The sequence below is a fragment of the Humulus lupulus genome, chromosome 4 (assembly GCF_963169125.1).
Source record: "Humulus lupulus chromosome 4, drHumLupu1.1, whole genome shotgun sequence".
Lineage (NCBI taxonomy): Eukaryota > Viridiplantae > Streptophyta > Magnoliopsida > Rosales > Cannabaceae > Humulus > Humulus lupulus.
The window spans coordinates 245473673-245545761 of record NC_084796.1 but is presented as its reverse complement, the minus strand read 5'-3'; the positions used below and the strand labels follow the sequence as shown (position 1 = coordinate 245545761).

At 35.1% G+C, this 72089-nt stretch overlaps 3 protein-coding genes across 5 annotated transcripts in view; 2 read left to right on the top strand and 1 right to left on the bottom strand.

The window, feature by feature from the left end:
- The first annotated feature begins 46306 nt into the window (after positions 1-46306).
- Positions 46307-48086, top strand: LOC133831536 (glucan endo-1,3-beta-glucosidase, basic isoform-like). The gene is made up of 2 exons (XM_062261886.1): positions 46307-46489; positions 46946-48086. The coding sequence occupies exons 1-2, from the start codon at positions 46387-46389 to the stop codon at positions 47887-47889; spliced, it is 1047 nt and encodes a 348-aa protein (XP_062117870.1). The 5' UTR covers positions 46307-46386; the 3' UTR covers positions 47890-48086.
- Positions 48087-56503: 8417 nt separating this feature from the next.
- Positions 56504-59302, top strand: LOC133831535 (protein FATTY ACID EXPORT 1, chloroplastic). 2 transcript variants are annotated; one of them, XM_062261885.1, is made up of 7 exons: positions 56504-56729; positions 56858-57074; positions 57206-57373; positions 57465-57511; positions 57617-57657; positions 57749-57860; positions 58960-59302. In XM_062261885.1, the coding sequence occupies exons 1-6, from the start codon at positions 56643-56645 to the stop codon at positions 57840-57842; spliced, it is 654 nt and encodes a 217-aa protein (XP_062117869.1). In that variant the 5' UTR covers positions 56504-56642; the 3' UTR covers positions 57843-57860; positions 58960-59302. The 2 variants fall into 2 exon arrangements, with proteins under 2 accessions (XP_062117869.1, XP_062117868.1); XM_062261884.1 differs by having other exon boundaries at positions 56505-56729; positions 58963-59302.
- Positions 59303-69452: 10150 nt separating this feature from the next.
- The window catches only part of LOC133831533 (alpha carbonic anhydrase 4-like), a 4737-nt gene continuing 2100 nt past the window's right edge, over positions 69453-72089 (bottom strand). The window contains exons 4-7 of one of the 2 annotated variants that reach the window (XM_062261879.1): positions 71081-71183; positions 70704-70874; positions 70488-70541; positions 69453-69799 (exon numbers count right to left, since the gene is read on the bottom strand). In XM_062261879.1, the coding sequence (XP_062117863.1) occupies positions 69722-69799; positions 70488-70541; positions 70704-70874; positions 71081-71183 (406 nt within the window). In that variant the 3' untranslated portion in view covers positions 69453-69721. The remainder of the gene's footprint in view (positions 69800-70487; positions 70542-70703; positions 70875-71080; positions 71184-72089) is intronic. The other variant, XM_062261880.1, reaches the window with a different exon arrangement.

Genomic DNA, 72089 nt, shown 5'->3' with positions numbered 1-72089 from the left:
TCTACATTGACAAATTTCTGCGCCCGTCTGTTAAACTCGGTTATCGACCTCACCGGTTTCCCTTGTATGTCATCCCAAAGGGCACTCCCGGGTAAAACACCAGCTCGGATGGCCATCAAGTGCCCGCTGTCATCCACGTCACGAGCTCGGGCGACCTCTAGATTAAATCTTGTCAGGTAGCTCTTTAGTGTTTCGCCCGGTTGTTGTCGGACGTTAGTCAAAGTGGATGCTTCGGGTCTGACTCCCACCATAGCCCGGAACTGCTTCTTGAAGTCTCTAGACAATTGATCCCACGAAGTTATAGAATGTCTCTTGTACTTCTCGAACCAACTCTTGGCAGGCCCGGCCAATGATGTCGGAAACAACATACATTTGAGCTCGTAACCCACGTTACTAGCTCTCATGATAGTGTTGAATGTACTCAGATGGCTGCATGGGTCGGTTTTTCCTTCAAACGCTGGGACGTGAGGAATCCGGAACCCTTGGGGGAACTGAGTGTTATAAATATTGGGAGCAAACGGCTCGAGCTCCTCATCAGAGTCCTCATATCGACCGTTTCCTCGCTCATTCTTCAAAAGCCTAAAGGCTTTTTCGAGCTGATCGATCCTTTCTTGTACTGGGTCCTTAGGCGGTGTTTGGAATTGACAGTCGTTAATCGCGATCCCAGGCTCGCGTCTCCGTGAGGGATCTCTACGCCCGTTCAGATGATTCCTAAGATCCGGGTTTGTCTGATCTCCCTTTCCCCTGCTCTGATTCAGATGATTGCGCAGGTCGGGATGGCTCTTGTGATTTCCAGTATTTTTACGACCCCGGTCGTGTTTACTGACAGACCTAGTTTCCCCGGACTCATCACTGGTGAAACTCATCGATCGGTCATTTCTTGGTGGATCCTTTCTACGTCGCCTCGTCTCTGCAGTGCGAGATCGGGACGTCTGACTTCTCTCGGATGGCGCGCCTTTCCGCCCCTGGAACGTCTCCCTGTTTCCTTGAGCGTTTCTGCGGGGAGGTGAAGGATATCTTATGGGAGACGGAGGAAACCGTATAGGTGACGGTGGTTGTCTTCCTTGCCTCGGCCTGGAGGGTCCAGAATTTGCCCGAGACGGGCCAGTTGCGTTCGGTGCACTACCAGGAACCTGAGTCCGAGCCTCGACAGGAGCTCGGTTGTTCTCAGTTCCTGCAGGCACTTCCACAGGTGGATTAGGCGGGACCCGAGCTCGGGCACTCCTCTGAGGCCTAGAAGGAGCAGATGGCTCTGTTGGTGCTGGAGGTTGTGCTGGCCTCCTTGTGGCAGCATTTTTTCGTGGACGTCCACGGGGCCTCCGGGGAGGAACGTGCACGTCCTTTGGAGGAGGGACTTGGTCCTCGCGCGGAAGCGGGGGCTGAGCCACCTGCGCCTCCGCGGCTATCCTAGTCAACTCCTCGTTACGTTTGTTGGCATCTGCCAGCAGCTGTTTCAGCTGCCGATTCTCCAATTCTACAATAGGGACATAACGCTCAGGGTTATAGTACATGTCCTCATCCCTTGGTTGTGGAGGTGGTCCCCGGGAATCAGAGGACCCATTCCTTTCCTCAGCGTCCGGGTTCTCCATTGGTTATTTTCCAGGACGCCTTGGGTAATTTTCTTCAGGAGTGTTCTGATTGTTTGCAGCCATGAATCTCTCTGGGATGGATGCTAGAGGCTCTCAATGAAAGCACCAAACTGTTGACGCCGTTTTTCGTCAACAGATAAAAGAAGAGAGCACGCAAACAATTAAAGACAATGGCTAAAACAAACAAACGAATCAGACACACGATTTTTACGTGGTTCAGCAGTTAAATCTGCCTAGTCCACGAGTCTCTGTTATTAATCTCAAGATTATCTCTGAACAATTCTTTAGCATGAATTCTCCAGAGTTTTCTCTCAAGAATCAGAAATTCGGTCCTTTACAATGGTGCATGACTTCTCTATTTATAGAGAAGGATGCAGAATACTATCCCACATATTTTGGGTAGTTACTCTTTTGTGAATAAAAATAAATGGCCTTAAATGCCAATAATCAGATATACAAGGAAACGTTTCCCAAAGATCAGGAAACGCACAACTGACTAAACAATATCCCACGATTCTTGGGGATTTACATCAATAAATGAGGATTACATCCTATATCTACAATACTTGTAGATATTCAAAATGATCATAGCGTATCTCCAAGGCTTCAGCATCTAAGGTTTCATGTCATTGTGCGAGCCACTGACATTTCCCGAGCTAACATCGCTTTCGAGATAGCATATCTAGCTCGAGACCCCTGCTCCGAAGTTGTTCCTGAAGATGAGGGGCTCTCAGAGCTATCTTTCGAGATCGAGTTCATTTCGAGGTCTATATCATACTTTGCAGGCTCCGATTTACAATCGTAGAGCATACCCTAACCCTCACGAGACCATTTAATGCGAACTCAGCTTTCGAGGTCATATTTGCTATGGCTCGAAATCTGGGTATAACAAAACTAAGTGCTAGAAAAATATACAAATTTAATTAAAATTAATTTAAATTTTAAAATATTTTTTTAATGTTTGAATCATTTTTAAATTTTAGTAATAAATTTTGAATTATTTTTTATTTTAAAACAATTTGTAATTATTTTTGTCAAAAAAAAAAGTATTTAGTCAAATAAGTGAAAGTTTTTATACTACTAACTAACTTTCACCGCAACTTGATATTTTTAATAGGGAAACTAATTTTGTTTAGATTGTGAAATTTTTTGAAACAAATTTAAGATAGTTTATTTAATAAAAAAAATGAGTATAGAAAAAAAAAACAACAATAAGTGCATATTATCATGTTATTTTGTTCTTTTTTCTCCTTTTTGCTTGAACATATGTTATTATTATTATTATAATTTGTAAAAATAGAACAAAAAAATTAATTAGTAGTTAATTTATTTTCTTAGTCTCGGTATGTTTGTGATTGATGGTTGTTGACTACAACCATCAATTACATGGATATCGGCACATAAATGATAAGTTTAAAATATTATTAATAAAACTTATCTAATTATTTAAAAATATAAATTAGTCTTAAAGTCAAATAATAATTAATTTATAAAATTATTATTATTATTATTACAAATTAAAAAATTATGAATAAATAATAATTTATAAATTACATGAATATAGAAATTGATAATTATATTTAATAAAAGTTTAAAAAATTAAAAATAAATAATAATTTATTTTTTAATTAATTTATAATAATTTAATTAATTAAATAATAAAAGTTAGATATAATATTTAATAAAATTTTAATAAATAATAAATTAGTTTAGGAAAAAAATATAATTTGTTTATAAATAACATTATCAAATAAAACATCATAAAATAGCATAAGATATTATAATATTGCATAAGATTTCAAAAATGATAACAAATCTCCTTTTTTATCCATTTCTATTCACATTACTAAAACTCACACTCTTATAACACTTTAGATGGCGATTGACAAGACTTGGACAACATTGAGAAATTGTGGTTGTCAAGAATATTGGAATGGTCTGCAAGCTTTTTTGAGGATGGCGTCGAAACATAAAGATTCTGATGGAAGAATTAGGTGCCCGTGTGTGAGATGCAATAATAATAGATTTGAATCTTTGGATGTAGTTCGGGCACACATATTCGATAGGGGTTTTCATCAAGCTTATGATAAGTGGATTTTTCATGGTGAGGTGGAAGAAATTGTTGCTGATGAGGTGGTTGATGAGAATGAAGACGATGAGATGATTCACGTTGTGGAAGACTTCCTTTTACCAACAACTGAGGAAGTAGAAAGGGATCCCGGTGGGAGTCAGTATTATGACGAGTTATTTGAGGAGATTGAAGCGGAGTTGTATCCTAGCTGTGATTGGATTTCATCCCTGAACTTTTTAGCAAAGTTATTGCATCTAAAAGTTAGAGGGAAGATGCCTAACGACATATTTGATGAATTGCTGAAGTTGTTAAAGCTTGCATTTCCTAAGGAGAACAAAATCCCTGGATCGTACTACGAGGCGAAAAAGAGATTGAAAAAATTAGGGTTGGGATACGAGTCCATTCATGTGTGTCAGTATGATTGCTTCTTATTTTACAATGAGCATGCATCTAAAGAGACATGTCCAGTATGCGGAAGTAGTAGATGGATTACTTCCGAAATGACGAAAGGAAAAAAAATGCCACATAAGGTGATGCGTTACTTTCCGTTGACCCCTCGGTTGAAAAGATTATACAGTTCAAGGATTACAGCAAAACACATGATATGGCATCACGCCGGGAAATCAAAAAATGAAGGGGTGATGCGACACCCAGTGGACGGCTCTGCGTGGAAGGACTTTGATGCCAAGCATCCTGATTTTTCAAGGGATCCCAGAAATGTTCGTCTAGGCTTAGCTGCTGATGGATTTAATCCATTTGGCAACATGAACCTTGCATACAGCATGTGGCCTGTGGTGTTGGCAAACTATAATCTGCCACCTTGGTTGTGCATGAAAGACAATTATTTCATGTTGACCCTCCTTATTCCTGGGCCAAAATCACCCGGTAAGGACATGGATGTATTTCTGAGACCATTGGTGGATGAGTTGAAGGATCTGTGGGTTAACGGAGTTGATACAAGAGATAGTACGACCAACAGGATGTTCAAGATGCGGGCAGCCCTTTTGTGGACAGTGAACGATTTTCCAGCTCGCAGTAGTTTGTCTGGATGGAGTGTTCAGGGATACAAAGCTTGTCCTACGTGTAATGAGGACACAACTTCCATCCGAGTGATCAGTAAGACGTCTTACGTTAGTCACAGAAGATTCTTGCCAAGTACTCATCGAATGAGAAGAGACAAAGAGTTTGATGGAGAAGTTGAGAGAAGACGTCCTTCGAGACGGTTTACTTGTGAGGATATACTAGAACAAGTTAATGCTCTTGCAGCGCAAGTTCTAGGAAAACATGTCCAGTTTGGGGGTGTGAAACGTAAAAGAGGAGTAGATGAAGGTAATTGGAGGAAAAAAAGTATTTTTTACGAGCTTGAGTATTGGTGTACAAACAAATTAAAACACAATATAGATGTCATGCATGTTGAGAAGAATGTGTGTGATAGTCTCCTTGGCACCATCTTAGACAGTGATACATCTAAGGACACCACTAATGCCAAACATGATTTGAAAAAGATGGGTGTGAGAGAATCGTTGTGGATTTATGAAGATGAGAATGGGAAGCTGATGAAGCCGCACGCTCCTTATGTGTTAACTCTAGCGCAGAGGCAACAGTTTTGTCAGTTTATAAAATGAGTTAGATTTCCAGATGGATTTTGTTCAATTTGAAGAAGAAAGTGTCCGAGAATGATACAAATATTCTTGGGTTGAAGTCACACGATTGTCATGTGATAATGCAACGATTACTTTCTCTCGGTGTTCGCAAGTTTCTTCCAAAATCTATATCGACCACTATTGCAGAATTGTGCAATTTCTTCAGGCAAATATGTTCGAGGACTTTAAATGTTAAAGATATGGAGGAAGCACAAAATGATCTTATTCAGATATTGTGCAAGATGGAGTTGATTTTTCCTCCAGCTTTTTTTGACATAATGATTCATTTGGTATTACATTTGCCAGAATAAGCAATATTGGGTGGTCCGATATTTATGAGGTGGATGTATCCTTTTGAAAGGTACATGAAAAAATTAAAGAATTATGTGGGAAATAAAGCTCGCCCTAAAGGGTCGATCGTCGAAGGCTATGTTGCAGACGAGGCTTTGACCTTTTGTTCAATGTATTTCAAAGGCATTGAAACAAGATTTAACCGTCTTGATCGAAATAAAGATGCAACTTATATCCCACGAAATCTTGCAGTTTTCCAATCTCAATGTTGTCCACTCACAAAGGAAACTTTGAAGACTCTCGATCATAAGACTTGTGAAATAGCTGAGTGGTTCATACTTGAGAATTCTCCTGAAATAGTCTTATTTAGAGTAAGTTTATTCTCTTATAAATTAGAACATGTGTGGTTATTATCAGTTTTTTGTTATTAAGAATCATAACACTATTCTAATTAACAGCGAACACCTGCAAGAGATTAAACAAAAATACCCAGATGGTGATCATGATCATTTGCATAGGAAAAAATTTCGTTCGTGGTTTCATAAAAAGGTAGCTTTGAACTTTGAACTTTGAACAGTGATTTTATTAATCATATATTTTGTGAATCTAATATCATTCTATGTATTTAGATATATGACTTGCACAAGCTTGGGTCTTTGGAAAATGGTGATGAACTGTTAGCTTTAGAATCTGGGTCAGATCATTTGTCAACCTTTTACCAAGGTTGTATAGTCAATGGTGTTTGATTTATTGTACACGATCGAGACAAAAAGCGCACCACACAGAATAGTGGAGTGTCTGCTGCCGGAATAGAAGGTTTTAATTTTTACGGCACGCTTGAAGAAGTAGTGATACTTTCTTTCACTGGTGCATATTCAGTGGCATTATTTCGGTGCAAATGGTTTAATACAAATCCAAGAATGAAGAAAACAATCATTGAAAATAATATCACCAGTATAAACGTCAATGGCGAATGGTACAAAGATGAGCCGTACATACTTGCTACTCAAGCTAAGCAAGTTTTCTATCTCGATGATTTACTTAGAGGTCGTGATTGGAAAGTTGTAGAAGATGTGAATCATCGACAGATTTGGGACATTAAGGACAATTCTGATGAGGTTAATGGTGTTATTGATGTTACACATGAAACAAGTTCATCAAATTTTGTGTTGACTGTGGACCTCGGAGAGTTGATTATGCAATCTGATCAACCTGTTGCATATGTTGGAGCTGATGAAGATGGTGACGACGAAGTTGATATGTCAGAACATGAGGACGTTGCAGATGCTGAAGATGAATTGGTTGTTGAACTTTGTGAAGATGAAAATGTGTCTTCGATTAATGATGGAAATGATAGCGATTACTCTATTTAGTTTTTTTCTATTTGTGTAACAGAACTATGTATTTAAATATAATGAAGTGTTTTTTTTTAATTATAATATAAGATATTTGAGCTTTGTGAAGATGAAAATGTATCTCCGATTACTGATGGAAATGATAGTGATTACTCTGTTTAGTTTTTTCTATTTGTGTAACAGAACTATATATTTAAATATAATGAAGTTTTTTTTTTTGTAATTATTATTATTATGAATTCAATGTGATATACATCTATTTAATGCTAATTACTAACTAATAAATTTTAAACTGAAGTATAATGTCAGCTGATATAGCTACTTATCACGGCGGAGATGGTGGGGGTCAAGACCCGCCAGATCCTTCTAGGGTACCAACATCTTGCGAGTCAGGTTAAATATTGCATATCAAAATTATTTTTAGAAATTATATTGTTAGATAAATATAACATCAATACTAATACTGATTATTGTTAATAAATTTTAAGGCCCCGTCGACGAGAAGAAAAGGTCGTGGCCCTGCTAGTAATAATGTTCTTGAAGAACGAAGGAAAAAAGTTGGGAAACCATTGGATCTAGAGCTTGATCCTGTGACCAACAAAGTGGTTAGGCAGGAGGATCAAACTTTTATTCGCATGTTGGGAACTCTAGTTTCCATGTTGTGTCTGGGGCATTATTTGGATTTTGCTGATGTACCTCAACAGTTTAAGGATCAAGTGCTTGACCGTATGAGGGTAAAAAAATTACAAATCTTGTACTTTTCAATATTTAATTCTATTATTTACAAGTTATCTAATATTTTTTTCCTAATGCAGTATTACTATAATATAGACGGTCATCCACAACGTGAGTCAGTTCTGGCAACTCTCAACAAGGAGATGGGGGAAAGATATCGCGAGAGAAAGAACTATAGACATAGACACTTCAAAAATCATTATGCTGGACCAGAAGATTTGGAGAATGTCCTCTCTAAGCCACCTAACCATTACACTAAGGAGGCTTGGCAGCTTATTTGTGAAATGATTTTGAGCGAAAGATTTTTGGCTCGTTCCGCTAAAAATCAAGCAAACAGAAGACAAATGAAGTATGTAACAACACAAGGCACAAAGTCGTTGGCAGCTAAGCGTCACCAATATGTAAGTGAAGATGTTAATTTAATTTTATAACATAACACATTCTAAAACATTTTGTTTACATTTGTATAGGAGAACCTGGATGTGCATGTTGTTGATACTTGGAGGGATGCTCATATGAGAAAATCGACAAAATCTTTTGTCAATGAGGCAGCTCAACAAGATTATGTAAGTGAATAGTATTGTTTTCTTGTTTCTAATGTTTGTTTATAATGTTATCTTTATACAGGAAAAAATGGCGGCTGAGGTTGAGAGGTCACAGAATGAGAGGCAAAGTCAACAGCAGAGTGAGGCATCTCTAAATGTATCTGGTGTTGATTCGTCCCCGGTCGATCAATACGAGATACTAAGTAAAGTACTCGGGGAGAGATCTGACTACCAAAGAGGAGTGGGTTATAGGGCGAAAGGGAAGGCAAAAAAGACATCCTCTAGCTCTACAGATCAAAGTCAGTCCCAAGCAAATACTGCTGCTTCGCCTAATGAAGATATGAGAGTTATGGCTTTGCTAGTGAAGGCAATTCGTGAGACGTTTAAGACTTCGACAACTGTGCATCCCAGTAAACTGTATAACCCAATGTTTGACAGTTTTCTGCAGAGGCATTTGCCACCACAATCCGAAGGTGGTTCATCTTCTCAGTCTCCTTCACAGCAGTATCAGCCTCCTTCACAGCAGTATCAGCCTCCTTCACATCAGCAGTATCAGCCTCCTTCACAGTATCCGCTGCAGCAGCTGTACCAGCCTCATCCAATGTATCTGCCACATATGTCGTCGCAACAACCTCCTCAGTATCAAAACCAATACATTTTTGGACCCCATTCCCAATCTCCTCCACAATATTTTAGTTTTACCGATTTTTGAGGATCGATGCAACCTCCGCCACAGCCACAGCCTCGAGATCTGTTTGGGGACCTCACGCTCGGACGATCATCACAACCACCTTATATTCCTTCACCGCCACCGCCACCACCATCGTCACAGCCGTCGTCCTCACAGCCAGACCAAAATGTTGAAGATGAGGACAATTTCAATATTAATCTTAATGACTTTCTTTAGTTACTAGTTTATATATTTGGAATGAATTAATACTTTATTTATTTTTAATGACTATAGTGATATGTACTAGGTTGATAAATATTAAAACTATTTATATTAATTTTAATGTTAGTTATGTTTAAATTAATTAAATGTTTATTTTTATTAAATTATATTATAAATTATTTTTATAAATAAGTAAATTTAATAAATATTAATTTATTAATTTATTTAAAATTTAATTTAAAAAAAATTATAAATACAATAATAGCGGTGGACCCCGCGGCTAATATTAATGCCTCGGACATAGTTATTAGCGGCAGGTTCCGCCGCTAATAATCATTATTAGCGACACTTTTTTAGGCGCGGGGTATTAGCAGCGGTGGCCCGCCGCTAAAGTGTATTAGCGGCGGATGTGGCATTTATTAGCGGCGGAGTCCCCCGCCGCTAATAATGGAATTTGTTGTAGTGTCGAGCTCTTAACTCATACTTAGCCAAACTATTAAATCAATAAAAAAAATTCATAATTTCCTCAACAGTCAAGCCTCCAATGTGGTCAACATTTTAATCCTATGTACCTTACAAGTTATTTCAACTAAACTTAGTATAGTATAGTTAGAATATTTATCAATTGATTTTCTTCATATCACTATCACAATTTTTTTTTCTTTAATATGCACAAAAATTATTAAAAAAAAAATAGGTGAAAAATATTGATAATTTTGTGGCAAAAATATAGCAATCACAAAATATATATATATATTCTCAAACACAATTAATGGTAGTTCAATCATCTTAAAATTTTAAAAATAAAACATAAGTAAATTTGTCCAAAGAAATTTAATACAAAACTCATATACAAAACAAACATAATATATATATATAAGTTTTCGTTACATTATACTAGTTTTGTGTTACGCAACACAACAATTAAATTACATAGGTTCATACATATTTTTATGTAACTAATATCGTAAATATGTCTCAACTACATTCTAAATTTACTATACAACCCTCAACTAAATACATTTTTGGACATTCAATTACACTTTCACCCTTACTTTTTACGATCACATCAAATATTTTTAGTCAACCGGTTCCCATAACCTGTTAGAGCAAGTGACAAAAATATTAATTCATATCTCATAATGTGACACATGACCAAAAAAAAAGGAACCTACATTGAAGGACTTAGCCCTGTGAGGGACTTAAGAATTGGCCATATAATCAAATATAAAATGAGAGGTGCATTTTGCTCACCCTAGCCATAACCTAGGTCTATCCTGAGATAGTTTTTGTTAATATACTTTTCACATGTCCTTTTAATTCTAGATTAAATTTTGTGAACAAAGTGCAATAAACATTTGTTTAGTTTTAAAGTTGTAAACATTATTTATATATTTTTTTTATAAAACCTGGTTTACTGTTTTTTAATATATATATATATATAATAGAATATGGTATATATGAATATTTATGTAATGCCCCAAATTTCCTAATAAGGTTTAGGACCTTGATTAGGAGGTCGGGAGGGCCATAATTGATTTATTATAGTATTTAATGATTATATGCATGTTTACATGAATTATATTATTATATGATGGTGTTATTATATGATGGTGAATGCATGCATATGGGAGTATTTTTAGTTATGAGGGCATTTTGGTAATTTGGCCTGTTAAGGGCATATTTGTAAATTGGGTGCATATTGTAAATTGTGAATGAGATTTTATTATTATGGAGATATATTCGAGCTATTCGACATGAGACGGTCATGTATAGTGGATTAGCGGTTTTGTCATAACGATGTCAATTTTGGGGTAATAGAAATGTTTATTTGGTGATGGATTGGGAGTATTTGAGATCAGGATGGAATTCTGGAAGTTTTGACTATAATGTCCCCGGGGGTGTTTTCGGGACCCCGAGCACTAGGTTTTATTTGAGGTTACTTAAGCTTGAAGTAGCTTGTCAGATAAGAGCGTACGTTAGGAAACCTCTTGTTCTCTCTCTCGACGGTCCGTTTTACCGTTTGAGCGTTTTCGAAGATATCTTGAGTTCTAGGAGTCGGAATCAAGCGAGGGTCGAGGCATAGCGATCCTAGGAAAGAATAGAAGCTTCTTAGCCGAAGGATTTGACGGAAAACAACCCAATCAAAGGTAATTGAAGTTTAAGTTTTGAGTTATTTTGAGTTTCTAAGCTTTGAATTGATCTTGTGAATCGTTGAGTTTTCGGTTTGTTTGAACCTTGGGTTTTGAGGGTTTTGAGGTATTGGGAAGCTTGGGAACTTTGTTTTGATGATTGGGGAATGTTTAGGTGTGTTTTTGGGGACTTTGAAGTGTTGAAAACACGTTGGAGAATGGTTCTGGGTTGGGCGCCGCGGCCCTAGCTTGAGTTAGCAGGTGGCATTTCTGTTTCGCTGGGCACCGCGGCCGTTGTGTGGGGCGCCGCGGCGCTTGCCTCTGGAAATTCTGGGGGCCGCGGCCCAAGGTGCTAGGGCCGCAGCCCTTGCCCTGTTTTCACCCCGTTTGCTCGTTTTGACCCCAGGAACTTAGCTATGGGCCTCGGGAGTGTCCCTACTACTTGGATTAGTTTGGATTGATCTCTTGGAGGCTAGATATTGGTTTGAAAACCTTTGGTTATCATGTTATTGATGGTGTTCCATATTTGGTTATGATTAGGTGACCGCTAAGGGCTTAAAGGTTGATCTTTCTCAAGGGTCGTTCTTATATTGATTCTAGCTCGGATCTGAGGTAAGAAAACTGCACCCTGTGTATACGTGACATGCATGGCTATTATGATGCATGTTGGTTGATTATTATGTATGACATGCATGGCTATTCCTGATGCATGTTGGTTGACTACTAAACGTGACATGCATGGCTGTTATTGGTGCATGTTGAATTGTTGAATATATTGCATATGATGGATAAGAAACGTGTGATTAGGACATGCTTTGTATACTGGGTGTGATATCGTTCAGAGCTTGAGCCTCTGTGTTAATGCATAGTCCTAAATGTACTAATATCTGTTAAGTAAGCAAGCTGAATACCTTGTTTATGGATATTGGACATGTGATATATGTTTGGTGGCATGGCTTACCTGTGTATGGCGCTGACTTATTAGTCAGAATCGAAAATGGTGTCAGATCCGTCTGTGAAGCTGTGACTTATTAGTTAAGTTCACCACGGGCTGAGCACTGGTCGTGTTTTACCGACCTAAGGGTCAGAGGTGGCAGTGTGTTGTGAACGCCGGGCCAAATAAAGATTAGATCTAATTGAGGTCGGTATTGAATGACTCATATGGGGTATTAGTGCTGGACCGACCGGAAGGTCAATGAGAACTATAAGCGCTTGCCTGGTCTACGACCAGATGACTATAGCCAAGGTATATGACCCCGGTGACTGTTTGTCACATGGCTAAGGGACATTGTCCATAGTTTCGACTCTAGAGTCGTGAGGAAGGTTATGTTGGTGATTAATCACCTTGCACCTGTCCTAAACGAGCCTAAGAAAGAATCACTTATCAGTTGAGCCCTGGTGACCCTATCGTCACATGGCTAGAGGGAGCGATGCTCATTATTGTGACTTTTGGCTATTGTCACCTACCTGTATGGACCGTTGGTTCTGAATGGTTACTTTGGTTATTGTTGATATTATATCATGATGTATTATGTTTTCTTGCTGGGCTTCGGCTCACGGGTGCTACGTGGTGCAGGTAAAGGCAAAAGGAAGCTGGACCATCCTTGAGTTGGAGAGCTTAGGTGATGACGTGTACATATGCAACTGCTCGTCCGCCACGGCCGAGGTTTAAAGTGGAACTAGGGTTGAACCCTGTTTTGCCGCTTAGAACGGCCTGTTGTAAATATTTTCTGTAATAGACTCTGAAATTATATTTTCGGGATCCCAAAGTATATGTTAAACGTTCTAGTGAAACGTTACATCTTAACCAAAGTTTTTAATCCCTAAACCGCTAATCATACTTAGTTCACGATTTTGGCCAAATGACTCGATTAGCGAGTTTAGCACTGTTTACAAGGCACACCGTAACTGTCCCAGGAGTTGGGGCGTTACAATTTATATCAATAATTTCTACATATATGACATCTAAACACAACATTGACATAAATATATAAATTTACATGACTACATGACAGATATAAATTACAATAATATATAAAAAGAAATTAATAATATAAATAAAATAAGAATAGAAAGTCATAGTGTAGACAGTAGAATACATGCATCAACTATTTTTAGTTTCTAATGTATTTTGCAATGTCCTTAGGTGAATTTGATGAAGAAAAAAAGCTCAAATTTACACAAATTTATAAGATAAAAAAAATGATATTTATGTCTTTATTATTTTTAAATAAATATAATTTAATTATCTGAATTAGCATAAAATATCTTTAAAATATCATATTTTAATTAATTAAATTTTATTTAAGTTTATGTTTGTTCTAGTTTTTGAATTTGACCGTGACAATAAGATATTATATATTATATGTTTAATATAATATTAATATTATAATTGAATTTTGAAGTTATAAAATGTATGGTTTTATTATTTTTAAATAATTATCATTGGAAATTATCTAAAAAAATAACTTATTTTAATTTGTTTATTTATTTATTTATTTATTTTTATCTAAGTTTAATCATGTTTTCAATGTACTGTTAAATATAAGAATATTCTGTTAAAGTTAACAAAAAAAAAATCATTAAAATCAAGAATTTCTGTTATCTACAGACTTTTTATAAAGAAGATATATTAAATTATTAGTGTATCTTTTCATATGATAACTCTAAAAAATAAAATTATTTTACCATATTTTATATGCTATAAGTTGCTTAGTTCTTGAGTTTTTAATTGATTTGTTAAGTTTTTAAGTAATTTTTAATTTACTAGGTATATTTTGATTATTTATATTTTTGTTTGTTTTTATAGTTATTTTGTTGTAAAATGTTGTAGTTAATTAGTTGAATTGTTATTATTTAGTTTGAGCTAAAAAAATGTTGTATTATTGAACTTAAATGTTAAATATAAATTAAGTTATAATTAATATTTTCAAATAATTAACTTGATTTATTTTATAGTGAAAATATTTTATTATGATTTATTTTATGTTTATTTTGTTAGGGAATTTTGTGTATTTTTGTGCTTGAAAGACAATGATAGAAAGCTAAAAATGAGAAGGAAAATGTGGCATTTTTGAGAAGCAAGACCCAATTTGCCCAAGCCCACGCCAGGCCCAATGCTGCCAGCACCCTTCGGCCCATCCTCCCACCTTCCTCTTGGGCCCGGTTACCCCTTCCTCCTGGCCCCGCCTGACATTTTTGTTATATACTTAGTCATTTACGCTATCTCATTATTCGACAGTTTGCTTCTTTTCTAGACATGGACTCCGTGAACGTGTTCGACATTTACAGCACTCCCGAGACTCCCGCAGCTCCCCCGAGCAAAAAGAAGGCAAGCAAGAGGCACCCTAGGGAAAGCAAGAAAGTGCCCCAGGCTAAGAAGCCTCGCAATGCAAGCCCCACGGAGGACGGGCCCTCAACCAATGCAACTCCACCTTCTCCTCACGAGCAGCAGACTCCTCCTGCTCCAGCCGAGTCGACTCCACCTCCTGCGGCCCCAACTAACCAGACTCAGCAGGGCGGTCCTGCTTCGACTAGGGGCGACATAACTAGTCGTGCCTTCAAGTTGATCAAGGACAAGGTAACGAAAATTGTAAAGCACGACCGCTGCCAAGAGGCGATGGCCGCGACCGAAGCGATGGAGGTCGACCTGATCTTAAACCGTGCCCTGAACGAGTTTACCAGTGTAAGTCATCTTTTCCTGCGGAGACAACTCTGCTATGCTTTACAGTTAGCCTAACTTTTGCTCTGACCGTAGGCAATGCTGACCTTTACCGCCGGCCGCCTCCGCTCGGGTGCTGTAATGCCCCAAATTTCCTAATAAGGTTTAGGACCTTGATTAGGAGGCCGGGAGGGCCATAATTGATTTAATATGTTATAAAATGAATATATGCATGTTAATGTGAATTATATTATTATATGATGATAAATGCATGCGTATGGGAGTATTTAAAATGATAAGGGCATCTTGGTATTTTGGCCTGCTGAGGGCATATTTGTAAATTGGGTGCAATTGTAATATGTGAATGAGATTTCATTATTATGGAGATATATTCGAGCTATACGGCATGAGACGGTCATATATAATGGATTAGCGGTTTTGTCATAACGGGGTCAATTTTGGGGTAATAGAAATGTTATTTGGTGATAGATTGGGAATATTTGAGATCAGGGTGAAATTCTGGAAGTTTTGACTATAGTGTCCCCGGGGGTGTTTTCGGGACCCCGAGCACTAGGTTTTATTTAAGGTTACTTAAGCTTGAAGTAGCTTGACAGATAAGAACATACGTTAGAAACTTCTCGTTCTCTCTCAAAACAGTCCGTTTGAGCCTTTTTGAGGAAATCTTGAGTTCTAGGAGTTGGAATCAAGCGAGGGTCGAGGCATAGCGATCCTAGAAAAGATTAAAAGCTTCTTAACCGAAGGATTTGACGAGAAACAACCCAATCGAAGGTAATCTAAGTTTGAAGTTTTAAATTTTTAAAGTTTTAAAGCTTAGAATTGGACTTTGTTAATTGTTGAGTTTTTGGTCGGTTTGAGCTTTGGGTTTTGAGGGTTTTGGAGTATTAGGAAGCTTGGGAACTTTGATTTGATGATTGGGGAATTTTTGGGTATGTTTTTGAAAGATTTGGAGTGTTTAAAACGCGTTTGGGAATGGCCCAGGGTTGGGGGCCGCGGCCCTGTTCTTGTGCGCCGCGGCCCTAGTTCGAAGAAGCAGGTGTCAGGAAGTGAGCCTTGCTGGGCGCCGCGGCCCTTGCCTCAGAGAACCCTGGGGGCCGCGGCCCAAGGTGCTAGGGCCGCAGCCCTTACCCTGTTTTCGCCCCGTTTGCTCGTTTTGACCCCGGGAACTTAGTTATGGGCCTCGGGAGTGTCCCTACTACTTGGATTAGTTTGGATTGATCTCTTGGGGGCTAGATATTGGTGTGAAACCTTTGATTATAATGTTATTGATGGTGTTTCATACTTGGTTATGATTAGGTGACCGCTAAGGGCTTAAAGGTTGATCGTTCTCAAGGATCGTTCTTATATTGGTACTAGCTCGAATCTGAGGTAAGAAAACAGCACCCTGTGTATATGTGACATGCATGGCTATTATGGATGCATGTTGGTTGGTTATTGAGCATGACATGCATGGCTATTATGATGCATTTTGATTGGCTATTGAGTATGACATGCATGGCTATGATTGATGCATGTTGGATGTTTAAATGTAAACATTGTTAGCATAATGAATGCTTGGCAAATCTTGCCCATTTGCATATGACTGTTGTTGAGGCATGCTGGATAATTATGTGTGATGCATGTAATGCACGAGAAACATGTGATAGGGCATGCCATGAACGATGAATATGAGATTGGTCAGAGCTTGAGTCTCTGAGTTTGTGCATGATCATGACTGTGCTAGAAACTGTTTAGTAAGCATGCTGAATGCCCTATTCTTGGATAACTGGCATATGATACATATTGATAGCATTGCTTACTTGTGTATGGTACTGACTAACTAGTCAGATCGACAAAAGTGTTAGTATCAGCTGTGAAGCTGTGACTTACTTGTCAGGTTCGGCAGTGATACTGGACACAGGTCAGGAAGCGCTGACTTACTTGTCAGAACGGCCTTAGCGTGAATCACGCAAGCCAACAGAGATTAGATCTAATCGATTACTAGCATTGAATGACTCAAGGAGCATTAATGCCTGACCGACCCTGAGGGTCGATGAATAAACAGAGCTTGAAGGCTAGTGGCTTACCTATCAGCCACTCTCTTGCTAGAAAACAGAGCTTGAAGGCTAGTGGCTTACCTATCAGCCACTCTCTTGCTAGAAAACAGAGCTTGGAGGCTGGTGGCTTACCTAGCAGCCGCTCTCCCGCTAGAAAAGAGAGCTTGGAGGCTAGTGGCTTATGTAACAGCCACTCTCCCGCTAGAATCATGTGATGTGCACCCAATGGTTTGAAAGCTTTATATTCAGTGTGATTATAATGATAATCATTTGATAATGTTTATGAAAAGTGTTATGTTTTCTTGCTGGGCTTCGGCTCATGGGTGCTATGTGGTGCAGGTAAAGGCAAGAGGAAGCTAGACCATCCTTGAGTTGGAGGGCTTAGGTGATGACGTGTACATATGCAGATGCTCGTCCGTCACGGTCGAGGTTTAAAGTGGAACTAGGGTTGAACCCTGTTTTGCCGCTTAGAACGGCCTGTTGTAAATATTTTCTGTAATAAACTCTGAATTGTATTTTCAGGATCCCAATGTATATGCTAAACGTTCTAGTGAAACGTTATATCTTAACCAAAATGTTTAATCCCTAAACCGCTAATCATACTTAGATCACGATTTTGGCCAAATGTCTCGATTAGCGAGTTTAGCACTATTTACAAGGCACACCGTAACGGTCCCAGGAGTTGGGGCGTTACAGGTGCTGTTTCCGAGGAGGCCAAATCTTTGGAGCAAAGGCACGCTGATGAACTTAAAACTGCCGAAGAAAAATATACCGACCAACTTGCAGTGGTGCTCGAGGAGAAGAATAAGCTGGCGAAGGAGTTGAAGGAGAAGCAAAAGTCTCTGGACAAGGCCATTGCTCAAAGGGACCAGTTCAAGGAGTCTAACCGCTTCAATTACCGCGCGGCTAAACAGCTCGAGGAGGACGTGGCAGCGAGTATGCAGGAGAATAAAACCTTGGAGGGCCAGATTGAGGAGCTTGAGAAAACCAATGCCAACAACTTGGAAAGGTATAAGAATGCCACTCTCCGATGCTTCTATAATTTTTGTAAGCACAACCAGGGGCCAACTTTGATTACCTTCCCGAGAATGCAAGAGACGCCGAGCTCGCTCGTTGTGCTGGTCGACTGGCAGAGGAAGAAAGAGCAAGGACTCCTGCCTCCCTTGAGATCTCGCTGGCCACTAGGATGGACGGGGCAGGCAATGAGGATACAGACATCGTCGATCAGGGTCCTCCTCAAAATCCTCCGGCTCCTTGATTTTTTTCTGTTTTTATTTTCATCTTTTTAACTGCACGACCTACGGGTCGTGATGTAAAGACAATAATTTTTATTGCTGCATGGGCAGCCTTTACTTTTATTTGAACAATTACATCCGAGCAGCGACTGCTCGTGGTGTAAAAGGATTCATTTTGATATTATAATATATTTGCATATTATTATAACATCTGTTCGCATGACCGAACTTAACATAGCACTTTGGTTTAATTTAACAAAATATAAAATTTTTAAAAATACTCTAAGTGCCCTAGCATGCTTTCACTTATTTTTCTCATGTGTTTACATACCTCTTAATGATATGCTTTGCTTACTTGTACCTTATATGCCCCCCAAGTGATCAAGGAGCTTTAGGTCCTTGGTCACTTGCCTTGACCAGAACCTGCTTGAACATTACTGCTCGGAGCAATACGATTAGCATTATAATATAGCAAAACAACACACGTAATGAGCAAATACTTGTAATAAATACAATAGTTGGCAAGAAATGACTGGCTGCGCACAGTGTAATGCCCCAAATTTCCTAATAAGGTTTAGGACCTTGATTAGGAGTCCGGGAGGGCCATAATTGCTTTATTATACTATTTAATGATAATATGCATGTTTAGGTGTATTAAATATGCATGTGAACCCATTGGTGATTAATTGGGTGATTTTTATATTTTGGCCATTTCGGGCATCTTCAGCATATATGTGATATGGGCGTGGTGCTTTATTATTATTTGGTTATGCCAGGGTTACCCAGCACAAGACGATCCTAGGAGGTAAGCTAGTGGGAAAGTCACAACGGGATTTAAGCTTGACTTGGAGAAAGTCCAGGGGTATTTAGAGCACTACCGGGTTATTGGGTAATGGGAATTAATATTTGGTGATAAATTGGGAGTTAGTAAGACCAGGGGGAAATTCTAGAAGTTTTGACTATAATATCCTCGGGGGTGTTTTCGGGACCCCGAGCATTAGGTTTTATTAGAATCTACTTAAGCTTGAAGTAACCTTTTAAGAAAATAAAAGAACGTTCTGTACGTTCTCTCTCCCTAAAAGTTCCCTTTTCGTTTCCCAATCACATTTTCGAAGATAACTTGAGTTCTAGGACTCAGAATCAAGCGAGGATCGAGGCATAGCAATCCTAAGGAGAATTAGAAGCTTATTAGCCAGAGGATTTAGTTGGAAACAACTCAATCGGAGGTAATTCAAGTTTAAGTTTTAAGTTTTTAAAAGTTTTTAAGCTTGAATTAGACTTTGTGGATTGATGAGTTTTTGGGTGATTTGAGATTTGGGTTTTGGTGGTTTTGGACCAGTGGGAAGTTTGGGAACTTTGATTTAATGATTTGGGAATGTTTAGACATGTTTTTGGGAGGTTTTAAAAGGTTAAAACGAAGGAAAATGGCTGCCCCGAAGTGTTGGGGTTTTATGCCCTAATTAAAACCCAAATTCTTTGTAATCTCATTTTATTATCAATAAAAGAATAGAAATCATTTTTTGACTTGGTCAATCACTTTGCTCACATGTTTTATTTTCATGATTATTTGTTTAATATAAACTTCTATTAAATCCCGAGCATATAGCTATTCTTATTTATAGTGACGTAATCACAGTGGAATATAAATATGATTATATGTTCAAAAATAAGTTAGTCCTAAGATTAGTCAGTGCACCGGATTTACACTGACTTGCCAATCTACGATATGATCTACTTACACATCACAGTGTTATGTTCTTTCCAGAACATTAGCAAAGTAGATAAGATCGGATGTATTTGTTACATCGGACAGGACCGATATTGACAGTTGATAAGATAAGTAAACATGCCGTTATTATCTATTCTAGTCATATCATATAGTTGACCATAGGTCAATTCAATCTCAATTCTGAGTGGTTAGTATTCTAACTGATTGTATTATTTGAGTTCTTTGACTTGTTCGTTACTAGCTTACCCTACGGACTAGCCCATACTTACATCTTGGGAACTCGGTAGTATAATTGAGTGGGAGTGTTAATCATAGATATGAACATCTATAACTTCTAATGAATAAGTGAAACGATGATTTCCTTTTAGTTTGGTTCAAGGTGTTAAATGATAGAGATCTCATTTCATTAATTAAATTAGTTTACTGAAATATCATTTACAAGGAACTAAGTGTTTTAAGGATAAAATACAATGAGGGGTAAAACAGTATTTTAGTCCTATCTCATTGTAGACTGTCTATAGAGGATTGAGTGACAATTATGGTTGTAACAATGGATAATTAATAGCGTATCTATATTTGTTATAGAGCGTTCTATGAATTCAAGAGTGCAATTCCAAGTCTATAGTGGAGCCACGAGGAATTAATAAGTTAGTAAATTTATTTGTTAGATTTATGATAACTTATTGGAGCTTGATTTCATAGGCCCATGGTCCCCATTGTACCTTGGATAAAATCATCTAGATAGTCTCAATTAATTGATTTAATCATCAATTATAATTATCAAAGTTGACTAGGTCAATTTTGGATAGTTTCACAGAGTTGTATAATTTTGAGAAGAAAAGAGAAATTATGGCAGATTTATTAATTAAGATAAATTGGTATCTAAATTAATAAATAAATTTAAATCAAGGTTCAAATTATAAATAATTAATTTGATAAAGGATTTAAATAATTATTTAATTAATTAAATCAATAGAAAATAATACAGTCCTTGATTTTAAGTCCAATGGGCTTATAATCAAATGGGAAATTTCACGGGCCTATAGCCCATGATAATTTCGACCTAGGGCTTCAAAATGGCTGTTATTTTATTGATTTTTTAATTAAATTAAATGGACTAATTGAGTCTATAAAAGGAGTGCTTAGAGAGAAGATTTAAGAGACGACAGATAAGTCACAAGTCAGATTTTCTGATAGTTTTATATTCTCTCTAAACACAAGTCCTTTTCTAAACCTCTTTGTTATTTTCTTTTCTTCTCTCTATATCTATCTCATGTGTTGAGAATTGCCCACACTAGTCTAGGTGGTTCTAAGGATACATTGGAAGATCGTGAAGAAAATAGGAGATCGGTTCAGTTTCTTGATAATACTCTGCGACAGAGAGGATACAAGAGTTAGAGAAACTGAAGGAAGGACTCTTTAATTCCGCTGCGTATACTGTAAGTATTATATTATTTGTTTCTCTTTGAATTCAATTTTAGAAACATGTTTTAGGCTATCTCGTATTAATTTGTTTAATATTAGATATACATGAAAATAAATAAAGATCCTGTATAAGCTTTTCCAACACGAAGTTGGGCTGCGGCCCTGTTCTTGGGCGCCGCGGCCCTTGCTCGATGAAGCAGGTGGAGGTTCTGTTTTGCCTAAGGGCCGCGGTGCTTGCCGGGAGGGCCGCGTCGCTTGTTGTAATTTTTGGGTAAATTAATGTTTTGAGCATGGGAACTTAACTCTAAGGGCCTGGGATCGATCCTACTACCTAGTTGAGTGGGATTTGTTGTCCCGGAGGCTTGGCTTGGGCTTGGAAGTATTTATTTACTCATTTTGATGAGGTGTTATATTATGGTTGTGACTAGGTTATCACTAGGGGCTTGGAATCAGGATTGTGCTTGTGGCTTATTTGTTGGTAACCTGTGCTTGGACCCAAGGTAAGAAAACTGCACCCCATATGTGACATGCATGTCTATGATTGATGCATGTTGGATGTTTAAATGTAAACATTGATAGCATAATGAATGTTTGGCAATCTTGCCCATTTGCATATGATTATTGTTGAGGCATGCTGGATGATTAAGTGTGATGCATGTGATGCCCGAGAAACATGTGATTAGGGCATGCCATGAATGATGAATATGAGATTGGTCAGAGCTTGAGTCTCTGCGTTTGTGCATGATTATAAATATGCTAGCAACTGGTTAGTAAGCATGCTGAATGCCCTATTCTTGGATAATTGGCATATGATACACATTGGTAGCATTGCTTACGCATGCATGGCTCTGACTAATTAGTCAGAATTGGCAAAGGTGCTAGTATCAACTGTGAAGCCGTGACTCACTAGTCAGGTTCGGCAGTGGTACTGGGCACTGGTCACGCACTGACTAATTAGTCAGATTTGGCAAAGGTGTTAGTATCAACTGTGAAGCCGTGACTTACTAGTCAGGTTCGGCAGTGGTACTGGGCACTGGTCACATTGTGCTAACTCACTAGTCATGACAACCCTAGTGTGTAGTGCAAGCTTTGTCGATTGGACCTAACCGACCCTCTGCATCGAATGACTCAAAGAGCATTAATGCAGGACCGACCTCAAGTTCGATGAATATAAACAAGCATTTATCTAGCCAAGGGCTAGTCATGTAGAGCCATTGCAGGAAATGGGCACTGGGCCCCTAGTGACTTGGTTGTCAGTCACTCAGTATGGTTTACTAGAACCTCAATTGATATTCACTCGTCTAATCAGGGCTATGAGCTCTGTATGATCATTTTGATCATCATATGCATGGCTTGGGCACTGAGGCCCCTAGTGACTTGCTTGTTGGTCACTCAGCATGGTTTATCTGAACCTCTAGTGTTACGACACTCATCTGATTAGGTTTGACTTGATAGTCCTCCAATCAGAAGGCCAGGACTTCTTGCCCTGGATACCCCAGCATCTGTTTGAATTCATTTGCATGCTGAATAGAGCTATGATTGCTAGGCATGCCAGATATGATTTGATATCATGATATGACTGTTTATGAGCATGTGAGTTTTCTTGCTGGGCTTCGGCTCACGGGTGCTTTGTGGTGCAGGTAAAGGCAAGAGGAAGTTGGACCATCCTTGAGTTGGAGAGCTTAGGTGATGATCTGTACATATACAGCTGCTCGACCAATACTTGGGCGAGGTTTGAAAGTGGAACTAGGGCTGAACCCTGTTTTGCCGCTTAGAACGGCTTGTTGTAAACACTTTCTTGTAATAAACTCTGAAATTATATTTTTGGGATCCCAACGTATACAGTAAATGTTCTAGTGAAACGTTATATCTTAACCAAAGTTTTTAACCCCTAAACCGCTAATCACACTTAGTTACACGTTTATGGCCAAATGACTCAATTAGCGAGTTTAGCACTGTTTGCAATGTGCACTGTAGCGGTCCCTTGAGTTGGGGCGTTACACACAGTCCCTTTTATTTCTCGTAATAAATGGACTAAACATGTATGTACGAGTGATCAATAAGATCTTACACTTTTTCAAAACTTGTAAAAAGTAAAATTAATACAAGCCAATTCTTTAAGAAGAATTGTTTATTGGTAATACTTGCGCAGGTGTTCTCCATTCCAATAGCGAGGAACGAGATCTCCGTTTAAGCGTCCAAGTTTATAAGTGTCTTGGTGAAGGACCTCATCAATCTGGTATGGCCCTTCCCAATTAGGCCCGAGTACTCCAACAGCTTGGTCGCGGGTGTTTAGAAAAACTCTTAGGAGTACAAAGTCTCCAACACTGAATTTTCTTTCTCGCACTTTAGAGTTGAAATACCGGGCCACCTTTTGCTGGTACGCAGCTACTTGAAGCTGAGCTTGTTCACACTTCTCATCAATTGAGTCCAGGGATTCCATCAATAGCTAGCTGTTAGAGTCTTGGTTGTATGTTAATCTGCGGTGCGAGGGTGGATCTAACTCAACAGGAAACATAGCTTCATACCCGTACGCCAAGGAAAACGGAGTATGACCTGTTGTTGTTCGTTGGGAAGTTCTGTACGACCAAAGAACTTCAGGCAACTGCTCTGGCCATGCTCCCTTAGCTTCTTCAAGTCTTTTCTTCAGGGTATCCTTTAGCATTTTGTTAACTGCTTCGACTTGCCCATTCGCTTGGGTATGAGCGACTGAAGAAAAGCTTTTCATAATATCATGCCATTTGCAGAAGTCTGTGAATAGATAACTGTCAAACTGGGTGCCGTTATCCGAGACTATCTTCCTTGGTAATCCATAGCGAAAGATTATGTTCTTGACTACAAATTCAAGTACTTTCTTGGTTGTTATGATTGCGAGTGGCTCATCCTCAGCCCATTTGGTGAAGTAGTCGACGGCAACCACTGCATACTTTACACCACCTTTTCCTGTAGGCAAAGATCTGATTAGATCTATTCACCAAACTGCGAAGGGCCATGGACTCTGCATTTGCTTTAATTCATTGGGAGCTTCTCGTGGGATTTTAGAAAATCTCTGACACTTGTCACACCTCCGCACGAACTCCATTGAGTCTTCATTCATGGTTGGCCAGAAGTATTCTTGCCTTAGGATCTTTTTTGACAAACTTTGCCCCCTAGCGTGGTCCCCGCAAAAGCCTTCGTGCACCTCTTTCATCAATTATTTGGCTTTCTCCTTTGTAATACATCTGAGGAGTGGCAATGAGTATTTCCTTCGGTACAGGATTCCATCGACTAGGATATACCTAGCAGCTTGCTGTTGAAGGGTCCTGGCCTTATTTCTGTTTGCTGGTAGCATGCCGCTTGAAAGATACTCTATATAAGGTGCCATCCACGTATCCGTCATCTGGATTACTAGAGTGGTTTCTCCTGATAGGATGCTTGGTAATGATAGTCATTCAACTGGCACTATGTTTAGAGTATCAGCATCCTAAGTACTTTCCAACTTCGCCAAAGCGTCCGCATTGGAATTCTGATCGTGAGGTACTTGCTGGAGACTGTATCTGTCGAACTGGGCTAACAGATCCTTTGCTTTGTTCAAATAGGCGACCATCTTCAAACCTCGCGCCTGGTACTCTCCCAAGACTTGTTTCACCACCAGCTGTGAATCGCTATAGATGTAAAGTACTTTTATGTTCATATCCTTGGCTAACCGCAATCCAGCGAGTAATGCTTCATATTCAACCTCATTGTTAGAAGCAGCGAAGTCAAATCTAATTACACAGTGAAATCGATGCCCTTCCGGCATTATCAATATCACTCATGCTCCTGTGTGGGATTCGTTGGATGATCCGTCTGTAAACAATTTCCACGAGGGTACACGGATTTGACACTCAGGCTCGCCGGGCTCTTCAGTCTGCTCGCCATCCGCGAGCTCTGTGAATTCGACGATGAAGTCAGGCAAGGCTTGTCCGTTTATCGTTGCTCGCGGCAAGTAAGATATGTCAAACTGCCCGAGTTCGACTGCCTACTTTAGTAATCTTCCTGCAACCTCTGGCTTTTGCAGGACTTGCCAAAGAGGCCGGTCGGTCAATACTGTAATTGGATGACCTTGGAAGTAAGGCCACCTAGAGGCCAAAACTAAACAATAGGCTAACCTTTCAATGGGGGGATACCTCAACTCTGCTCTGATCAGCCTTTTGCTTACATAATAGACAGACTTCTGCACGCCTTCTTCTTCTCTTACTAGAACAACACTAGCAGCGTAATCCGTGATTGCCAGGTAGATGAACAAAGTCTCTCTATCGACCGGCTTTGACAGGATGGGTGGTTACGCCATATGCGTTTTTAGTGCTTGAAATGCATGTTCGCACTCATCTATCCATTCAAATTTTTTATTGCCTCTTAGTAGATTGAAAAACGGGACACACTTGTCTGTCGATTTCGAAATGAATCTACTGAGAGCAGCAATCCTCCCGGTCAGGCTTTGGACATCCTTAATCTTTACTGGCGACTTCATCTCGATCAGGGCTTTTATTTTCTTGAGATTAGCTTCAATTCCTCTCGAGTTAACTATAAATCCCAAGAACTTCCCTGATCTTACTCCGAATGAGCATTTAAGGGGATTTAACTTCATCCGATATTTATTCAGGACGTTGAAGCATTCCTGCAAATCCCTTACATGTCCTTATGATTTCTTTGACTTAACCAGCATGCCGTCGATGTAAACCTCCATGTTTGTGCCGATCAGCTCCTTGAACATGTGGTTAACGAGTCTCTGGTAAGTCGCACCAGCGTTTTTCAAACCAAAGGGCATCACCTTGTAACAGTAGAGCTTTGTATCTGTTCGAAAGTTAGTGTGATCCTCATCAGGGGGGTGCATACTGATTTGATTATACCCGGAGTATGCATCCATGAATGAGAAGATCTCATGCCCTGCAGAGGCATTGACCAGTTGGTCAATCCTCGAGAGTGGGAAACCGTCTTTGGGGCAGGCTTTATTTAGGTCTGTAAAATCTACGCACGTACGCCACTTGCTATTCGGCTTGAGCACTAGTACGGGATTAGTGACCCACGATGGATAAAACACCACCCTGATGAACCCATTCTCCTTCAGCTTCTCGACTTCCTCCTTCAAGGCCTTTGATCTATCTTTGTCGAGCAACCTTCTTTTTTGTTGCATTGGTAGAAAGCTTTTGTCGATGTTCAGGACATAGCTGATGACTGCAGGATCTATCTCGACCATGTCTTTGTGCGACCAGGCAAAGACATCCTGGTTCCTTCTTAAGGACTCCACCAGTGCTTGTTTTGTTGTTGTCTCTAAGTTTTTACCGACTTTCACAACTCTGGTCGGATTTTCCTCATTGAGTTGGACCTCTTCAAGGTCCTCGATGGGTCCCACTTCTTCTTCAAAATCCCCAAAGCGAGGATCTAAGTCCCTATCCTCCCTTTGGGCAACGCCCTATTTGGTGAGATTATCACCTGAGCGGGCCTGAACATCAGTTGCCATTTGCAACTCCTTTCCGGTGGAATCTCTCGATACACCCTTATTTGCCTTGGTGATCGAGGCGTTGTAGCACTCCCTCGCTTCCCTCTGGTTTCCCAACACGCATCCTACCCTTGCGTCCGTTGGGAATTTCATAGCGAGGTGCCATATAGAGGTGACGGCTCGCAGGTCGACCAGAATTGGTCTCCCTATCACAGCGTTGTACGCTGAAGGACAATCAAATACTATAAAAGTAGTGAGTAATGTCCTATTATCAGGTACAGTGCCTACTGTGACTGGGATTCTAATTGACCCTACTGGGGCGAGCCCTTCTCCGAAAAAACAATAAATGGTTTGGTTGCACGGCTCCAGGTCTTTCACGGACAACTTCATCCTTTCCAGCGAAGACTTGTACAAGATGTTGACCGAACTTCCTGTATCGACCAACACCCTTTTGTACCATCATGTTCGCGAATTGTACGTCCACGACCAGCGAATCGGAGTGTGGGAATCGCATGTACCGGGCGTCGTCGTTAGAGAAGGTGATCAGTTCCTCCTCTATTCGAGCCTTTTTTGGTGCTCGATCCTCAATACTCATCATCTCGATGTCCTGGTCGTGGCGTAGGGTTCGAGCTTATCGTTCCCTCACTTTCCCACTATCTCCTGCAAGATGTGGGCCTCCGCAGACGGTGAGTAGGGTACCTGCCACGGAAGCTGGCTGTAAAGGTGGCGAGCGTTGGCGTGCAGGCGCTGACTCGTTGCCACCTTGAGCCTCTCGCTGAGAACCTCCCGCAGCTCGCACATATCTTCTTAAGTCCCTGTCTTATCAGGAACTCATTTTCGTCATTCAGCTGGTTACACTCATTTGTGTCGTGCACGTAGTCGTTATGAAAATGACAGAACTTTGTTGAATCTCTCTTGGAGATATCTTTCCTTATTGGTGCGGGTCGTTTGTAGGGCACGCTTGAGCTAGTCGCCTGGTAGACCTCGGCTCGGCTTTCAACAAGGGCAATGTAATTGGTTAATCTCGGTTCATACCGATTACCTTTAGGGCGCTTACTCTCAAAGGTCGAGGGTTCGTTGCTCGCCTGCTTTCCACCATTCTTACCATTTTCATTCTCGTTGCCTTTGACGTTGCCATTGGGCTTCGACCCGTTGGCAGCTTTGGCGGGTTCTTCCTTGGGCCCCTTGTCTTTTGCTAACGATTTCCCTTCATTGGAAATCGCGTGTTCGAGCTTGATGTACCGATCAGCTCGATCTAAAAACCCCTGGGTACTTTTAACCCCATGCTTTCTGAGGCTACTCCAGAGGGGAGAATGGCGCCTAACCCCACCAGTTAGGGTCATCATCTTGCCTTCAACGCCCACAGTCTTGGCTCCAGCTGCAGCTCGCATGAAGCGTTGAACGTATTCCTTCAAGGGCTCCCCCTCTTTCTGGCGTATCTCGACCAATTGGTTCGCCTCAGTGGGGTGCACACGACCCGCATATAACTGTCCGTAAAACTCCTTCATGAACATCTCCCAGGATACTATACTTGCAGGATGGAACTTAAAGAACCACTCCTGGGCGGCATCAGAAAGTGTTGCTGGGAAGATCCTGCAGCGAGCATCTTCAGAGACTTTCTGAATGTCCATTTGTATCAAAAACTTGTTGACATGATATACTAGGTCTCCAAACCCATCGAAATTCAGTAGTGTTGGCATCTTGAACTTACTGGGGGTTTTTGCCGCAGCAATCCTCTGTACGAAATGAGTGCTTTTCCTCCGATTGTACTCAATGTGTGATGTTCGCCCCCCGACCAACTGCTGAACAGCCTGGTTTAGGGCATCGATTTGAGCCTGAACAGCTTCCGAAATTGTTGGGGCCTCTGGTGCCGGGGGAATGTACTCATTGTGCCTTTCTCGGCGGTCATTGAGTACATACCTTAAATCATCGTCTCTTCGCTGCTGCTCGCTGACTCCGAGCTGACTAAAGACATTATTCTGCCTGGGCTGCCCCCCAGTGTTATGTCCTGCTGGTCGGTCTTCTCTAGGTGGGGGGCTCCTGCCTCCACCTCTCTCTTCGTTCCTCCAACCAGCATTTCCTCTGCATGAGTCGGCTTCATTGTAGCCATGGCCATCTCTGAACCGTGGTTGGCTATGGTGCGACCGACTATTCCCTCTGTTGCCTCCTTAATTAGGCTGGCATTCCCCGAGCATTAGGGGGAGGCCTGCACTGGTCGGTGGGTCCCCGTGCATTGTCATGCCGTGGGGGGCCCCTGACCGCAGAGCCTGTCTCTGAGTTCCTCCTATTGCTAGAAGGACGCTGCCCCCGGCTTGGTGGATGTGAATCTTCATCCCCTGGGCGTCTAGGGTTGCGGGGCTGTTGCCCGGCCCTATTCTGCCTTGGGCGCAGGGGATTGCCTCGACCAGCCTGAGACGGAGGCTGTGGCTCAGGATCCCTAGGTGGGACATCATCCTGAGGCATAGGTGGCTGCTCCGGCCTCTGAGGGCTTACTGGCTGGAGCGGAGGACTAGGATTGGGACCCCTTTGAGGTGGCCCATTTGGTGGCTGATCTGGCTGGGAGGCTGGTGCAGCCTGATTCCTAGCCAGTTGGATGGTTGCTTCAAGGGCTGCCATGGCATCTCTCTGTCGACGGTCCATCTCCGCCTGCCGCTCGCTCAGCTCCTGGCGCTGGCGCTGGCGCTCTATCTCCCTTTGTTGTGGCACCATTATCTCAGCAGCATTCTCTTGATTGGCCCTCAGATTGGCCAACTCATCTTGCAACATCCCCAGTGTTGCCTTCAGGGACTTTGAATCCAACTCCTCCTTATCAAACTCCAAATGAGGTTCGTCTTCAGCTACATTTGGGGGAGGAGGCTGGGATGGTGCAGCGGCAGCCTGTCCAGTCTTAGTAGTTTTTTCCATTATATTATTTGTCAAGCTCTCAATGAAAGCACCAGAATGTTGACCCTCGTTTTGGTCAACGACACGGAGTCAAATATACGACAAGAAAATAGTACGATGCTTGAGAAAACAATCTAATGGAAAGTAAAGAATACAAAGAATTATAGTGGTTCGGCCCCAGTGATTGGTAATGACCTACGTCCACTTGATACTATTATTAATATTGAGCTTCAAAGGCGTGATCAAAGAACTAAGGTTTTTTGAGTTTCACAGACCTTAGAAGGAGAAAACAATACAAACGATGGATAATAGTAATGCAATTCGGAAATAGTTCAAAGGATCCCCCCTTGAGCTATTTCTTGTATATTTATAGACTCAAGGAGGGTTACAAGAGTCAATTAATCATATCTTTTCTTAATAAACGGATCTTCAGGTTATAATGAAGAGATATTCTCAGATATTATTACAACTGTATAGATATACACATAAATAAATAGAGTATACGACCAGACTGGTCGTATATAAAACTTGAACTTCGCATACAGAAATATCTCTAGTCGAGAGGCGAGCAGCATCTTTGCCACGTGTCGAAGATTCTTGCCACGTCATCAACAGTTGTTTTTTGGATAAACAATATTATAAATAGTTATACATTTTTAATTATAATTTATACACTAAAAATTGAATACTTAATGATCTAAAATTATAAAATCAATTAATATCTGCTATGTACATATTCTAAATATAAATATAATGTATCATATTAGTATTTTGGATTTTTAACACATTATATTACATTTTAATTAATTTTACAAATATAAATAAAAATAATATATTACATTAACTTTTACAATATCTATCGCATTATATTATATTTGTATTAATTTTATAAGTATAAATAATTAACCTCGTTTTTTCTCTCATTGCTTCCTTTCACTTTCTCTCTTCTTATTTTTTTCTCTCTTCTCACACTACTACAAAAACGAGACAGCTTTTAACTGTTGCTATTGAATAACGTCAACAGTCAACTAATTGTCATATTTGTCTATGCTGGCATAGAGGTAGCTACGCCGACAGTTATTATGTGTTGTTGTTGTTGGCTACGTCGACAGTTATTAGGGTCAATAGCAACACCTTTTAACTGTCGGTGTTAGTCTAGAATTAACTGTCGGCGTTGAGGTCAATAGCGACAATCAAAAGCAACGGTGACAGTTATTAGCTATTAGTGTCACTACAACAAAATAGAGGTTTTATGACTTTAATTGGGAGACATTGGAAGTCTACAATGTCTCCCACTTAGTGAGACGTTGTTGCTAGGGTCATTGTAGGTATATATCTCACGTCTCCCATTGGGAGGCGTGCCTCACTTCCCACGTCTCCCACTGGGAGAGGTGAGTCACTTCCCACGTCTCCCAATGAGAGAGGTGGAAAGTCAACATTTGACTTTCCACCTCTCCCATTGGGAGACGTGGGAAGTCTCCCACATTTAAAAAAAAAATTAAATAAATTTATAATTAATATTATTTTAATTTGATTTAATAATTAATTAAATTGAAATAATATTAATTTAAATTGAAATTATTTTAATTTAAATTGAAATTATTTAAATTAATTTAATAATCAATTAAATTGAAATAATATTAATTTAATAATCAATTAAATTGAAAGAAAAAAATATATTTGTTAGATATATACAAGAAATACAATATTTGTTAGAAATATTCAAAATAAACAAATATTTAACTGTCGACGTAGAGTCCTGCTAAGAAATTACGATTGTCAACAGAGTTGACTGTCGTGGTTGGGTGTCGAGAAAGTCCAGTTTTGTAGTAGTGTCATTTTCTTTCTTCTCATTTTCTCTCTCATCACTTATAATCTCATCATTTTATCTCTCATTATTTACTATACCTCATTGTTTTCTCTCATCACTTTCTCTCTCATTTTTTCTCACATCATTTTCTCCCTTCTCAATATCTCTTTCATCATTTTCTCTTTCCTCAAATTTTATCTCCTTACTTTCTCACTCCTTATTTGTCATCACTTTTACTTTCACATTACTTTAATCTCATTATATATTACAAATTTTTTTATATGTTCTCATTTCTATAAACACAAGTTTGAAAACAAAAAAAAAATAGAAAACAATTAATGTCAAACATGCCCAAATTTAGCTCATTCTTTAGGTAATTAAATTTGTATCATAATCAGAAAATTATAAATTGATTCTATTTATATTCTCTCAAGTAATGATGGATAAATTTGTATTGGCCCTCTCTATATATTAGTTCAAGTTCTATCACTTTTCTTAAGTCTATCTTTATTTTTAATATCCATGTATCAACCTATATAAATAAAAAAAAATGTTAGTCATTCCGGTTAAGCGGCTCTCTCGAACTGATGTGGCTATTTTCAATTGGCGAACAACTTGTAAAAGCTGACTATTCGACTACTTTTGTAAGCTGACGGCCACTTGGAAAATTTCATGTGACCCATGTTACTGCTCGGAATACCATGACTTGGCTAATCTTCACTCTCTATTGGAGCTTCATCGCAAGCCTCCCATGCTAACAAAATAGCCAAGTCATGGTCTTGGTGGGAGTACAAGACTGGAATGCCGCCCAGGCCGCCAACAAAATAACAGTCTTCTTTGGCTTCATGGCTTTGTTTTTGTTTGGCACTACTTTGTTTCTTTTCTTTTCTTTTCTTTTGTTTTCTTTCGTGTGAGATAGATATGAGCACATAGATTAAGTTCCTTTTTTTATTAAATAAAACTCAAGAAAATTTGACCATAATATATAAAACAATAATAAACCAAATTTCAACCTAATAAAGACTAAATAAATTATATAATTACTAATTTATATATTTCACAACTTCAGAGTATGCCAAGTTTGTTCCTATAGAAGGGTAACAAGTTGCAACAAACTACTTACCATTTTAGGACAAGAAATAGTAAACGGTTTAAAATGTAGAAAAATATGTTAACCAACAAATTATAATAAAACATCAATAAAGTGTTACTCTATATTAGAATAACTATATATAGTCATAAAAAAATTTAGCTCCAATTTAAAAAAAATATATAAATAAGAATAAACTACACATTGTAATAAATCATAATATTTCTCGCAATTAGAAAATATGTCTCCGAATGGTAATAATTGTTTTAACATTATCTTATAAATGCTAAAAATGCATAATAAAATTAATTATTAATTATTAATTTAGATTTCTAAAATAACTTTATATATATTTTCAACATTATATAAATATGTACATTATAATTATACATTTATATCATTTTCTTTTATCAATTATTACACATTAAATTTGACAGTAATAAAATACGTTCATTATTACTATTTACTGTAAATAGTATAATAACAATCAAAGATATATACTCATCGTTCCAGCTAGTTCCAACTTAAGACATTGAAAAGTATAATACCACGTTTGTTATGTAGCAAATATCTCACCAAAATGAAAAGGTGGTTTATCTTATTACCCTTTTCAGTAAAAAAATTCTTCATAAATCACTACAAGAAACCAGTTCTTTGCCGGCGCAATAAAATCACTTTCACCAGCGCAATTCGTGAATTGCACCGGCAAAAATCAAACCCTTTGCCGGCGCAATTTTACGCCGGTAAAGTTGACTTTTTCAGGCGCAATTCGGGGTTGCGCCAGCAAAAGTAATGCCAGATTTTCAAAATAAAACATATAAACTTTTGCCGGCGCATTTCACCTAACGCGCCGGCAAAAGTCAACGTGCTTTTTAAATTTTCACACGTTTGAAATAAGGTAGGTTGGCATACTTTTGCCGGCGCGTTTAGTTGCGCCGGCAAAAGTGCAAAAACGCGCCGGCAAAAGTCGAGATAATTAAAACGACGTCATTTTATTTTAGGGTTTACTTAAACACTTTTGCCGACGCAGTTTTAGACTTTTGCCGGCGCAACGAAACGCGCCGGCAAAAGTTATAACGATATAACCAGCCGCCCGAGCCTCCTTCTTCCCCATTTCAGTTTTACAGTTTCGAAACAAAGCATCTCTCTCTCTCTCTCCTCTGTGATAATCTCTCCGACCACCGTGAGCCATAATCCCACCGTGGCTTCTCTCTCAAGGTTAGTGAAGCTTATCTCTCATGGTTAGTATTCGGTATTTTTAACATTTTTTTATTTTTTTCTCTATATTTTGTTTTGTAATTGTATTTTTTTTTTGTTATTCTCTCCCTAATATAAACAGGTGTGTAGCTCCTCTCGGTAAAATAAGACTAAAAATGTTAGTTTATATATATATGTTTCGGTTTATATATATATTTATTTCGTTATATATATATATATCTGATTATATATATATTTATATTTATCAGTTTATATATATCAGTATATGTATATGTTTTTATATATCGGTATATATATATATATGTTTATATATCTGAATATATATATATTTATATATATGCATATGATATATGTTTATGTATATGTGTAAATGTGTTTATATATATATGTTTATGTATATGTGTAAATGTGTGTGTATATATGTTTATTTAATGTTAAATTTTTTTAGAAAATTGATTAATATAAATATATGTGTGTGATATTTGGTATTATAGTTATATTTTTCTTTTAAAAAAATAAATAAATATGTGTAGTTTTATAAAAATGAGATTAATAATGAAAAATAAAATACGATTTTAGTATTTATTAAAAAAATTTGATTGGAGTATGTATATTTTTTAATTTTAATGCTTAATATGTATATTAAAAAACAGATTAGATTATGTATATTAAAAAAATATATATTATATTTTTTATATTAAATATTATTTGTTTATAAATATTTATTAAATAAATTGTTTTGATGTTACTGATATAAAATGATATAAAAAGATTTGATATATGTTATTAATCTTGGTTTATGTTGTGCATGTTATGAGAATGTTCTGTATATTGCTCTGGGAATATTCTGGTTATATATGTGTTTAATTTGTAGGTTTTTCAATTTTTGGGATAGTTTGAAATATAGTCGTTATGCTGCCCAAATTTTGTTGGGGTTAGTAAAATTAATAAAAGTTTAATAATTAATTAAATAAAAATTTAAGTATAATTAAAAATTCATCAGAAAAATAATTTTTAACTATAATTTAAATAAAATAAAATTACCAATCATAATAATTAATAATTAATTTTAACATTAATATTAGATGTTTTGTAATTGAAAAAGTTAAAAATATAAATGATTTAATAAAATATAAATATAATAAAATTATTATTGATTAAGTAAATAATCCAATACAAATTGAAGAATTTAATAAAAAATTACAAAATGGAGATTAATGTATAATTAAATTAATTTTAAATTAAAAGTAATAAATAAGTAAATGTTAAAGTTGATTAGTCAACGGACACGTGGCAGTACATGATTGATCTACATTGTTATTATTCTTAAAATAATTTTTAATTTATTTTTTAATTTAACAAAAAAGTAAAATTTACATTTTTTTTAAAAAAAAATCAAAATTTTTGTCAACTTAAGATTAAGTATGAAAAATACATGTTTTTTTTAAATTTAATTTTATATTGTTAATATCATCAAATTTTTTAATTTATTATTATTATTAAAATCTTCCTATTTATCATTTTGTCTACTTGTTTGCAATTAAAGATTAAGTAATTTTGTTTAAAATCTAAGCAATAATTTAAGATTAAATATTTTTTTTACTTAATCCTAAATAATTGATTAAAAGCAGCAAATTTGATTTTTTTTTTTTTTTTTTTTTGTAAAAAATGAAAAAAAAAATATTTTTTGTTACCTTTAAATTGGAAAACAATAAATTGGATTTTTTAAAAAAAAATAAAAATATAAAATGATTTTTTTTATGAAAAATTATTTAAAATAATAATAATGTGTACCAATCATGTGGTGTCACGTGTCATGTAAGTGTTAGTAAGTTGTAAGTTTGAGTAATTTAGCCGCGAATATCTCTATAAATAATTATTTTTGCCAGGGATAGGATATTATTATCAGTTAGTGATAATTAGGGAGACAAACAGTCATGAAATACTTTGACTATCATTTCCCTCATTTTAAGACAATTATTAATATTTTCTTAATTATTTCGCTTAAAGATGGCGAGCGACAGGAGCTGGATGAGTGCGAGGAATCGTTGGTCTCTGGAGTATAGAAATGGTGTTAAGGAGTTCTTCGATATCGCCAAAAATCAGTTGAACGATCGGGGTTTGGTTCGCTGTCCGTGCAAGAAATGTGGGAATGTTAAGTTTCAGCCTATAAATGCAATTTCGATGCATTTATTCAACAATGGCATCGTACAGTCCTACAAAGTGTGGCATTACCATGGAGAGGCGCTGCCGTCGCCACCAGCTGTGGTACGAGATCATGATAGAGATGAGATAGCGGATATCCTGGAGGATGTTTACGCTGAAGATGACGTTCCCGCTGGAAACTATAATGATCCTCCCCAAGATGATCCTCAACATCGCGACAAGTATGACAATTTATTTAAGGAGATGTCAAGTGAACTGTACCCGGGTTGCCGAAAGTATTCCGCGTTGAACTTCTTGGTGAAGCTGATGCATCTCAAAGTAATTAACAAGTGCAGCAATCATTACTTTGATGGTTTGCTGGAATTGTTATTCGACGCTATGCCTGACGGAACAATTTTACCTAAGTCTAACTATGAGGCGAAGGCAAAGTTGCGGAGTATTGGATTGGGATATGAGTCCATCGATGCTTGCAAGCATGACTGTGCACTGTTTTGGAAGGAGAATGCGAATTTGGAATTGTGTCCGGTTTGTGGTGAGTGTCGCTGGCAAGATAATCGTGGGAACGGGAAGAAAGTGGCCCATAAGGTCATGCGGTACTTTCCGTTGACGCCGAGATTGAAAAGGCTATACAGTTCCAGATATACTGCAGAGGATATGAGATGGCACTATTCTAAAAGGCCAAGGGAAGATGGTGTGATGAGGCACCCCGCTGACAGTAAGGCGTGGAAGCACCTTGATGAGCTGTACCCATCTTTCGCAGCCGAACCTCGAAATGTTAGGCTTAGGTTGGCTACAGATGGTTTCAATCCTTTTGGGAACATGAGCAACTCTTACAGCATGTGGCCTGTGATACTTGTCCCATACAACTTGCCGCCGTGGAAGTGCATGAAACAATAGTCATTAATGTTGTCTATTCTTATTCCAGGTCCTTCTTCACCTGGAAAAGATATCGATGTCTATATGAGACCTTTGGTTGACGAGTTGAAGGAGTTATGGATGAATGGTGTCGAGACAAGAGATGCATACAATAGTACCTTGTTCAATATGCGTGCAGCAATGTAATGCCCCGGATTCCCTATTGTGGCTAATGGCTGGTTTAGTAGGCCGGGAGGGCCATAACTGTTTAATTATGCCATTAAATGTGTTTATGCATGTGTATGAGAATTATATTATTATATGATGTTAAATGTATGCTTGTGAGTCCACATTTGTTTACAGGGGTATTATGGTAATCTGGCCCGTCGAGGGTATAATTGTATATTTGTATGTGTGATAATGATATATTGTGAGACCACATTATAATGTGGATTGGTTCGAGTATTCCGACATGAGACGATCGTTAACGTGATTATCGGTTTGGTCATAACAGATTTGAGCTCGGGGCTCGGGGTGAGTCTCGGGGTGATATTAAAGGTTATAGCGTTACCGGGGATTTTAGGGTAACGGGTTATGAAATATTTGAGTTTGAGGATATTGAGATTAGCGGGAATTGGGAAGCGTTAATTATAATTAACGGGTTAAGCTAGAAGTACCAATTTTACCCCTAGAGTAGTTTGAAAGGCTTTAGATGTCACAAGGGCATTTTGGTCTTTTTAGGGGAGGATATATATAAGGTTTAGTGGCTGAAGGCTGTGGAATAAAACAGAGAAAAACAGAGTTTTGCCTCCTCCATTCCCGTACATCACCCTCTTCATTGCTTCTTTGAGGTTTTGGAGCTCTAGTTGTGGATTCAAGCTAAAGGAACTTAGGGCTGGGTTGGAGACTTGGTTCTGCTTGTGTGGGAAGTTCAAAACAGGTTCTAAGGTAAGCATTGACCATTGAATTCAAATTAAGCTCTATTTTTGTTCTAGCTTTTGATTCATGGAGTTTGATGTGGGAAGTGAGAATCAAAGGGGGTTTTGGTGTTGGTTTGTTTGGGGTTTGATGTGAGTAAGCTAAGGGTGTTGTTTGGGGGTTCAATTATGGGTTAGGAAGAGGTTTTAAGATGGTTTGAGGGACTGGTTTGAGAGGAAAAACGCACAGGGAGAAAACTGGTTCGTGTGGCCGACTTAGCCATTCTGGGATGGGCGCCGCGGCGCAGCAGGGGAGCGCCGCGGCCCTTGGCGTTTGGCAGGCAGGGAGCCTCTCTGTCTGGAGGCGCGCCGCGGCGCAAAAGCAGGGAGGGCCGCGGCCCTTAGAGCCAATTTTGCTAAAAATAAGGTTTTTAGCTTGGGGATTCAAACCATAGGCCTCGGGGTTGGACCTAGTACCCGGTTGGGTAGTATTTGATGTCTCGGGGGCTGGGATTTGGTTTGGGAACCCTTGGTTATCATTTTTATTGATGAATCCTATATTTTGGTTATGACCAGGTGACCGTCGAGGAATTTAAAGGTTGATCGTTCTCAGGGGTCGTTCATATTATAATACTCACTCGAACCAGAGGTAAGAAAACAGTGTATGAATATAGTTGCACCCTGTACAGGTATATGGCATGTATGATTTGATATTTGAGGCATGCTGGTTGATATATGTGGACATGGATTGCACATATTAAGTGCTAGTGAATGCTGATTACCTGCTTGAGACACTGACTAGTCAGGGACCGACTCTAAAGTCGAGAATTATGCATTGAATGGCTCTATAGCATTAATGCCTGACCGACCCTAGGGTCGAGAAACTTATAAGCGCTTGCCTGGTCTACGACCAGATGATTATAGCCAAGGTATATGACCCCGGTGACCGTTTGTCACAAGGCTAAGGGACGTTGTCCATAGTTTCGACTATAGAGTCGTGAGGAAGGTTATATTGGTGACTAGTCACCTTGCACCTGTCCTAAACAAACTTATAAATGAAACACTTATCGATTAAGCCCTGGTGACCATATCGTCACATGGCTAGAGGGAGCGATGCTCATTATTGTGACTTTTGGCTATTGTCACCTATTTGTTGGACTGATAGTCCTGAGGGAATGACTATGATTATTGTTGATATTATATCATGCTATATTGTGTTTTCTTGCTGGGCCTCGGCTCATGGGTGCTTTGTGGTGCAGGTAAAGGAAAGGAAAAGCTTGGCCAGCCTTGAGTGGAGAGCTTGGGCGATGTAATGTACATACAGAGCCGCTTGACTGCCACGGTCAAAGAGTTCTCAGAGGGACTAGGGGTTTACCCTATTTTCGCCGCTTAGGCCGGCGGAGTTTGTATATTTGGAACTGTAGCAACTCTTTTGTAACTTGAACTACTTGTAAACATTTTAAAAGGCTCATGAGCAGTTTATTTACTTAGTAAAATGTACCCTTTCCTTTTTGTTGGTTTTTCACCTTAACCTGTTAATGGTACCTAGATCACGTTTTTAACCAAAGGACTCGGGTAGCGGGTCAAATTTCTGGTTCACCGTTCACCGTAACTGTTCTGGGGTAACCAGGGTGTTACAAGCAATCTTGTGGACCATTAACGACTACCCAGCTTATGCTATGATGTCTGGGTGGAGCACAAAAGGGTACAAGGCGTGTCCCACATGCAATGAAGAAACTTCCTCTGTAGGGATTAGAAGTAAAATTGCATACATTGGCCATAGGAGATTTATTGATATGGATCATGAATGGAGGAGCAAACGAGCACTATTCGACGGTAACAGGGAACTCAGGCCACCACCGAAACATTACTCCGGTGATGATGTGTTGAAGCAATTAGAGAATTTGCTGATTAGACATCCTGGGAAACACAAAGAATTTGGTGGTGTGAAACGCAAAAGGGCTCCGATTGAACTTAATTGGTCGAAGAAGAGCATATTTTTCGAGCTTGATTATTGGAAGGAGTTATTGTTGAGGCATAATTTGGACGTAATGCACATTGAGAAGAATGTTTGAGACAGTGTCTTGGGAACTTTGTTGAACTTAGAGGGAAAATCTAAAGACACTGACAAGGCAAGACTTGATCTAGCAGACATGAAAATTAGGGAAAAACTCCACCTCTGCAAAGAGGGAAACAAGTGGAAGAAACCGCACGCCAGTTACACCCTCAGTGTCCCGGAGCGTCGAGTTTTCTGTGAATTTGTGAAGTCAGTTGAATTCCCGGACGGTTTTGCTGCAAACCTTTCGAAGAATGTCAATGTCAATGATGGCAAGATAACTGGGTTGAAATCACACGATTGCCACGTGTTGTTTCAGCAGTTGTTGCCCACCGCAATTAGGTCGTTTTTGGTTCCGGAAGTTCGGAAGCCAATTATTGAGTTGTGCGGTTTTTTCAAAAAACTTTGTGCACGGACTTTGAATGTGAAATACCTTGAGAAGATGGAGACAGACATTATCACCATTTTATGCAAGTTGGAAATGATATTTCCTCCAGCATTTTTCGACATTATGGTGCATTTGGTTTTGCACCTTCCGAAAGAGGCAATTCTTGGCGGTCCCGTGCACTTTAGGTGGATGTATCCCATTGAACGTTCGATGGGAGTTTATAAACAGTATGTAAGAAATCGTGCACGTCCAGAAGGTTCAATCGCAGAAGCTTACGTGGTAAACGAGGCTTTAACCTTTTGCTCAATGTACCTGCGGGGGGTTGAGACTCGATTCAATCGACCTGAGAGGAATGACGATCGCGTTGAATCCCAACCAAATCGGGAATATTCTATTTATAAGGCTGTTGGTCGTCCATTTGGTAAGAAATCAAGTATGCTCCTCAATCCGCAGTTAAAGCAAAAGGCTGAGTGGTATATCTTGAACAATTGTGCCGAAATTAAGGAGTACCTTAGGTGTGTTTTCTAGTATTTTTTCAATAATGATGTTTGGTTTATATACCGAGTAAATGCCAAAATCATAGTTTTTTTGTTCATTTGTAGTGAGCATATGGATGAATTAAGAAGACGGGGGGGCTCGAATCTTGAAGTTCAACAAGAAACTGATTTTCCTCAGTGGTTCAAAGAAAGAGTATGTATATTAGTCAATTCTTTTCTGAAACCCCACTTAGTCAATCCAAAACTAACTTTCAATGTTAATGTTGATAGGTGAACGGTTTGCATGAGTCAACACCTACTGAAGTGAATAATGAATTGTATGCTCTCGCAAACAAATCAAACGGCACCGTGTATTCATATCCAGGGATGATAGTGAATGGTGTGAAATTTGTGACTCGTGGTCGTGATATGAAGCTTAAAACACAAAATTGCGGTGTAATGGTCCCAAGTGAGGAAGGAGTGAACTACTATGGAGTTTTGGAAGAAGTAATTGAATTGTCCTACTTGATGGGTTACAGTGTTGTCCTATTCAAGTGTAGATGGTTCAATACAAGTAGAATTAAAGTGGAATCCAATTTTACGAGCGTATATGTGAAAGAAGAATGTTATAAAGATGATCCTTTCGTTCTCGCATCTCAAGCGAAGTTGGTGTATTATCTTCGAGATGTGAAAAATGGGGATGATTGGAGGCTCGTTAATGAATACATTCCAAGGAATGTATGGGATTTCTCAAATTCCGATGTTGATGATACTGAGACCACAAATGATATACCAATATTGCAAGAAGTTAATTCTTCTTCATTTCAGTTGTGGGTAGAACTTCCAATTTTTGATAATCTTCAGTATGATTGGGTTGATGTCAATGCCACTGAAGTGCACAACGTTGATGATTTGGTTGGCGAAGGTTCAGATGAATTTGTTGTCGATGATGAAGTTGAATTTGAAGACGACACGTTGGCCGAGTATGAAGACGATGAGGATGACGAAAATGTTCTAGTTGATAGTGATAGTGATAGTGATGTTGTAGTTAGTGATGATGAGGACAGTGATATGTAATTTAAACAAGTGTATGTAACTTTTTATTTAATTCAATGAAAACTTTATTTATTATCATTAATTAATGATAGTATCAGATATAGGTACACACGCACCTATTGGATGCTTGGGGATAGTCAATGTATTCATGTACTGGTACTCATTTTTTCAATATATTTGATGAAATATGTTGAAAAAATGGGTAGTCGCACATGTCTGCTTACTATCTCCAAGGGATCTATTAGGTCGGAATAGGGTAGGTTGGGAAAGACAATGAGTAATAAAATGTTAATTCAATAACAAAAAACAATAGTGATGCACCTAGTGGATGCCTTGGGGATAGTCAATGTATTCATGTACTGGTACTCATTTTTTCAATATATTTGATGAAATATATTGAAAAAATGGGTAGTCGCACATGTCTGCTTACTATCTCCAAGGGATCTATTAGGTCGGAATAGGGTAGGTTGGGAAAGACAATAAGTAATAAAATGTTAATTCAATAACAAAAAACAATAGTGATGCACCTAGTGGATGCCTTGGGGATAGATAATGTATTCATGTACTGCTCCTCATTTTTTTAAAATGTTTGAGAAACATTTTAAAAAACTGAGGAGAAGTACATGACTCCTTACTATCTCCAAGGGATCCACTAGGTCGGAATAGGGTAGGTTTGGAAATACCATAATGAATAAATGTTAATTTTATAACAAAAAACAACAGACATACATAATTTGAATTAGTTAATTAATGAATATTTTAATGTAGAATAGCCGAAACAAGTAATGACACAGGTGGTGGCTCCAAGAGAGGCAGGGGAGCTTATTACGGTGCCAATATCGAGAAGGAGCTGGCCATAAAAAAAGTTAGTCATTTGAAAGTAGAGTTTGATAAAGAAACTGGAAAAGCTATTCAAAAGTACGGCAAGTGGTTCAACAATTCCATGGCTCGTTATTTGCGTAGCACCGTACCCCCAACTACACTAGCTTGGGAACAAGTAAAACCAGCTGATATCGAAGTTATTCGAAAGAGACTATCTGTAAGCATTCTTTAAACCTTTAATAACTCGTTATTAAATATTTTGTCTATCTTCATAATATTTTAACAAATTCCAATTTTAATTGTGATTTTAGGAAAAATTCATTTATCCAGAAGACAATCCAGTAATCAACGATGCCATGGTAAGACAGATGCAAAAACATCTGACTGATTGGCGCCACACGATGAAGAAACACTTGGTAGATGTTGGAGGAGAGGTGGACAATGAGAGAGCGAAGTCAAAACCTTTTGTGTCGATTACTTCTTCTGATTGGGCAATTTTGTGTGATTTTTGGGCTTCTGATTCTCACCAGGTATGCCGTAGATTTTACATTAATTTTTAATTATAAAATTACAATTTAGATTAATGAGTACTGTTTTCTTTTTGAAGTGTATATCGAAGAAAAATAAAGAAGCTCAAGCTAAAATGACCATACCAGGAGGACACGGTTCCAAATCCATCGTTGCCCATGTTTATGATCACGTAAATTATAATAACTTATATCCTTACATTTACGAAAATATTATAAATGTCACAATGTTTAAATAATTTGTTTTTTTAGATGGACCCATCTACTGGCCAGCTCCCGAGCATGATCGACACATTCGAGCACCTGCACAAGAAGAAGGATAAGTGGATTAGTGATGCAGCGGCGACAAAACATGTAAGTTGCATAACCTTAACTAATTGATGATCATTTAACTTTAAAAAAGTTTAGTAAATAATTAATAAATATTAATTAGTAATTGGTTGTTGTCAATTAGTAATTATTAATTAAATTTTTAACAATGAAATCTTTATAATCTATGTGCCAATATTTTTATGATTAATGATTGTGGACTAAGATAAAAAAAGAATGTAACTAATGTTGTCCCCGTATCAGGGAGCTTGCGGGCTAAAGTAAATTTGGTCATGAAAATCCATTTCCGATTGAAAAACATGCAAATGTAGTTGATGTATATGTTTGGAGACGTAAATTCCCCATTAATGGAATTAACTGCACCTACCGTATATATCAATAATATCTTCATGATTTTCAATCAGAAATGGATTTTCATGACCAAATTTACTTTAGCCCACTTGCTCCCTGATACGGGAACAAAATTAATTACATTCTTTTTCAATCACTGGTCTGCAGTCATTAATGATAGGATGTTGGCAGATAGATAATAAAGTTATATTTTATATGTTGTTATATTAAAAATTTATAAGTTAGGTTTTCAAATAATGTTATATTGGAATTCGAAATACGTGCTTTTTATTGTGCAGAATGAGATGACCGAACGTCGAGCATCGCAGAGTACGGCCCCTGCATCATCTGCTGCTTCTTGTGTCGGCGATAATGTCGACGGTCATTTCCCGCCTGATATGGATATTGTCACGGATGTCCTTGGACCCCGCTCGCGTTATAAGAAAGGGTTTGGGGGGTTGCCTAGGTTGAAGGCAATTGGCGCAAAGAGGACAACATCTTCGTCAACTTCTCAAATGTCCGGGCAATTGCCACCTGAAGTGGACACCATTTTGCAGCAAAATCAGGACATTATGCTAGAAAATCAGAACCTAAAGAAGCATGTGACTAAACTTGAGAGTCGTCAACGGCGTCAAGATCTCCTGCTCAATGCTTTGTTGAAGCAGGTTGGTCAATTGGCTCCTGGTTTTACTGTTGACTTACCAGACCAGGATTCGGACGAGGACGATGATGCTGACGGGGGCGGGAATGATGAGGCGGCCAGTACTCATTTGTAGAACTTTTTTTCTATTTATTTAAAATTTAATTTATGAGACATTTATTTTACTAAATTACTTTTATATTTTCATGTTTGGTGGAGACAATAAATATTAATAGTTGTAATTTTTTATTTATTAATTTATAAAATTTTAATTTTAATTTTAATTTTATTTCTAATTAAATAATATTACTAAAAAATTAAATAATTATTAATATATTAAAATTGAAAATTATTAATTAATATTAATATATTGAAAATAATATTAGTAATTTAATCAAAATTATTATTTTAAAAATACTTTTACCGGAGCAAAATTACGTCGGCAAAAAGTTTCAATCTTAACTTCACATATACACCTTTACCGGCGCAAAAATGCGCCACTAAAAAATTAAACTATTGCCGGCGCATTATTTCGCCGCTAAAAGTGTTTTCCACAATATCGTGACAGATTTTTTTACCGGCGCATTAATATTTTTACCGGCGTATTTTTTCGTCGCCAAAAAAGGCCATTGCCGGCGCATTATATTTGGGTCGAAAAAAGTGAAATTAGCGACGGAGATACGACGCGATTCTTTGCCGGCGCAAAACTGCGTCGGCAATTGCGCCGGCAAAAGACTCCTTTTTTATAGTGAATTCTGAAAAAGAAAAAATTCTTTCACAACCACAAAATAACTCATTGATACAAAAATTGATATAATTTAAAAGATTGTTAGTAATATACTTGTTTCTAACTTTTATTCCATTCTCAAACCATTTAATATATTCTGGCCCTTTTTTTAGTCAAAATCATTGCACAAGAAAGCTTTATCATTTCTAACGATATTTTGTGTACCTCAATCTTGTATTAATTAATAACTATATTAATGTCGTTAATACTATCAATTCCTTTTATAAATTTCCTTTTTGTTTCTAACATGAGATCCATTGTTAATCTTTTCATTTCAATAAAAGAACTGTAACTTTTATTTACAACTATCAAATTCTTAGACTTGAGAAGTAGTGCTAACTATCCAAATTATAAACCAAATATCTTGATCAACATGCAACATAGTAATTTGGTATAGTAAGTTAATAACAAATAATTTTTTTTCTACATTAATTTTGAATTTAATTATTATTTTTTTGTCATAATTGATATTGTTTCCAACCAATGAGAGACGCTAACTATATTTAGAAATTGACATACTTTTGAAAAATGAAAAATTTACAATATTATATTTTTATAATAAATATATGTTTTTTTTTTATCAAATAACTCTTTTAAAAATTTGAAAAAATTAAAATTTATTTTTATAAATATTAAATAACAACTATAAATATTGGACTATTGATTTTAATCCCATACTTAATATTAAAGTAATCATCTATGAATGGTAACCATTAAAAGTATATATATATATATATAGAAAACAATAAATAGATTTTGATAACTTTGTACGAAATAGCATTCCAAACATTCTAATTAACAACCTTCAACACACCTTATTAAAAATAAATTCCAAACATTTTGTTGAAAATTTTCGACATCCTATTTAGGAAGTTATTTTGCAAAAGTTACAAAAATAATATCAATTTGCAAAATAATATATTATATATATATATATATCTTAATCAATTACCTTGTGAGTAGGGCTATCTAATCGATATTTTATAGCTTGGTTCAAATGAGTCAACTTTTATGGAGTGCTACAAAACGTTTTGGACGTATCTCCAAAAGTCTAGATATGCATGTGCATGCACAATAGTAAATCTCTAATTTTCGACTATAAAAGGAGCTGCTGATCAAATCAGTTCTAATAACCAAAATTTGATTAGCAAAATACCAACTTTATTATTAATTTATAGAGAGAAAGAGCTCTCTCTCATCTCATCACTATAATATATATGGCCAAGATGCATTCCCATGCAGCTGCCAATAATTTATGCATGGCCATTTCCACAATGCTCCTACTTGGGCTGCTGCTTATGTCAACTTTAGACACAACAGGTCAATCTCTCGTCATCTCCTTCTCTAATTACTATGTAATTCTTCTTATGTATTCACCACCATGTCATCATAATATGATTGGTCTTTAATCAAATTAATGAATCAAAATCAGTTATTACTTATTATTTATTGAGGATACTTTTATTAGAGTGTTGTTATTTGACACCTTATCAAGGTAACAAATACCACACAAGATGACACCTCATAATGGGTTAGCGATATTTCATTAAACTTATTAAATTCAATTATGTGAGTCCGATATTGAATTGCATCAATAACAATACGTGACCTCCTTGTGGTGTTAGGCATCGATGGTATCCCTTAGTAATTCTCTTTTTATTGATGTGTTTATTTTAAAATTATAATGAAAGTTTTATTTACAGTACTTTCTTTTTGCATCAATTATTATAAACAAAATTACACATAAAATTCATAATATTAAACATGTATATGCAGCTGCCCAAATTGGAGTTTGCTACGGACTGTTGGGCAACAACTTGCCACCTCCGCAAGAAGTTGTGAATCTCTACCGACAGTACAACATCCGAAGAATGAGACTGTACGGTCAGAACGACGCCGTTTCTCAAGCTCTGAGAGGGACCAACATTGAGCTCATGCTTGGTGTCCCAAACGAAGAACTCGAAGGTATCGCTAACAGCCAATCAACAGCTGACAGGTGGATCCAAAACAACGTCAGAAACTACAACGACGTAAAGTTCAAGTACATCGCCGTGGGAAACATAATCAACCCCTCTGATAGAGCTGCACAGTTTCTCGTTCCGGCCATGGAAAGGATCCAAAACGCTATCAACTCCGCTGGGCTTGGGAGTCGGATCAAGGTCTCGACCTCGGTCCACACTGGAATCCTTGCCGAGTCTTTCCCACCTTCTAAAGGTTCTTTTAGGTCCGACTTTGGGCCTATAATGAACCCTGTAATCCGGTTCTTGGTGAACAACAGATCACCATTGTTGCTCAACTTGTACCCTTACTTTAGTTACATTGGTAACACCAAGGACATTTCTCTTGACTATGCTCTGTTCAGATCCCAGTCGGTTGTGGTGAGAGACGGTCAAAATGAGTACCGAAATCTTTTTGATGCAATCTTGGATGCTGTGTATGCAGCTCTGGAGAAGTCCGGCGGAGGGTCTTTGGAGATTGTCATTTCGGAGACTGGTTGGCCTTCGGCTGGGGGAACAGCGACGTCGTTTGAGAACGCCAGGATTTATAATGGAAACTTGATTCAACATGTGAAGGGAGGGACTCCGAAGAGACCAGGGAGGCCTATAGAGACTTATTTGTTTGCCATGTTCAATGAGAATCAAAAGACCCCTGAATATGAGAAGCATTGGGGACTTTTCTTCCCCAACAAACAGCCCAAATACAATATTAAATTGAAATAATAAGTGTGGTAAGGATTATTGTGTTAAGTACGTACTTGATGTGTGTTGTGTAATAAGGACCAAGTTCATGACTTGCTTCTTTATATGATCCTATTTACATGTAATAATAATATAAAAGTTCACGTGAGAAGTCAGCATGGAAAAAACAATGTTGGCTAACTCCGATAAATAAAGGGAAATTTGAGTTTTATTGTTAATGACGTATCGTGAATTAAAAAAATGCTAAGTCTACTAATAATTTCAAAAAAATGTCAAATCGGTTGACAATATGGAAAATACACCTTCTATAATTTTTCTCATCTACTTTCTCTTCTCTCTCTCTTCTCTCTTCCCTCTCTCTCCCTTAACACATTCCTCTCAACTCTCTTTCTAGAAAATTTTTTTTTTGGGTAAAGTAAAATATAAGAGAAATCAATGTAATGACAAGTATTTTTCACGTAGGACACTAAAAAACTGCATTTCGAACAGATCTAGGCATGATTTTTTCGTTTTTTTTGCAATTTTTTTCAGATCTGAAACTTTGAAATCTGCAGAAAATTAACGTAGTTTGATGGTGCTCGATGGGACCTTCAAAATCAAAATTTTCATTAAAAAATCAATGTTGCTCGATGGTGGTTCAATATAGTGTTCGATGTGATTCTTGCAAGATACGTAATTTTTCACTCGGGTATCCGTTTGAAGTGATTTTTTTTTTTTTTTTGTATTTTTTCAAGATCTACACGTTTGAGAATTGTATATACATATTTGAGAAATATAAATCTTGAAAAAAAAAATGCAAAACATACCTCATGTTCAATATATGTTTTGGTATGTTTTCAAGTTCTAAACTTTGAAAATGTGTATGTGAACATCTAAAACTTGTAAATCTAAAAAAAAATCACTTCAAATGGACACCTAATTGAAAAATTATGTGTCGTACAATAATTGCATCGAATCACCATCGAGTAACCATTGAACCACCATCGAGCAATGTCAATTTTTTCATGAAAATCTTGATTTAGAAGGCCCCATCGAGTTGGTATCGAGCACCATCGAGCAACAATCGAGTAAAGTCATTTTTTACAGATTTCAGAGTTTCATTAGAACTGAAAAATAACTCGAAAATCATGCTCAACTCGATGGTTGTTACATTATATTAATAATATGGATATTTGTTATCTTAATGATCTAATTTGAATATTTAATATAATATATATTTTTTAATATATTTATTTTCAATCATTTAAATTTTAATTAATTATTTTCTAATTATTAAAATAATTTTATTATTTTTTTATAAATAAAATGGTTTTAGGGGTGACATCACGTCACCCCTAATAATCAATTATCAGGAGTGACTGGTGACATATTAAGGGCAACACATCAACCAAAAGTTATGTCACATGTAAAAAAAATTCGGGGCGACATCTCAACTTTTAAGGACGACGCAAACAACTCTGATATTGAAATATTATGAGCGACCCATTAGCGTTCCTAATGTATACCATTATGTATAGTTTATTAGGGGCGACACGTCAATACAACTTTAATGGTTGTCGCCCCTAAAATTGATTTTATTTTTGTTGTAGTATAAAAATACATTGTAGAAAAATATAGCTAAAAATGTTAGGGGCATAGCGACCCTAGTCCCCCTAACTCCATCATTGGATAGATGCAGTTGTAGATTCAATATGATTTGGTATCATAAAAAGGTCATCATCATGTGTCTCTTTTGATCTTGTAAATTTAGAAATGCTATATATGTGTAATTTTGTTCTATATATAAATCAGCCTTTAATTACTTGTAAAATGTAAACACCCATTAACATTCTAAGTTGTGCAAATCTGAAAAATAAAGAAGATATTTTCTTTATTTTGACTAGTAAGCAAGATGTGGTTGCTCTTGACATGAGACTGCATTTATTTTATCACAAGTATAAAAGACAAAAAAAAATTTCCATAAACCCTTCGTATACAGCCATGTGAAAAGCCTTACGAGTAAGACAAAAATTTTCAATGCATGGATGGCTCCTCTAGTGATTAAGTAATAATGAGCCAGCCACTGGATTTTAGGACCTATCAAAACATGAGGTTAGACAAAACGTAAGACTGGTCTCTATTGCAATTAGCAAAATTTTCTTCAATCCATCATAGTCCATTAACTAAAATACATATTTGAATGTTGATATTTATATGGGCATCGATTATAAGGCATTTATTTTTTTTATAATATTGGTGCAGTCGTTTGTATTTTTTACAATTTAATAATTTATTTCTAATTTTTATTATATGACAGTGTACATTGTAATCATTTAAGACACTTTGTAAATTTTTAAAAAATTTTGAATAATTTAAAATGTCGAAAATAAAGTCCAAACAATTAACTTTTATATGCGTATACAAAAAAAATAAGCATATATATAACAAGCTATTTGAACCATGTTTTCAGTATCATAATTTATTATGAATTTCTTAAAAAAATGTAGGATGTTCTAGATAGCTATAATTTACACCATCATATAAAAAATTTAGAATTATATTTATCTAGATGTCGTAAATAAAAAAAAAAATGCACCGATATTGTAAAAAAAAAAAAATGTGTTTTAATCGCTCTCTATATAAATATAAATATATATTTATATATATATATATATATATATTACACAAAAAGACATAACTGAGCTAGCCCCACTTGTAAGCCAAGTCCAAGAACTGAAAAGAATTCGCATAGGTCCAAGTATTTTGATCCTAACAGCGGGAGAGTTACAGCTGTTGATGAATGAAGTGTTGACTTTTCTAAGTTATTTTCTTTGGATATATATTTCTTCACCAGTGGGGTATAAATTATATGCAAACGTTTTAATGTCAATTTTGTTTTCATTCAAATGTGCATTTAATCTTGGTATATTTACTTTAAAATATATATAAATTGTGATATTGTATTTTTTATTTTTTATTTTTTGAAATGAAGTTGATTACATAAAGAGCAAAACCAGCAAAGGAAACATCTAAGGAATAGCTAGGCCTAACAAGCCTGATAGGCAACTAGGGAGTCTCTTGTTTTTTGATTAAAGCATATCGTTGGCAACTAAATGAGAGACCGAATTAATTTTGTCTGTCTCAGTTTGAATTGAGCACTCCTCTTGGATGCAAGCAATCAGCCTTCAATTTCTCAGCTGCCATCTTTCTTGTTTATGTTGAAAATTTTGTGTGTAGGACTAATTTTTAGTCATTTTGTGGCAAACTTTTGAGTGAGTCCCCATATAAATTAGTGAAATGTTTTGTGTAAATTTGTGATCTCCTATGAGAGTACATCAAATTTGATTATTTACTTGCCCAAAATCCGTATTAGGTAAATGAGAAATTGTCACCTAATAATTTAAGATGAGAATATGAAAAAGGGGATATTTTGGTGGTAAAATTGGGATAAGTTGGAGTACACATGAAGACTGAAGCTCTACCATTTACCATTTCAAACCTTTAAATGTGAAGCTCCATCATTTCTTCATTTACCATTTCAAAACTCCATCATTTATTCTTACAAGCAATGAAATGTTTTTATTGTATAGTATATCTAATAAAAAGGAAATGCTTCTATTGTATAGTTATTGTGTGTGAAAGTGTTCTAGTGCTTGCTCAAGTGTGCTTTAAAAATATTTGATTTAATTTGTAGCAATTTTTATATTAATAATATTGGCATATTATAGATATTTTCTTTTATTTTATTTGTTATGTTTGATTATTTTCTTTAAATGCTCAATATTACATGTATGGGAACTATATTTGAAGGTTACGTTTTTATTAACTATAAATTATATAGGTTTCTAAATATTTAAATAAAAAAAATTAAAACAAAAAATATATAAAAACTTGTTAAAATAATAGTTTTTTTCTAAAAAATTATACATGATTTTAAAAAAAATAATGAAAATAATATAAAAGAAAATTATTGAAATTTACAAAAAATGAAATTAAAGAAAGCCAAAAAAATATAGTGAAAAAGTGTTAGAAATGATTTTAAAAATTAATTTTTTTTAATTAATAGAGTGTCTTTATATATTCTTGGAATGTAAATATAATATATATTTTTTTTATGAAATTCTAAATGTTGTTTACTTAGATTTGGGGAGGGTCTTCGGAGATTGTCGTTTCGAAGACTGGTTGGCCTTCGACTAGGGAAATAAGAGTGTCGTTTGAGAATGCCAAAATTTATAATGGAAACTTGATTAAACATGTGAATAAGAAATTGTAAATGGGGATATTTTGGAGTCCCACATGGAAAGTGAAGCTCTATTATTTACCAATTCAAGCTGTAAATGTGAAATTCCATCATTTATCATTTCAAATATATAAAAGGGTAGAATTTTTTCTCCTAATACACACCAAAAATTATATAAATATTATCCTACTATAGACTTCAAAATATTCCACAAACAACAACATTTAGAGACTTAAAAGTATACTTACTAAGTCAGTCCTGATAGAAGTGATCGTGATAGAATTTGGACATAGTGTTCAATTCACTGGGACTTAAAAGTCTACTCATTTAGTCAATCGTGATAGAAGTTTGACATAGTGTTCAGCTCTTTGGGGGTAAAAAGTGATAGAAGTTGGACATAGTGTTCAGTTCATTGGGAATAAAACCAAAAGTGATCAGTTCATTTGGGTAAAGCCAAAAGTGATTAGTTGCTGGCATATTAACTTTTTTAAGAAGATAGTGTGATGATATACTAGACTCAATCTACAAAGTGTAATTTTGTTATATGAATTAGTTTGTAGTAATTTTTAAAAAAAAAATATTATAGATCTTTTTTCTATTTATTTTTCACATTATATGCAATATTATCATGTATTTTGGTTAACAGTTGAGTTCCACATCACATTCATCTTAACTTGATTCATCTCATGGGGGAATCCAACAAGCAGTCCCACCTCCACGCCTTGCAGCCTTGTTTTCCACACCATGCTCTTTGTGAAACTCATGAAGCTAGCTAGATAGTTCCAACTCCACTCCAATATGTCACAGTCAGTGAGGGTTTTCTTGCCATATTTTCCATGAGATCACAACAAATAATTCAAAATCATTTCCAGTCATCAATTTTGAAAGGTCTCAAAGCACCAATCCAAGTCACTGCTTTGCAGCCTCAAAGAGCATGGCTAATATCCTCCATATGGTTGCCTCCACACCATATGAAACAAAAGTGTTTACATTGAACTTTCCTGCAAAACAAAGCAAGGTTATATATATAAGGGATAATTGCGTCAGTACTCAATATTTGTGTTTTGTATGCGGCATAAACCCAATGTTTATTTTTAGTGGCAATAGTATCCAAAGTCAGTAAAAGTGTAATTCTGTTAGTCTCATCCGTTAGATCTGTTAATGAGCTGATTAGGCAGACACGTGTCACGTTTTTATTGGTCCAAATCATAATTATTTTTAAAATATTATTGAGATGGACCAATCACGAAGTGACACGTGTTGGTCCAGTCATCACGAAACAGAGACCTAACGGAAGAGGCTGACAGAGTTACATTTTTACTGACTTTGGGTACTATTGCCACTAAAAATAAACATTGAGTCTATGTCGCGTACAAAACTCAAACATTGGGTACTTATGCTGCAAATATCTCCATATATAATGGATACCCAACAATGGTTAAGGGTCTGATTGGTATCCTATTGGGATCCAATTTTATGTTTTTAAATAGAGCTGTAAATACGGGCCGGGCTTTTGAGCACGGCACAAAACCGGCACGAGCCCGGAAGGCACGAGCACGACACGGCACAAAAAAATATGGGCTTGGGCCAGGCACGACACGAAAAAATATGGGCTCGGGCCAGGCACGGGCACGACACGGGCTTAGCACGGCACGGCACGACAAGCCCGAAAGCACGACACGTAAGCACGAATATAAAAAGCCCGATAGAACGGCACACAAAAAGCCCGAATTAAACTCAAATAAATAAAAAAAATATTATTATATCATAATTTGTTTATAGTATGTAAAAATATCATACTATTTTTATAGATTTTATTTCTTAAACTTTTTCTTGGTAAAGTTTTTAATGAGGCAATGTTTATTTTATTTTTATTTTTAAATTTGGAATTTTTATTGTGTTAATTAAGTAAATATACACATATATATATGTAAAAAGTAAAACAGGAAAAAAAGTGGGCTCGAATTATATATATATGTAAAAAGTAAAACAAGTAAAAAAAAGTGGGCTCCAATTAGGCCCAGATTTTGGCTGACTTGAGGCCCATTTTTAGGGCACGAAAAAAGCCCATTTTAAAAAATGGGCTGGCACGATCTGGGCCCAGTCCGGCCCAGCACGAGGCCCGTGTGGGCCGTGCTTGTGGGCCGTGCTGGGCCTATATATTTTTATGCGGGCCTGCCCGGCCCGGCCCACTTTCTTACACGGGCTGGCCCGGCCCGGCCCGAATTTACCGGAGGCATGAAAAATGTGGGCCGGGCCGGGCCGGGCGGCCCACATTTACAGCTCTATTTTTAAATACTTAAAATTAGTGGGACCCATTATAATTAGTGATTGGTAGTTTGTTTTTTAAAATTAAATTCAAATGTATATCCAAAATTTGTTAAGAAAATTGAAAACGAGAAAAGCTTGTTTTCTCAGTTCTGTGAAATTATTTTCCAAAATCCCACATATTTAGTTTCTATTATATTTTTAAATTTAATACTAATCACAAATTCAGTTTTTTAAAACTCAAAAACAGTTTACTGACATTGAATCAATCATATTTTCAGAAACATATTTTTAGTCACTAAATTCAGATTTTCATTTCAGAATCCCACTTTTCAAAAATACAGTTTTCTAATCGCGAACCAATCATACCCTAAGTTTCAAAAAAAAAAAAAATTGTGTTTGATTCTCTAAAGTACTCTCATTTTTCAAAGAATGTCTAAGGACTCAAAATTCTCATTTAGCCCCATAGATACTTTATACCTACTCCTCACACTATATTATCCATTTTTTGAATAGTGCTACATCACCTTATCCCCCAAGTCCTAATTAATCACCCACCGAAATCATCAAAATCAGATAAGAATCCTCTCCTGGCTAAACACATTGCAAATGAAATTCTAAAATTAATAAAATCTACAAAACTATATAATTAACTGTCGAAATCTAAAATTAAATAAACAAAATCCAAAAGTTAAGAAATAGATTTTTATTTTGTAAATTTTAAATTTAATTAATTTTATAGATTATTTATATGAAAAATAAATATATTAATATAGTTGTATATATAAATACATATTCCCTTCTTCTTATTTATTCCTTTTTAATATAAAGAATAAAAGTAATTAGAAAAATTAATAAAAAAGAAAAAAGAAAAGGGAATATGTTTTTTTTTAATTGTAACAATTTAGTTTTTTTTAAACTTAAATGAATTTTAAATAATTATAGTCTTTTATTGAATTTTTTTAATAATTTTTCTTAAATTTTTTAAGAACTAATAGAAAAAAATATTGTTAAATTTTTATAATTAAACGGGACACAATTTGATAGTTTTTCAAAATTTGGAGGGCAAATATGCTAATTATTTTATGCAAATCTTAACAGGAGGCACAATCTGATAGTATCAATAGTTTATGGAAAATTTTAACAAACCGTATATTTTAAGATGCACAATCTAGTAGTATCAAAAGTTCAGGGTACAAAAATACTATTTGTATATCACTGAAAAACCAAATTGTATCCAACTTTGTTGTAACATCTTACTTGATAAATAGTAACCAAAGTATAATGCATTTACTATTTGGTTTCAATGACTAACGCATTGATTATGCATAAATACCAAAACTTTTCCAAAAAAAATATATTACTCATCCTCATATATGTAAACAATATGACCACACCATTGAGTGTATTACCATAGAATCAAATAGAAAACAAAAAGTACCCAACATAATTTGTTCATACAAAGTAGCCAAATTCTAAATTATTACCAAATTGTTGTTGTGATGATTAATGTTCTTAATAGTATAAGGATCCCTTGGTAAAATTACTTATTTTTTAAAATTATTGTGTTCTCTAGTCTAGTTTTAATAATTCTTTGCAAAATGGACTCTCATAATTTAGACAAGTAGTCAAAAAGTTCAACCAGCCGGTCGAAAAATTTAAACAACTGGTTGAATTTTAAACAGAGATCATTTTGCAAAAAATTATTAAAAGTAGGCTAGGGTGCAAAATCACTTAAAAAAAGTGGTAATTTTCACAAATTTCTCCTAATATAATCATATAAGAAACATTTATGTTAATACATTAAAATTCCTAAAATAAAAATCTGAATGAACACACATTTTTCTTCATTTAAAAAAAAAAAAAAAAACTCATAAAGATACTAAAAACTATAGGGGGGCAATCTTAGAGTGTATATATATTATAAAAGTTGTATCATGGTGTAAATATTACTTAATTAAAGCATAAATAGAAGGTAGTTTTCAAATAAAAGTGGTATTTTTGAAAAATATTTCATAGGTGATATTTTTACAAAGAAAAGTAACAAAATTGTACAAGTTTCAAAGGCTAAACCAAATAAAACAGGCTTGCAATCGATGAGAATGGGCTTTCTGTAGTCCGTACATCTCCCCCGCCACGACCACGACTGTCAAATCCCAATTCAATTCAACTGTCACCCATTGTGGCGAGCACGTACCAGTCAAACCATCAATTTCACAACTCAGATTTTCCCTCAGAAGGCCAAAAAAGCTGGATCTGCCACACTACCGTCTTTGAAAATCCTCCAATGGCAGCTGCGACCTCCCAACTCTCATGTTTCTCCGCCATCAACCGCCAGCTTCACCACAATTCCCGCTCCTTTCTTCGTCCCCAGGTACCTTCTTCTCGAAAGTTGACTTTTTTATTTCAAAGATCAATTGGGCACTTGCAATTTCTGTATATTATGTATACTTTGTTGGAATTTTGAGCTAATTGTGCAGTTTTATATTTTTTTTGTAAAAGTCATGGATTTTGACGAGCGTCGAACGAAGCTCTGGGAGCATAAGCAAGAACAGTTTGAGTCACGTGTCCAATGAGAGGAAGCCCCATGTTGAAAGAGCGCAAAATTCTTCGTATCCTGCTGTGGAGGAAGAAGTAGTGGAAGAAGTTGATAATTTAGAGACGACTGAGCCCACAAGAGCTGCAAAGATCCATGATTTTTGTTTTGGAATTCCATTTGGTGAGTCTTTTCTTGCGGTTACCCATTTGAGTTTCCTTGTTAGGGATGTGAGAATTGGATCTCAAATTGATGGATATGACTTCTTCTGTGGTGCTTTTTTTTTTCAAATTGTATTGTCTAATTGGTGGCAGGTGGGGTTGTTCTTAGTGGGGGTGTTATTGGTTTTATCTTTTCAAGAAATACTGCGACTTTAAGCACTGGTGTGCTCTATGGAGGAGCTTTGTTAGCTCTTAGCACTTTTAGCTTGAAGATATGGAGGGAAGGAAAATCCAGTTTGCCCTTCATTCTAGGCCAAGGAGGTAAATTTTCCTTCTGCTTAATGCTTTTCAGGACCTTCATAGAGCAATGTCTGAATTGGAAATGTTTTCTGTCTTATGTTGATGGTTACAGCACTAGCAGCGGCTCTTCTCTGGAAAAACTTTCAAACATTCTCATTGGTAAGTAAGATATTGACTTAGAGGAATGAAAGTCTGATTACTCCTTGGGTGGATAATGAGCTGATTCTTGTGTTTCTTACTGTATTGCTGTTTCCCTTGATGCAGACGAAGAAAGTATTTCCAACAGGCGTTTATGCTTTTATTAGGTACTTCAAAGGGTTACTTCCCTTTGTTTTTGAGGACTTCTTAGCTTTTCATCTTGATATCAGCTCATTTATTTCTTCGTGATCATTGCAGTGCTGCAATGCTGTGCTTCTATTCATATGTGATGCTCTCTGGAGGAAACCCACCACCCAAGAAGTTGAAGTCTTCTCCAAGTGTTGCATCGTAATAGAAAGGCTATAATGAGGTTAGAATTGAGATTTGATTTGTACTGAGCAGTATCTTTTAATTTGAGGTGATTAAAGATCACCTATGAGTGGAGGAGAAGGTATTATTGTAATTGCAAAATGTAGATTAGCTACCAGTGAATTGTGCTCCTATGATAAGTGAAAATCTCAGGGTTAAGTTGGTCTGCTTAAAAATAAAGGCCACAATTGACATGGCCTTGATGTGTCGATACTAACTTATTCCTACTTTTCCAAACCATTATGAGACTTTTTAATTCAAAAAAAAAATAATCTGGGCGCACGTACATGTAACTCTAATTTACCCTTTTATTCATTTTCATTTGATGTGTCCGGGCTTACTTCCTGTTGCTAGTTGGTACAGGCTTGTGAAAACTAGAACTTTTATATATTGTGTGCTTGATCTTTTTTATAAAGATCTAAATGATACTAGTAATGAGCAAATGAGCTGTAGTTTCTTGTAGACAAACATTTCCTTTTGACAAGCAAGTTTGCCTCATCAAACCTCATCCGCAGGGCTTAAGCCATTTTCCCATGGTCAAGCCTCAATGTTCAGGCCCTGCTTCTTGACAAGCCTCTCAAGGCTTGGTTTGACATCTTTGATAATCTGCAATGCTTAGGTCCTCATTTGTTGCAAATTCGCAATCATTGACCCTTATGCCTTAAGCATTTGTCTCACTTCATAACATTTTGTCCTCATGCCACATTTAAAGCCTTAGCATTACACTTCACATTTACAACCCCATCTAGCCCCAAATCTTATTCTCAAAAGCCTGATCAAGAACCTTCATGCTTACTTCCTATCTCATCGAGCATTTAAACTCTTGTCAAATTGTAGGTAGTACTCATCAGACCCTTCTTGATGCGTTCTTTCATGTCAAATTTCTAAGATGCCTCTTTTGTTCTACATGTTTTACAAACTAGTTTTATGATGGATCTTAATAGTTGTCATGTCCTATCATTTACATTCCTCATTTCTTTGACTTTCATACATCTTTGGCACACTATTTTCGTACTAAGTTGTTCCAGCTGGTTTTTATTCTAGATTTCTTGAACTTGGTGTGTGTTTATTGGATGATGCAATGTCACCTCCTTTTGTAGCAGGCATCTTATCTTGGCTGCCATGTGCATCCGGTATGGGTGCTGTGAAGCGGGGCTCGATTTTCAGTTGCCTTGGCCTTGTGTTATCAGTGGAATAGGATTTAATTTCAGACCCCACCATGTGGGTGGCATAAAAGATATGTTCTCTATAGATATCATTAAGAATAAGAACACTACATTTTAGTTTCATGTTCTTGATCTGATCTGTAATAGTATAAGATAGTCTTCTCAAATTTTGTATCTGTTTCCATTCATGTTACCTTATTTTCTGATTATAGGAAGATGTGTAGGATCTTGGCCCCTAGAGTTTTCCTTGGCCTTCATTTATAAAATTATTCCCATATTTCTTGTGGTACCATTTATGATTTATTTGTGGGTGTATGTAACTAAGGTTATTTATGAACTTGAAATAATACACTGACTATCCAAAAATTAGTATTTTACCTTTTAATCCTTTAATCAAATATTCATAGAATTTAACTGGATAATATTCATTCATTAATAACAATGAAATATATTCGAACCTCGAAGCAGTACAACATTTTTAATTCGAGGGCTTAAGCAAAATTCACAAATTATATGAAAAATATCACATAGTTCGAATGTCAAATAATAAAATCCAAATTAAAAATCATACAAAAGTAAATTCGGAAAAGGAGTAATTTGCCATGGCCAAAATCGATGTATTATATTTCAATTATGATAGACCTCTTCAATAGGGGTGTTCACGGTTTGGTTTGGTGCGGTTTAGAAGAATTTTAAAACCAAACCGCTAATGCGATTTTTTCAAAATGAAAAACCAAACCAAACCATTAAAATTAAAAAACCAAACCAAACCAAACCAAACCATAAATAAACGGTTTTGTGCGGTTTGGTTTGGTTTTAACCATATAACTAAATTATTAAAATTTAAAACTTTTTTTATTATAAAATAATTAACTAAATAATTATATTTAAATAATAATAGTTTTAGCTTTACTTTTAAGACCATAAAAGTCTACAAGAAGCTTATTGTCTTTTTTGTTGTAAGTTTAAGTATTTTGAATCATTTTATAGAAGTGAGAAAAAAAAAATATTTACTTTCTAAAAAATGTGGGACTTTACATTTCTCTTTTTTTAGTTTTAGAAACTTGTGCGTGCATTAAATACCACTAAAAACATATCCTAAACAATTAAATTGTTTAGCTTGGATGGTTTGGTAGACTTTATATTAACTTAAGTGTAGGGGTTCAAACCTTTGAACCATCATTTCTAAAAATTATTTTTTTAGAAAAAATCACGGTCCGGTCCGGTTTAATTGGTTTTAAAAAATTAGAAACCGTGACCAAACCATTAAATTTGAGCGGTCCGGTTAAACCAAACCATCGAAAAACGGTTTCACTGGTTACGGTTTTTGGCGGTTTGGTGCGGTGCGGTTTGGTTCCAAACCGCGGTTTGCGGTTTATATGAACACCCTTACTCTTCAATATTCATTAATTATGGCCCCAAAGGTACACATACACTTCTATTCCATTTCATTTATTGGTTGAGTTGGTCTTGCATTTTCTTCATAGCCCTGAAATTACCTAACGAATTAATTAAGCATCATAAAAAAATATCATCTTAAAGTCTTGACATTTTCAACCATAATTTTTAATTCTTTCTTTCAACAAGGTAACATATAATAATAATAATAATAATAATAAAGGACTTTCCCTTAGAATTATATGAAAATTTCATCACAAAAGAATTCTTACATCTTTTACAGCTTCCTTTAAAGCTTGAATTTGTTTGAAAGAAACAGTTTGCACCTGTGTAAAAATGAAATTCAAATATAATATATAAATGGAGAAAATTAGAAAAGACTACATATATATCTTTATACTACGGTTTGATTAATTTTAAAGTTATAATCATGTTTATTCAAACTTGTATTTGTTTTTATTATTTTTAATTATCATATAAATTTAAATAAATAAACAATATCATAAAAATAAATAAAATATGTCCAATATAATGTATGACATAAATGTATTAAAAAATTATGGCAAAACATTGTCTATAATTTTAATAAAAACTGATTCACTGTTTTTTTAATATACAATAGAATGAATTACAGTTCTATAGTATATATAAATATTTATTTGAATAATCTCTACATATATGACATCTAAACACAACATTGACATATATATATACATACATGACTACATGACATATATATATATAAATTAAAATAATATTTAAAAATAAATTAATAATAGAATAAGTCATAATTTAGAGTAGTATACATGCATCAACTATTTTTAGTTTCTAATATAACTCACAATGTCATTTGGTGAATTTGATGAATAAAAGAGCTCCAATCATATTAACATTATACATAGATTTTGTTGACGTCGTTTTTCGTCAACTTAATTTGTAGAGCACTTAAACAATAGGAATTATGGCGCAGGTAAATAATATGGCAAAACAACAAGAATTTTACGTGGTTCAGCAGTTAACTTTGCCTAGTCCACGAGTCTATTTTATTAAGACTTGGAGTTTTCTGGAAATCCTTCAGGGATGAATTCTCCAGAATTTATCTCAGTATATCAAAAGATTCGTCATTTACAAATGTTTATGAGCTCTCTATTTATAGAGAGCTTTCAGAGTTCATTCCACATCTTTCGGGAAGATACTTCTGCTTATTAATTAAAGTAATAATATTAAATACTGTAACTCCTATATACAAGGAAACGTCCCCTGAAGACCAGGGGCGTATAACAGACTTGTTAATATCCCTTTAATGTTGGGATGTTACAATAATAAATATCTTTAAATGCATGGAACACGTCTCGCCAGATGACCCATTAAATCTTTCGAGGTCGGCAATCAGCATCATGTCAGTCCAGGTCTATAGATAAGTTATGAGCTAGCCGCCTTACCCCAAGACCAGCTCGGAGCGGGCAAATACCATCGAGGCTGTTACATTCCGAGCTTGTACTCCTGCTAAGCTCAGGCTACTTGACCCGAAGATACCCAACAACGAATATACCCCGATGCTAAATTCTTTCGAGCTCAGAAAGGACTTCGAGGTTAAATGTCTTCGAGGTTGCCAACTTGATTCGAGGGTTCGACATCTGGGCCATGCACATGTGTTTTAGATATCTCGAGCTCACAATTGACGAGTCCAACTTTCGAGATCACAATCTCGGGTCTCGAAATCTGGGTGTAACAGATTTTAAATTTAAGTTTGTTGCTAGTTTTTTTTTTTTAAAAAAAAAAAAGAAGTTTGTTTCTAGTTGATAGTAGATTATATTATGTTATATGTCTAATATGATATTATTCTAATACGTGAAGTTTAAGTTTAATTAAATTTTATTTAAGTTATAAAACATATGGTTTTATTATTTTTAAATAATTGTCATTGTAAAATATCTCAAAAATATCTTATTTTAAGTTATTTATTTAATTTGATTTAAGTTTAAATCATGTTTACAATTTGCAGATAAATATAAGAATATTCTGTTATATATAAGAATATTTTGTTAAAGTTAACGAAAAAAATAAAAACTGTTAAAACCAAGAATTTTCATTATCTACACACTTATTATATATAAGAGATATAAGTGTGTATCTATTAGATTGTGTAACAGCTTTTAAATATTTTAACAAAATATGCCTTTAAAATTAATTAAAAAATGCGGTAGACTAAATATTTAATAATTGTATTAATATAAATTTAAATGTTATAAAATATTATGATTATTAAATTATATTAATATAAATTTAAATATTATAGTAATATTTAATGCATAGTCCTAATTTTTATTATTTTTTTATCATTTATGTTTTTTTTAAAATAACTTACTCTCGTTTTTCATTACTTAATCTAATATATATATATATATTATTACTGTATTTTTAGCCAACGACGTGAGAACGTCAAATACGACAAACATTCAAGAGAATTTAAATAACACAGACAGTTTAATCAAGAAAAGTAAATAACACGCAAGATTTTTATAGTGGTTCAGCCCCGATAGTCGGTAATAGCCTAATCCACTTAGAGTTGTGATTTATAGATCTGTACTCAAGATCAGATGAACTGAGCCAACTGAGTTTCTTCAGTACAGATTGCAAAAATACAAGAATTCTTTCAAATGCCAGCACTTTCTCTCTCTAGAATACTCAGACCCAAATTTTCTCTCTCTAGAAAGAAGAAGCAGAAGCCCCTCTCTAATCCCATAAGCCATCTATTTATAGGCTTAGGGTCATACATCTGATATCCTCTAGAATTGGGATATTTTATTATATTTATTACATTTAAATTACAAAAAATATTCAAAATGTAACCAAAACCCCCCATTTGTGGGAAGAATGAGAGATTCCCGTGTATCTTGTTGAAGCTGTTTCTGGGAATCTTGACTTAGTCCTCCTCTAGCTAGTTGATCCACCTCTCCTACTGACCACTCATGCAAGTGCTGGTCGGACATGTGCATGGTGGTAGGATAAACACTTGCTGGTAGGACTTGTGCATGGTGGCAGGACATGCACTCCTCTCCTCTAACATGACACTCTCCTCTAGCATGCCATGTCTCTATTTGGCTCTCCTCGGACCACATCCTTGGGGTCTCCTAGGACCACCTCTTGGGGTCTCCTAGGACCACTCTCTTGGGTTCTCCTCGGACCAAAGTCCCTTGGGCTCTCCTCGGACCAAAGTCCCTTGGGCTCTCCTAGGATGCACTCTCCTTAGCCTCCTAGGATGCACTCTCCTTAGCTCTCCTAGGATGCATTCTCCTTAGCCTCCTAGGATGCACTCTCCTTAGCTCTCCTAGAATGCATTCTCCTTAGCCTCCTAGGATGCACTCTCCTTAGCCTCGTAGGATGCATTCTCCTTAGCTTTCCTCGGACCAAGGTGCACTTGGCTCGGTTATGACATCTTTCAAGCAGTCCAAATTCTTCGTCAGTCTACCAGGTCACTTTATCACAACTCTGAGGAATCAATGTATTTATTGACTATTAATGTGTCTTTTACTGACCATGTACTGCCATTTGTCACCTCTATTGCCACGCCATCAATCTCCATTTTTGGGGATAACATTAATATATATAAATATATATATAAATATGTATATTCATATTAAATAATAAGAAACATCATAAATACATTATATATAAATTTCGTGTGTACAAAGAGTATATGACTGACTAACTATAAAAGAAAGTAAAATAACATTATTCTTTAATTAAGAATAAATAAGTTTCTTCTCCAGCAACTAAGGTGTGATTTGAATAATATCATGGTCAAATATTTTGTACCTTGAATAGAAAAAAGTAGGTCGATATGTGATGTAAATAGTTATTATATTTTTTTGTAAATTATGGATAATATTTTCTTTAAATTTTTTTAATATGATAATTAAAAAAACATAATAAAACAAACTAATACATATTTTAATAAAACTAAACAAAACTTGCAAATACACACTACTTTCACCAAAACTACTTACCTAGGATTATCTTATCAATGTATATTTTGTTTGAATAAATGCAGTAATTAAATATTTACATAAAATACATCTTGGATAAAATAATAAAAAATAAATAAATGAAGGAAATTATAAATATTATACCTTTGAAAGAAAGGGATTTGGGATTTGGCGATATGTAGAGAATTCCAACTACTGCAATCTCTCCTAAAGAATTTTCTTGAACAATGTGCAAGCTCCATGGCAAATCTGCATACATTGCATGTCAATATAACCAAAATAGAAAAAATAAATTGAATATAAAATAACAAAGTTCATTTGTATTTTTTGAGCGGTAAAATTTTCAATGGGGTTTTTTTACAGAGAAACTAGAAAATATAATCACGGTTCACACAGTTTTTTATAATGATTAAAAAATATATATTTTTAAATATTTTTTGAGAGATTGTGTGTAAGGGATTATTTTTCACTCTACCCGTATAACATGCTCCTTATATGGATACGAAAGAGCGTCTTGACTATAATTTTTTTATCATGATGATGTAAATTATATATATAGCGAGCCTTATGTAGGTTTTCGAGAAATTATTAAAGTGTCAAAAATAAAAATCAAATTATTGCTTTTATTTAATATTAGTATTATTTTATGTACTTGTTGTACGTGTGTTTTTTTGTTTATTATATAAATTTTTTAAGATTTTTATATTTTTAAGGTAGAAAATTTATAAATTATGACATTTTTCACAATTATTCATTTATCTTTAAAATAAATATTTTTATTAATTTAATTAATAATGTTCTTAATCAAATTAATATCAATTGTCTACAAGTTGATATTTTTAATTGTTAAGATATTTTGGTTTTAAATTTGAAATATCAAAACAATAAATTTTGAAGGTAAATGTCAATTTATATATGATTCATTTATTATTATAATTATTTAAAAATTAGTTATTTTTAAATATTTTAATTAAATATAAATAAAAATACTTTTATTTTAAATTTGAAATGTCAAAACAATAAAATGATAAATACAGATGGAAAATTTTGTAATAATTGTCAATTATATATGATTATTTATTATTATAATTATTAAGAAATTAGTTATTTATAAATAAATTAAGATATTTTAAATTTTGAATTTGAAATATGAAACAATAAAAAGATTATCATGAATTGGAAAATCTTCAAAATAAATGTGAATTTATATATGGTTGATTTATTATATTAATTATTAGAAAAATAGTTATTAATAAATATTAAAAAAAAAGTTACAAAAGAGGCATTGTCGTTATTGATGATTTTAGATATTTTATTTTTTAATTATTTAATAATCATAAATAAAATAAAATAAAATAAAAAATGTAGAAAAATTAGAAATAGATTAAAGATTTTGACTTGAATTCTCCTTTTATTTAAGAAAAAAAAAACGTGTGATATTTTTCAATTTTGACATTGTCATTTAAAATATATCTGACGACGAACTTTATAGGTATTATTTATGTTTTTGCCAAATAAAATTGCTTCAATTGGCTTATCACATTATTGTGAAGGCAATAGCAGTATCCCAAATTTTGATTTGTTGATTATTTGAGCTTAGGAACAAATGGAACTTGAGTAACTTAATTCTATAAAGCCAAGTTTTAAGAGTTTTTTGCTTCCTATTATTAAGTTTTTTATGCATAAAGACCGTTTACTTCATTTAGATTTGATGAATTGGATTTCTCGACGTGATTATTGTTTACCTTGTATGTCAACTTCCCAAATGTGCGAATATGTTATTGATCAGTGGTATTATTTATACTTGTTAGTTTTAGAAGTTGGCAGGTGTGATAAGTTATTATATACTATTGCTACTAAAATATATGGGATTTTTTCATAAATAATTTTAGCCATTAATATGCAAAAATATGGTAATTAAACTTTTTTTGGTTTGTATGGACAAATTTAATTAAAAAAAGTGAAAATTACATGTTATATGGGAATTTTAATAGATTGTGCAAAAATATGGCTTTTTTTCAAGAAAAGTTAATCTATGGCTTTTTTTTTTAATTTCACTTTTATGGGTTTAGTTTCCCATATTTTTGTATAAAAAGTTTGTTTATGCCATATTTTCACTCTTAATCAAGTTTTATGAATTTGAAAGGGTATGTTTGTAATTTGATTATTTTTTTTAGCTTATTTGATTTTTTTTATATTAATTTTATATAACTATTTTTATATTAAATTTTTCCATGGTTCTTTTGCAATTTTTTTTTTGTAATATGAATTGTGTTTATTATTATTTTTTTATTTATTGTAAACATTTTTTTTTCCTTTTTTTTAAGTTGTACGTTTTTTTTCAAAACCTGGGTAAGGTAACTAGTTACTTAATTAATTTTTCAAAGCTATATAAAAAAAAATCCTACAGCTAGCTTAAATAACATTTATCTAGAGGGGTAACCAGTTACTTGTTTGTTTTTTCACATTTATGTAAAAAATAGTCTTAGATGTTAAATAACATGTATCAGGAGGAGTAACCAATTACAGTGAGATTGGTAACTTATTGCCATAAAAGGGGTAACCAGTTATCATAAGAGGGTGACGAGCCACTCATATTAGAAATGAAAAAAAACCATCACATTTGAAGTGAAAAAAAAAAAAAAAGAGTAAGTATGATTTAGTAACCTAGGTAACCAGTTACCATATAGAACCCAGAATTATACACACATCAGAATGTGAAGGTAACCAGTTACCTCCTAAAATATACAAACAAACAACGTGAAGATAACCAGTTACCATAGATCTCAAGACAGAAAAAAAAAACCAGATCTGACCACGAACCAACCTCCTCCCTCGCCTTCGACCACCACCAGAAACCCCCATCCCCTGCGCGCAAAACCTCATCGCAAACCCAGTCATCCCCATTGTTTTGCAAAGCTCCGAGCACCACAAATCGCACACAGCCCAAGCGCCACCCTTCTTCCTCGCCTTCGACCACCACTAGCACATCCCTCACCTCAGCCTATCCTCATCGTTTTGTATTTGGGGGATCGCGAATGGAATCGCCCAAAGATGTGCGGATTGAGTTTGTGTTCGTCGATGGTGTGTCTGGGTTTTATGGAGGTGCGCGCCTAAGGTGGTGAAGGTGGCTGGGTTTCACGGAGGTGCGGCTAGGGTGTTCTTGGCAGGTGGTAAGGGGGGTGGCTGGAGATGATGGTGGAGATGGTGAGGCAGCCGAGTGGATGAGTGGTTGGGTTTCATGGAGGTGTGATTGGGGTGTTCTTGGAAGGTGGTGAGGGTGGGTGGCCGGAGATGATGGTGGAGATGGTGAGGCAACCGAGTGGAAGAGTTTTGGCTATGGTGGAGATGGTGAGGCGGCTAGGGCAAAATGAAAGAGAAGATGGACTTGGTTGAAGGAGTTTTGGCTATATTAATTACCATAGTACCCCTCCTTTTGCTCATTTGTTTTGATTAATTTTGATTTTCAATATGGGATTAGTTTTCCCATAAACTAAGTTTTTGTTAATTAAATTTTCCCATACAAATTAAAGAAAGTGTAACTCCCATATTTTTGCACATTGATGGCTAAAAAGCCATATTTTTTAAAAATCCCCTTAAAAAAAATCAGATTATGTGAAAAAAAATATGGCATAATAATGATTTTTTTACAAAAATATGGGAAAAAAATCTCATAGAAGGGAATACAAGTTTTAAAAAGCCATAAAATAATACTTGTAAAAAAAAGCCATATTTTTTAAAACTTTATTAAAAAACTCATATAAAATGTAATTTTCACAAAATATATTACAATACATATACATATATTAAATTTTTTATGTAGTAGCATATTTTGATGGGAAGGTAAATTTAGATTATTTTCATTCTATTTACTCGTATCTCTTTCGAAAAAATGGAAGGATTATTGAGAGAGATTATAGGTTTTTGTATCATAATTGTAAGATTCAATTCAAATTGTACCAAAATTTCACATATTATAATCATAATAATAATAATAATATATTTAATAATATCCATCGAGAAAAATATCAATTTATAAAATTTATATTCATATACAAATGATATTTTTTTTATAAAATATCTTTAATTTAAAAAAAAAAGTCTGCAAAAATAAATATGAACATATTATTATAAATAAAAAAGTTAATATCTTATTTAAATTTAAAATAATAATAATAATAGTAAATTAATTAACCACAAATAATCAGATAAAAAATAAGATGATTATAACATTTTTATTATTTTTTCTATTTTTTATTCGTTTTAAATAATAATAGTAATTAAATAAAATATAAATATATTACAACTCGCAATAGCTTCCATACTATTGGAGATGGTAGAAAATCTTTCAATTAATGACGCTACATAATCTATTTGAAGATTTATCGATTAACTTATACTTACTAATTTGTTAAAACTTTTATGTCTCTTTTTTCCCAACCACCTCCAACAATCTCAATATCACACACATAATATAAACATCCGATAACATCTAAAACATGATAGAAAAATAAGATGAAGATATTAGAATATCAATGTCAATAATTTAAAATAAAAACTTTAAAGATTAACAAACATTAATAATTGAATAAATAGCCAAACTTTAGAGATTAACATACATTAATAATTGAATAAATACCCAAGAGGATTGTGTTATCAGTAACACGTAAATCAATCAAATTTGGATATATAAATTGGAATTCATTAAAAATTGAAATTGAAATAAATTAGAGAAAAGTAGAGAAAAAAAAAAGAAATTAGAGTAGAGGAAAATATAATTAGAGACTATCATAAATAACAAACTCTAGAAACCGTTACATTTAGCTAATTATATAATTAGAGACTAATCTGGTTTAACACTAATTATAGATTGACTGTCCATACTCTTAAGATGTAAAGACAATTTGTTTGGTCTGACTTTCTTTGAGATATTCACTCTTATTAGATTGTATGACATTATATTTTCTTTAATCAAGTTTTTCATTGCCAAAAAAAAACATATGTACTATAATGAGTTGTCAATATTTAAAAGAGAAAACAAGTAAAATCATATTCATAACAAACTTGAAACTAAATTCACAGATAGTTTGCACTGAATGCAATTATTATGAAACATTTCACATAGTTCAAACATCATATAACTTATTCAAACTAAAGTAAAACACACAAAATGGAAAGCTAACGATAATTCTCAAGTAGTAGTAGTAGTGTTACATAACAAGAGCCTTGGCTGTATATATATCAGTATATATAATATATATATATATGTTTATAGTTACACCATGATTAAACATTCATTCATTCATTCATTAAAAATGGCTCCGAGGATACTGATCCACTGTTCTTCCATTTATTGGTTGAGTTGGTCTTGCATTTTCTTCATAGCCCTGAAAATAATAATGAATTTACCATCATAAAAAAAAAAAAAAAGTTCTTTTTAATGTCTTATTATCTTAGTATTAGTTTTAAAATAAATTAATTAAAATTTTATTAATTCTAGTCAAATAAATTTATTTTTAAAAAAAATTTAACTAAAATCAGGATATTATAAATTTTAGTACAAAATTGAACAAACAAAAATTTTTAATATCAAAAGTAATTAGCACACTTTCGATAAAAGAAGGATTTATACAAATTTTAGTTCCTTGTGTTCTAGTTTAATTTCAAAACCAGCCTTATGTTTTGAAAGAAAATATCCGTTTAGACCTTATATTTTGTTAATTGGTTAAAAATGATTCTCGAAATCAAAATGCTATTAATATAATATTTTTGCCTTTAGATTTTATTTACAAGGAAATGACATAAAATGTGCATATCTCTGACGAGCATCAATCTGAATAAGATTATATCCAAAAGTATATAACATCATAAAGAGTTGGCATATCGTTAATTGGTGCAATTTAATATCGGGTCTCACACATTTAAATTTAATAAATATTATGATATATCGCTAATCAATCATATAATATCAGATCATGTAGTATTGGACACCTTAAAATGTAAAAGAACAACACTTTTAAAATAATACTTAAGAATATATGCATGTGAATTTGGTCATGAAGATCAAAGACTTACATCTTTTACTGCGTCCTTTAATGCTTTGATTTGTCCGAAGGAAACAGTTTGCACCTGTGTATAAATGAATACATATATTAATAATGTTAACTATCTTTTTTTTTTTTTGAAAAAATGTTAACAAGTTGAACCAATATATAAATGAAAAAATTAATTAGGAAATATATATATGTATATAATTTAATCAAGTCATATGATAAAATTAAGAAATGAGACCTGTTCGAGTAGAGTCCAAAGTACACCCTCGTCACATGGAGGAGTTGTAAGAGAACCATTATATCTGTAATAACTGCTATTGTTTTCAAACCCAATCTCATATGGATTGATTATTCCCAAACCTATTTCTCCAGTCTTATTATTTTCGAGGGATCTTATTTGATCATACACCTGTGTGACATTAATAAAAAAAAAAAGATATATTTTAGTTAAATATTATTTAATTTTAAAAACTAAAATGAATTTTTTTTTGTTTTATAAAATATATCAAAATTAATCATACACTTGATTTTTAACAATATTTTTTATAAAAAATAAATTATGGTGCAAAATCACTTAAAAAAAATATATCATTTTTACCAAACTATTAATGGTACCTTTGAAAGAAGGGGATTTGGCGGACCGGATGTGAAGAGAATTCCAAGTACCGCAATCTCACCCAAAGAATTTTTGTGAACAGCATGAAGCTCCGCATCAAACCTATGAACATGTCAATTTACGCTTAAGCATAATAATTTTATTTTTAATTTTAATTATTAGATTTTTTTAATTTAACGAAGTCTTAAATATGTATCTATTAAGTTTGTCAAAAAAAATATGTTGGCAATATCATAATAGTAAAATTACATTAATATTTAGTATTACTATATTAATACTATTTATTCTTATTATTCTTATTATATACATATCATAATCCATTTTTTATTTTAATTAAAGAGATTCCTTTTTAATATTAATTTGCTTTTATATTTTTTTAATTTAAATAATATGCTAATTTCACAAAATGGAGAATTTCTTTAGTAATTTAATATATGGGGATATTTAAATAGGATGTGTAATTAATTATTATAGTTACCATATTCACACTCAAAACACATTCATATTCCTATTGAGTCCATATCTTTCAATATATAAACATAAACAATATATTGTCATTTTTGTTATACTGTTGCAACAAAGTATATCAAGATGTTTAGTTATGTGAAAACAAATTATAATAATATTAACAAAATAAATGAATAATCGTAAATTAAAATAGATTTTATTATTTTATATTAAAATTAAATATTTTAAATATTGTCTTTTTGCTTTTTGTTAAGTAATTTAACAGAATAAACAAAAAAGTTCATATGAGATCATCATACAATAAGTTGATGATGTCATGAGACTGCTTAACAAAATAAATTATTTTATTTATTTATTATTGTTGTGTAAACTTTTTATATTGTTCCAATTAAATTTACTCAGATATTTATGTCCAATCAAATATACTCAACTGTTTGTTTTTATATGAAAATAAAATATATTAATATTAAACTAACATGTATTTGACTTTTTTATATCAAAACAAACTAAAAAAACTTTATGTGAGATGAGCATACAATA

Coding starts and splice junctions, on each gene's coding strand:
- LOC133831536 (XM_062261886.1), top strand. CDS start 46,387: ATGGCCAAGATGCATTCCCATGCAGCTGCCAATAATTTATGCATGGCC. Junction 46,490..46,945: donor GTCAACTTTAGACACAACAG/GTCAATCTCTCG, acceptor ATGTATATGCAG/CTGCCCAAATTGGAGTTTGC.
- LOC133831535 (XM_062261885.1), top strand. CDS start 56,643: ATGGCAGCTGCGACCTCCCAACTCTCATGTTTCTCCGCCATCAACCGC. Junction 56,730..56,857: donor GCTCCTTTCTTCGTCCCCAG/GTACCTTCTTCT, acceptor TTTTTGTAAAAG/TCATGGATTTTGACGAGCGT. Junction 57,075..57,205: donor TTGTTTTGGAATTCCATTTG/GTGAGTCTTTTC, acceptor AATTGGTGGCAG/GTGGGGTTGTTCTTAGTGGG.